The sequence below is a fragment of the Cheilinus undulatus genome, linkage group 6 (genome assembly GCF_018320785.1).
Source record: "Cheilinus undulatus linkage group 6, ASM1832078v1, whole genome shotgun sequence".
In the NCBI taxonomy this organism is placed as follows: Eukaryota; Metazoa; Chordata; class Actinopteri; order Labriformes; family Labridae; genus Cheilinus; species Cheilinus undulatus.
Genome location: NC_054870.1, coordinates 7846148 through 7907095, shown reverse-complemented (window position 1 = coordinate 7907095; position 60948 = coordinate 7846148). Strand labels below are relative to the sequence as shown.

Sequence of the window (60948 nt, the reverse complement as noted above, 5' to 3'; positions counted from 1 at the left end):
GAAGAAGATTTCCCACTATGGTCATTTTAGGTACTGATTGGTATAAAAACATGAATTAAAAGTGAAGAACCCTTTTGGGTCTCGCCCCGGAAGGTATATTGCTGAAAAGACTTAAAACAACAACAAAAACATAAAATAAAGCAATTTGGAAATTAAAAATAAACAAGCAGACCAAATAATATTAAAACTATTAAGAAATCAAAATATTTTTATTATAACATTCCGTCGTACAAACTTAATCGAACTATCATATCGATTATTTCAGTCTGAGCCATCTCACATGGTGCCTTTAGGGGTATCGGGAAAGACTGGAGTAAACAGTGCTTGTTTCATTATAAATTCTGCTTTGTGTGCTTGGGGATTGATGTGTCAGGACCTACAAGCAGACACTAGGATACTGAATTAATCCAAAATATTTAAACCTGGACATATAATTATTAAGACGCTGTCTAATCTACAAATACACATTAACATGAGCTGTGACATCAGAAATAATACATTCCGATCTGCACATGAATGCAGCAGTGTTTGCAGCGACAGGTTCAGGGTCCACTCCAGTTCAGGTTGTTTTATTGTTTTAATATTTTGTATTTCTGGATGGATCCTCAGCCTCCACAGAAGCCGTGGGAGAGGAGGATACCTGGAGCCATGAGTGCTCCTGTCAACTACAGGTAGACCAGCTTTAACCAAGTTAGCACGCAGTTGGCCTGTTTCTGTTAAACTAGTTCTGTGTATGTGCAGAAGTGCTAGCTAACGCTGAGGTTTTACAGCAGCAAGCCAATAACATACATATATTCTATTTTTCAGCAGGGATTTCGACACAAAACTAGCTTTTCACTCTGTTTTTTATACTTTTGTCAGGGTATTCAAATATAGAGTCAACTGTACGTTATTGTTAGCTTAGCATTTAACCAGGCTCACCGAGGCCTGTCAAGTTTCTACTCAGGTGTCCTGTTGACGGTTCATGACGTTAATGTTTTATCTGGTGACTCTCATCTGAACGTGTCCGTTATTGTCGTAGTTAAAAAATATCTATAAGACAGGGAGTGTCCTAACTAATGTCTAGGTGCTCATCAGATGTGTATAAACACGACCTAAGAATCGTTCATAACGATTTATTCATTTTTAAGACACCAGATTACACGGTCACTCTTGAAACCGAAACACCACTAGTTTGTCGTCTGACTCAGTTTAAATATCTGGGAAATTTAATTCCATTGCATTTCTTTAATCACGTAAGTCCTTAACTATCAAACTATTGTTAGAAAATTGTGATCCTATAAATATGGAGTCTAAGAATAAACACTATAACACAGCGCATTTCTTTGCTTTTGTACGCCATTTTCAGCCTAAAAATTTACTCAAACACAATATCATTGTGTGTTTATTTCAAATTCATCACTTAGTAAATAAACAAATAGAAATAAATAAATAAATTGATCAGGCATGGTTTGAAAATGCCTACATCTCACTATAGAAGGCCTCACAGCTGAGGCACAATGCATATCAGAGCAAATAAAAAAAAAGGGTCAAATTAGCTGCCTGCAGAGCTTAGAGACAGGATTGTTGCAAAGCACAGATCTGGGGAATGCTACCAAAAAATTCTGTTGCACTAAAGATTCACAAGAGCACAGTGGCCTCCATAAATCTCAAATGAAAAAAGTCTGGCTCAACCGGGACTCTTCCAAGAGCTGGTCGCCCAGCCAAACAGAACAATCAGGAGAGACAGGCTTAGGGAAGAGAGCTGAACAAAAACACCTGATGGTCACCCTGAATGAATTCTAGAAATCATATGTAGGGATGGGATAAGCTCCAGATAAACAGTCATCACTACTGCCCTTCACCAATCTGGGCTTGTGGCAGAGTGCCAAGCCTCTCGTCAGTGCAAAACTCATGAAAACTCATTTGGGGTTTGCAAAAATCTGCATAAAAAGCCAAGTGGGTTTTCATGTGTTATGCACTGAGGATAGACCACATGTGCACTCTAACCAAGGTATAGAAACATCTGAGGAAAGATCAAGAGAAATGGAAGGAACTTGAGTGATATTTCAAGTGTTTTTTGCAACACGTCCGAATACTTATGTTAATGGGATATTTATTTTATTTTATTTTTAAATAAATAAATTCTGTTTTCACTTTGTCACAATGGGATATCATGTGTAGATTACTGGGAATATGTTTTGGACTGTAGCATAAGGCTGCAACAAACCCAGTATCAACCATAAATATCTCTATACACTTTAAATATCTCAAATAACACATCTCAAACACGCATAAAATAAAGCATAAAATATAAGTTAACTAAATGTCACCTTTTTTATCAGTTTGAATGTTTTTGTCACTTTAGCTGTCCAAGATTTATGAAAATATTTGCGAAAAATCCTGTTTGCGTTACTGACGTACTATACTAAACGCCTTTTAAATGTGCAGTTCAAACATCCTCAGGAGCAGTCGTTCCTAGCATTTTTTCCTTTTAGCTCCTCTTACTGGTATTGTAGAGAAGCTGAGGCTCCCTAGGACCCACACAAATAAAATCTGATATATAGAGTCATAAATTAACATTGAATTTAATTTTTTTTTCTTCATATCTAAAGGAAATAGCCAATGAAATGAAATGTTACAATGATGTTTACTGACAATTATTTTTCAGTTTCTATAGGATCTCCTGTATTAAGACAGTTATAAACTTGATGACTCGTAGTTTATAGTTTCACCTCAGATTTTCCCTTTTACTGGCATATCACATATTCAAAGTTAGTTACGCTTCTAGTAGAAGTGAAAAAATATCAGTTTATTTTGGTACAATGGCAACAAAAAGGCCTTTGGGTAATTTCTTCTTTTTAATTACCCCAAAAATGCACACAAACTACTGCACACTGTCTAAATAGCACAAATACATGGACAACAGTGAAACAGTGTTTCCTCTCTCTTTTGTTAAAAATATATCTGAAGATCTGTAGTTTTCTGAAGTTTGAATCATTTTGACACATCCTTCATTGCAATAATGGACATTTTTATCATTATAAACCAAAGAAAAGGTGGAAAATATTTAAAATGCAAGCGGCATTTCTCCCTCCCTGAAATACAATCTTATGTTTCTGTCTTATCAAACAGGTCTGTAAACTTGGCTCCACCTGCAGGACCCTCAGCCTCTTCTGGCCCCCCAGTGTTGACCAGGATGGCTCCTCCAGTGCCCCCTCGTCCCGTCCAGCAGTCATACCGTCCCTCGTACAGCTCCTTTACCTCGTCCTACAGCCCCTATGGGAGCTCTATCTATGGGGGGAGCTCCATTTATGGGGGGTACAGTCCCTATAGCTACAGCGGGGGCTTTGGCATGGGGGGATACGGCCGCCTCCCCCTCACAGAGGAAGTGGCGCCCAGCCGGTTTGTGCAGCAGGCGGAAGAGAGCAGCCGGGGGGCGTTCCAATCCATTGAGAGCATTGTGCAGGCGTTCGCCTCCGTCAGCATGATGCTAGACGCCACTTTTTCTGCCGTCTACAACAGCTTCAGAGCCGTGCTGGACGTGGCCAATCATTTGACCCGACTGCGCGCTCACCTGACCCGTGTTCTATCTGCCTTCGCTCTGGTGCGCACGATACGTTACCTGTACAGACGCCTGCAGAGGCTGCTGGGACGGCGCTCTGATGCTGAGGTGGAGGACCTGTGGGCGGACAGTACCAACGATGCTCTCATTTCTGCTGGAGGGGCCGAGCAGCATACCCCAAAATCCTGGCCAATCCTTCTGTTCTTCGCCGTGGTCCTGGGGGGGCCGTACCTCATCTGGAAGCTTCTTAGCTCAAGCACTGACCCAGTGGAACAAGGTTAGGGTTTCAGCTCAATTAAGATTTAATTTAAAAACTGTATTGTCCTCAGGGGCAATTCGAGATCCTGCAGAAGAACAGAACAGTTGAATGTAGTCAACAGAAGGTTCGGACTCCTCTTTCTACCATTTTTGTATTCTTTGTTTACTCTGTAACTGATGTTATGTTAAATCAAGAACAGTACTTGCTGGATTTTAGGAAGTTCTTAAAGTACACAAGAAGCTACTCATCAACAGTAATTCTAGTAGATGTAATTTCTTACTTTCCAGCCCAGCATGTAACAGGCATGTGTATTTTTCATTTAGACTCAAACTGGGCGAGCGGGGAGGACGACCACGTGGTGGCTCGAGCAGAGTTTGATTTCTCTGCCTCATCTGACGAGGAGATTTCTCTGAGAGCAGGAGACATGATCAACCTCGCTCCCAAAGGTGAGAACTCACCCACTGCTCCTTATTCTCTGTCTTCACCCATCTGTCATGAAAACAGTCTGACACACCTAAAGGTCTTAGACCAGATAGCGCTAAGTGTTCTTTGTTTTTGTTTTTTTTTTTAGCATAATCCTTTGAGGATCAGGCTGAAGTAAATTAGGAGGCTGTAGAGGAGAGGAAGCTGAGTTGTAGGGACCTCTGGTGTACAGAGGACAGTCAGGTCACATTCTTCTTAGGGGCTGCTTATGATGTCCTACCATCACCCTAAAGCTGGCTTAACACCGCTGCACAGTAACTACCCTGAAAACCGCCTCCCTGCTGGAGTAGTCTCCTGAAATGCAGAGCGTTTTTTAAAGCGGCTGCTGCCGCCACAGTACAAGGTGCCAATGACATAGAGGCGTTTCAGTGAACATCACAAGTCCATCACAACCCCCCCTCCCCAAAAACACGTAGAGTACCTCACAATCTCTGTATATTAACATGTATAATGTACCATAAAATGGAGGGGAAAATACGGTTCCGTCATCTAAATAAATCCCCCTAGAAAATATGTTTCAATGGTTGGTTCCACAGTTTTACATTAAAGATGAATTGAATATACACATTTTTACACTGTACAACTAAAATCACAATGCATTTAATGTATTGTTGAATGTGTATTTATATTAGAGCCGTGTTGTAGAGCTCAGGATATTCCAACACTAACATTATGAGCTCCACCATTGTTTGCTTTGACCCACAAAGCCTGCTGTTTCCGGGTTCTCTCCCCCCTTCGCTGTGATTGGCTCCTGCCAGGCAGCTGCCACCAGAAAGTTCAACACGCTGAACTCCGAGCGGCAGGGCAAAATCTGTGTGCATTCACGTGGGCACACTCTTCTGGGTCCTACCGCCGCAGTTAAAACTGCTTTCCGTCTGCCACCATTCCCTCATTAAAATGACTGGAGGTGGTGAGCTGCAGTGCGGCAGTGTGTAAAAGATTTAAAACCTGAAACGCTGGGTTGATTGGGACCCATCATGCCCATTGTGCTCAGGGACAGCAACTTTGAAGCACATCTTCCCAGGGTGTAAGATCAGTTTGTCACAAGGTAGATATACATGGAGATATGACAGGGTTTTTAAAAATCTAGCAGTAGGAATTGAAAGGAGAAGGTGAATGGTCAATACAGGATGTAATCAGGGGGAGGCAGGTAAGGAGGCAGGTTTTTAGGTTAGGACTTGGAAATGCACTAATTTCTACTAATTTGAGGCCTGACTTAGTGCTATGGTCTCCCAGTCAGCATATAGTTTATTTTATAGAGCTGAAAGTTCCATGGGAGGATTCTGTGGAGGAAAAAGCTTAGATACGCAGATCTAGGAGCAGAGTCTGAACAGCAAGGATGGAAAGTTAGGACTTGTCCAGTTGTGGGGTGTAGGGGGTTTGTAGCAAGGTCAGCAGCTACTACTGAGAGAATTGGGAGTGCAAGGATAGAAATTTGAAAGACAGTTAAGAAGATGCCAGATGATGCAGTTCAGGCCTAAAAGTGGATTTGAATAGGGAGGAATAATTTCATCTGGTGTTAAAAATAAAGATTGACTAAACCCCATTGAGTGCTAGCTCCAGTCAGGGCACTTCACCTAAAGCTCTGCCTCCCCCACCCTATTGCTAAGCCCTGTTTTCCAATTTTTCTCATTTTCTCTGGTGTACTTTTTGCAGTTTCAAGTATTATATCGGTGCTAGGAATAGCTGTGTTTCGGCTGTTATATTACGAGTGATGCTAGGTAGTATCAGCATTTCAACTACCTGAAGCTTGCTTGCTTAACTGAATGAAACACTAGTGAAGGAGGATTCCCACTTGACAATCTTGGCAAAGTGCTGGCTTTTTGCATACATCAGTCTGCATGGTTTGACTTATGGGGGCAAATAGATTAGAGATTTCTTCAACAAGCACTGATCCTTTCTGTAGGGCACAAGTATCTTGTGTGTGTTTAAAACCTTGGAAACCATGCACAGATTCAGTCATAAAATCAGTTAGAAAAAGTGTTTTTTATATTTGTGATCTCAATATCTGTAAAAATAATCAGGATTATGAATTTTGTTATAGTTGAGCAGCTCTCTTGCATACAATGTATCATTAAGTCAAAGCCAAAATTTTAACAACCTTAAAGCCAAAATGTGTAAAGCCACAAATATTATTAAATAATCTCCAGAGAGTCTTTTTTCTAAATGAGATATTTAATTTCTTGTGTGTTTTTCTTAAGGATGATGTTTTACATAAAAGGATGTTATTCTGTTTACACTCTCAGTCTCAGGAAAACATTTTGACACATACTTACATTATGAGTGAAATTACAACCTTAAGTTGATTTCCTATTTTATTTCCATCCCTTGTGTTTGTGTGTTTTTGTGTGTGTATGTAGAGCTTCAGCCCCGAGTGCGTGGCTGGCTGCTGGCAAGCGTGGACGGTCAGACGATGGGACTTGTTCCTGCGAACTACGTGAAAGTGCTGGGGAAGAGGAGAGGACGGAGACACGCAGAGGCCGAGAGGCTACAGCAGGGGAACGCACAAAATGTCACACAGCCACACGCCACAGCCGCAGCTGCTTCCACCCCCTCCTCAGAGGAGCTGCTGGAGCGCGTGTTCACTGAAACTCCAAACTCCAGCCTGCCCGCAAACACAAACACACAGACTCACACACCTGACAACATTGACCTGTGATGTGCTTGTGTCTTTCTGTGTGTGTAAACTGTCAGTTTGTCCCTGCAGAATTTAACCCCAAATCTCCACAGAGTCTGTTAGCGCTTTGCACTCGAGCAGTCGTTGCTTTTTCACAGTGCATACATGAGCTGTCTCTGGTGCATGCAGTAGCGCTTCTCTGCTGCAGATACGTGCTGATTCTATTTTCAGCAGAGTCTGCTGCCAGCACACATCAATCTATGCAGATCAGATCATCCCAAATAGGAAAGGGAACACACAGAGCACCCAGTCGGTTTCAAAACACAATACAATACATGGACTCAGGATTGTAAATCTCATCACAACCAGTGGCACAAACCACAAATCAGTGAGTCAGAGGTTACCGTAGGTTATATGACACCATGGACAAAGAAAAGTTCATTCTGAAGGTGGAAACTACAGGATTTTATTTGACACCCCATTCCCTCTCTAAAAAACATACATTTCAATTTCCTATTGTACTCACCCATAACAGAATACTATTAAAATGATTGGTGGATCCACTTTGTAAAGAATGTATACATGTTGTTCTCATGTTAAAGATGGTTGTTATCACACAACCTGGTGATTTCCTCATGATCTTGTGGTCTCATGTCTCCAGCAGCTCTTGCTTGTGCTCTGCTCCAGAGACAGATCCAGTGGGTGAGGGTGTGTACCTGGAGAAAAACTGTACTGTGGACTAGTGATGCCTGTGATAACCCGGCTGAATTGTTTTATCCAGATCCCTTTGTTGTTGATATCAGAATTATGAATCAGTTAAACCAATTATTTTTTTTTTATCAGTCCAGGGCAACAAACCCAGTCAAACACTGCTAGAGCACCAGTTGCATGTTGTAGGGACAGTGCAGTTTAGCACTATATTGATCTAGAAAATGAGGATAAAGTTGTTCAGAGGCCATGTCGGATTGTACTCGCATATAACTGAAGCACAGAAATGTTGACCTTAACTTCTAAAAGAATCGGATTCCTGTAGTGTAGTGCTAGCACTGCTAACGTTAGCCACATTCCTCAAACCAACTTTGCATTGTTATAATGTGATGTTATTTTACTGTTGCACAGTGAAGTTGGTTTGCAGAATGTATTTATCTTACTTTAGACTAGTTGGCTAAACACTATTATGATTTGGGAGATTATAAATCTAGTACAGTTGCAGAAGAAATGAGCTATATGGAAATAATGGGTAAGACTAGAGCCTGACTCTTATTGACCCATATTTTTATTATCTGATCATAATTTGTATGTATAATCAGTAAAGCATTGTTGACATTGAACCATAGTTCTTATTTCATCATTCAAACAATCAAACTCATCAGGATATTCACACCCTCTCTCTCTAACTAGCTCTTTTCATGATGCATTACTGCTGCAGCGCTGTGACAAGCTTTACCATCGTTCTGCCATGAGACTTTTATGTTGATTCTGCATTGACATAATATTTTTGACCCCGTCTGCTGATTCCAACTGTGCTGCACTGTTGCAGAAGTGTGAGAGTGCACATCACAGTGGGAGCTCCACACACACACACACACACACACTGTCAGATATGCACGCATTCACAGTGCAGCGCTCCCCCGCTGGCTCCGCCCTCTTACTGTAGTCCTGTTTTCTCCCTGTAACGCCTCCGTTTCTACCTCCAAAGCTGGCACATATGGGGTGATCCCTTCAAACCGCCATTATGCCTCTAAAAGATTCATATCAACGGGAAGACATCATTGGGATTAGATATGCCTTTAGATGGCAGTGTGAATAAGCCGTCTTTCTCTGTTAATCTGTTAGGTTCTTGTAAATGTGATTCACAGCTGTTTTCACATCATGTCTGAATTAATGAAGAGAAGTTTGTTAACATAAGTAAGCTCATTGTGTGAGGCAGTAGGGTACTGCGTGTTGATATAATTCTGTACCTACTTTTCTCTCTGTGGATTCTTTCATAATAAGAGAGGGCTAATTTTGCACACTGTCTGCCATTAGTCACAGAAAAATTGTAAATATTTAATTTAAATATTTTGAAAATAAAAAATATATAAATAGTGTATTGTTTGTGTGTGTGTGTGTGTTTTAATCTTTATAAGATAGCACAAGCCTCACAGATCTCCACGGGGAACTACAGGTGTCCCAACAACCTAAAGACAAAATTAGTAAGTAGGGAAACATAGATACAGGTGCATCTCAATAAATTAGAATATCATCAAAAAGTGGATTTATTTCAGTAATTCAATTCAAAAAGTGAAACTTATATACATTGTTTACATGCAGACCGATATATTTCAAGGTTTTATTTCTTTTAATTTTGATGATTATGGCTTACAGCTAATGAAAACCCAAAATGCAGTATCTCAGAAAATTAGAAATTGTGAAAAAGACAAGTTCAATATTGGAAAGTCATGGTGTCACACTCTAATCAGCTCATTAACTCCAAACAACTGCAAAGCTGTCCTGGGCCTTTAAATGGTCTCTCAGTCTGGATCATTAGCCCACACCATCATGGGGAAGACTGCTGCTGACTAGACAGATGTCCAGAAGACAATCACTGACACCCTGAACAAGGAGGGTCCTTGCTACTGTAAATGAGCTGGCTGTTGTTAGAGTGCTGTATCCAAGCACATTGATGGAAGGTTGAATGGGAGGGAAAATGTGGTTTAAAAAAAGATGCACAGGCAACAGGAATAACTGCGGCCTTGAGAGGATTGTCAAATGAAGCCGACTGAAGAATTTGGAGGAGCTTCACAAAGAGTGGACTGCAGCTAGAGTCAGTGCCACCACACACAGACGGAGTCAAGACATGGGCTACAACTGTTGCATTCCTAGTGCCACTCTTGAAACAGAGATGTCAGAGGGGTCTTACCTGGGCTAAGGACAAAAAGGACTGGACTGTTGCTCAGTGGTCCAATGTCCTCTTTTCAGATAAAAGTAAATTTTGCATTCCATTTGGAAATCAAGGTCCCAGCGTCTGGAATAAGAGAGGAGAGACACAGAATCCACGTTGATTGAGGTCCAGTGTGAAGTTTCCACAGTCAGTGATGGTTTGGCCTGCCATTATCTGCTGGTGCTGGTCCACTGTGTTTTATCAGGTCCACAGTCAGTGCAGCCATCTGCCAGGAAGTTTTAGAGCACCTCATGCTTCCTTCTGCTGACCAGCTTTATGGAGGTACTGATTTTATTTTCCAGCTGGACTTGGCACCTGCCCACACTGCCAAAAGTACCGATACCTGGTTTAAGGACCATGGTATCCATATGCTTGATTGGCCAGCAAACTGGCCTGACCTAAACTCCATAGAGAATCTATGGGATTTGGAAAGAGGAAGATGTGAAACACCAGACCCAGCAATCCAGAAGAGCTGAAGGCCACTATCAGAGCAACCTGGGCTTCATAACAGTTCAGCAGTGCCACAGGCTGATTGCCTCCATGCCACTGCAGTAGTTCATGCAAAAAGGAGGCCTGACCAAGTACTGAGTACAAGTTCATACTTTTTGGAAGTCCAATATTCTGTGTTAAAAATCTTTTTTTTTTTTTTTTTTGAGTAATATTCTAATTTCCGGAGACACTGAATTTTAAGTTTGCATTAGCTGTAAGCCATAATCATCAACCTTAAAAGAAATACACACTTAAAATGTATCAGTTTGTGTGTAATTAACCTATTGAGAATATTAGTTTCACTTTTTGAATTTAATGACTGAAATAAATCAACTTTTTGATTATATTCTAATTTACTGAGAGACACCTGTGACTAAAATTAAAAGGGGCGTCGTATATGCAACAGGTAAAAAAGTGTGCAATGGATGACAAATTAAAATGACAAGGGATAAAGTGACAGGGCCCAGTTAATGGTAGTAGGTTATATAAACAGTATGTAGCAGTATAAAATTTAACACAGTATGTGGAGAATAAAGACTGATTTGAAGTATAATATATTTCATTGTAAGGCGCAATGTAAATGATTGCGAAATATAAGCCTAGAATTACATGATAATAAACAGTGCTATAAGACAATATGAATGTAAGTAAGGTGTGGAATAGAATAATACATTTGATAGTTTGATAAATATTTTAAGTGCAGAAATAATGTATTACATAGTATAATGTCTATTTATATAATGTTTAGAAAAAATAAATTATGTGTTTAATGTAATAATACCACGAGTATTTACGACAATTACGTTGTGTTTACGGTCGCTGCCTGTCTGCTGTTGCTTAGCAAAAGGACGCTGACCTGCTGCAGTGCGACACCGGGATGAGCCTGTACGTGGGTTCGGACTGAGGGGAATAAAAAGCGTTATTTTCTTTGACTAATACAACACTTTTACTGCTGAGTCTATGATATATCAATGAAACCTGACGGCAACAACTTCCCGCTGAAACTGAGCTTAAAGCTGTGTATGCTTGGTCTACTCAGCTAGCTCCTCAGCTAACAGCGAAGCCAATGCTGCTTCAGGGACAATCGTAAATTGAGTACACACTTGCCAGGAAAATTCACCACTAGATGAGTTTGAATCGGTTTGGATATCTTTTCCAGAGTTTGTAAGCAGTGCTTTGGAAAATTCTTTCTGACTTATAGTACACTCTTTTTAACATTCTTTAAAACTTACCTAAGAGTTTGTGTATTTACAATAATCTGCTATCTTCCATAGATGTTGTGAACATCTACGGAGATGTAGGTCTGTTATTTAAATCCTGATACAAAACTAATGAAACTAATGAAACTCTTATACAATCTCGACTTATTTTAAGAAGTTTACCACACCACCACAAAACGGCCTCACTTTAAGCCTTAAAGCGTCTCTTGAGTTTGCGAGGTGAAATTTTCGAGCCGTCCCTGAATTGGCGGAGCTTGCTAGCGTTAGCAGAGTTTGTGTTAGCTGGCAGAGCAGCAGCAGCATCTTCTTTATCTTTCACAATATGATGGCATAACACCAACAGCAGGTCAATGAACTGAACCAGACCACGGGAGGGAGATATACAACTGCAGGTGAGGATATTCTAACCTAAATTTATTATTTGTACTGTACGTATTATCTGTTTAATATCAGTTTATTTAATTTGACCTGGAAGCAGCACGAGAACAGGGGGACTGGGCCTGCGCGAGCATCAACACACACTCTCTTTATTATACGGTACATATTAAAGTATATGCATACCCTAACCCTCTACTATACATACTATAAGAATATGTGTTACACAAATAGATTAACACGTTTCACACAGTCTGACAAACACTAAAGCTCTCTTTATTACATAGAATATATTATAATACATTTATATAGTATACTGCACATACACAACAGATATACAGATGTATCAGCTTTTTTTTATAGTCTGTGGTATCAGTACAGATATCTTGCTCTTGAGTTGGAGGAGAAACAATAGAAGTCATACACACACAATATGATTGTCCAATTCTTGTTTTTTTTCTTTTTTTACTATTTAAAAATTGCAGATGAATTGCTGCACACTTTTAAAAATGCAAACATCTGGACAAGAGGGTGAAGTTGGGACACACCTGTCTTATGAAATAGACCCAGCTTTTTCTAAAGGCTTCAGTACTTTTTAATACTATTGATAAGGGCAGTGGTTCCCAGCCTTTTTTCCTCAGCCCCCCAGCTCGTATCTAAGAAAAGCTAAGCCCCCCTCCAGGACCCACCTTGAAAAAGTGCACATGCATTTTAATTGTTTTCAGTGAAAAAATCCCACCATAATAAGCCTGCAGTAAAGACTCTTGTTCTTGTCAAAGAATCTACAAACTATACATTTTACCCATTATTCCCAGTTTGAGAACTACTGGTTTAGGTCTTGTTGATTGTGGTGAAAATCATTATCATGGTTGTCATGTTTGAAATTAAAATCACAAATATTTTAGATGATCGTTCATTGATTTTGCACCATCTGCACCAGTGCCTGAATTTCTTTTTTTTAGGTGTATTGCATTGAGGACCAGTCACCTTTTGCGTAACAAACTTATTGTTCAGAGAGTGTTTTTTTCCTTTTTGCAAACTGCTTTGCTATCATCCTCTTTGGCTGTCTTACTTTTCAAACCAACTAGAGTAAGTGATTACCTCCATCTGCTCCTCACATAAATTAACGTGAGAGCTGTTTTGGTGGGAGGGGCATACAATGTGCTTTAAAAGAGGAGAGGTAGTGCTTCATTTACCACACATCAATCAATCAGTCTCTGATTATATAGCGCCAATTCATAACCACCAAGTTATCCTAAGACACTTAACCTTACCCTATTATTATAAAGACCGGTTAATCTCCATGAGCACAGCACTAGCAGTATTTAGCCCCGTTACAGTGGAAACATAAACCTTCCTTAAGCATAGGCAGGAATGTCGAGCAGACAAGATTTGTGTTGACTGTTGAAGCCACGCTGGGATTGGAAAGGGTAAAAGGAGGGGTAGTGGTGGGAGAAAAGCAAAAGGAGGAGAGGGACAAGAGAAACAACAAAACAACAAATAAAAGACACATTTCTGGCAGTTGGGGCTGTAAACCTGTCTCTCATTTGTAGGAAATTGCTACAAGCAAGCTGAAATCGTAATAGCAGTTGAAACTTGATCAATCACCCAGCATTACTAAAAGAATAAATCATTTAAAATAAACCCACTTCTAATATATAGTGTATTCATACAGTAAAGACCCAGAGATGTCTCTATTTCACCATAAAAGAAAAGGGGCTGTGATCAACTCATAGAAATTATGATTTTTAAATGTTGATTGTGATTGGATGATGAAACTGATCCGTCATTGCTGACCTCCTGTCTCTCCACAGCAATGAGTCGCTTCTGTTCAGACAACAACAACTTCCCCTATGACAACAATGTGCTGGTCCTGGACATGGTGCTGGGCTCTCTCTGGGGGGTCGCCCCACCTATAAACTGGGACAACGTCGCCAAACTGGTGCCTGGGTTCACCCCCAAGGAGGTACTTATGAATTCTGGGTAATGATTCAGTCACATCTGAAAGGTGCAACATAAAGTGAGCAGATCATCTCCAGTCTTTCTCTAAGTTAATGCGTTAAACCCTGTAGACTCACAAAGAGATATCGGATATTGTGGAGCTGGTTATGAACTTTCTCAGTTAACTGTTTCTGCTTTAGATTGTGAGCGTGCTCACATTAAGGGGAGTGTTGAGCATCATTTTATGCTTCATCATCACAATAAGGAATGATCACTGGCTGTCTGATTCTGTCAGAATAAATAATGACAAGAGATGATGAATGTTTAAACTGCATTAAAGATCAAATGAACTTTTTGTTTATATCTCATGCAAAATCTTCACACAGTACTGCTAGATCACTAACTGAAAACAACTTTGCAAGCCAGTAAAAGAGAGACATCGTCATTAAAAATCTGACATTAGACTCAACAGACCAGGATTAGCCTCTAATCTCACTGAATGGTACACATCCCTGAGTTGCAGATAACAGATAACACTTATCATTCATCAACATTAATCTGTCTTACAGTGTGCTCGTAGGTATGAGGAGTTGAAGACTGGGGGAGGTCTCCCTCATGTGGATGACCAGTGTAATGCCCTGACAGAAGCAAGCCCTGCTCCCTCAGATGACCTGCCCACCCTGCTGGACTGTGGGGGACCGGAGACAGGAAGCGGCCTGAGCAGCAAGCATGCAGGTGAGTCAGATCATGTAACATCAGGTAACACAGTTTACCTGTGACTGATTTTAAAGGTAAGCACTGCTAGTAATAGCAATATGTTGGTTGTTAGTGTTAGTTTTACTGATGTTGATTTATGTCTGATATAACTGCAGAAATAACCATAAAGCTGTTTTTATTTATTAACACTTAAAGTCCCTGTAAATCCAAACTTTGTGTCTTAACACACTAGATATGATGGAATAAGGTTACTGTAAACCTTCCAAAAAAACTGAGATCTGTGTGTGATGCAATTTTTGGTTTAGACTGTTAGAAAGTTGTTCACCTCTTTCCAGGCTTGGTTTAATTTGAGTAGGGAAAATACTTGAACCCAAAACATCACTGGTCTTGATGGGGAATAACCCGCCCCCTAATGTCACAATTATATAAAATCAGCGAGCAGTTAATGTAAATGCAGTCTGTTGCTGATGTCCCTGCCTTTGTTAAAAGTTAATAGCCAGTTACATGCTCTGTTTTTGTTCATTATGAGGTAAATTATCAGATCTATTAGCTAGAGTGGACTATGAGTCATTAAAAGCATCACAACACAGTGATTTGTACCAGAAAACAGTAAATTTAATCCTCTCAGCTCTGGCACAGAGCCAGGCAGCTAGCTTGTATAAAATGCTAAAATAAATTGCCCAATGTTCCATAATTAAGCAGGTGAGCTGTATCTATTTAGACTTATTATTGATGAGGTAGCATATTCTAACCATTATCCTCTCTGTTAATCTGGGATTCTCTGCTTCATGTGCTACAGATGCGTTTCCATTTACTATGGACTTTTTTTTTTGGACCCCTTATCTAGTAATAACAAGTTTTTCCTCATATGGTCTCTCTCTCTCTCTCTTTCTCTCTTTCTTCAAAGGGTTTTGTTGTAAGTTATAAAATGAATTGTAAACTTGAGATCGTATTTCTCAGGAAACATCTAGTAGTTTCCCACAGAATTCCATTTTATTGGGTGGTATGGATGGCTGTCCTTTCCTGCCACATTCTTTATGTTTGATTTCTTTGTGTTTCTAGCCCTTTTTAACAGTAATCATCATCAATGTGTTGTATAAAATGCTAAAATAAATTGCCCAATGTTCCATAATTAAGCAGGTGAGCTGTATCTATTTAGACTTATTATTGATGAGGTAGCATATTCTAACCATTATCCTAGAATAATGGTGTACACGGGGATATTGGCAGCAAAGAAGGATAGAAAATTGTTGGAACAACGGCATAATTTTTTAAAACATGTTGTGCATACAGGAGGAACCAACTTGTGCATGTGTCTTTCATGCTCAAAGGTGGCATTTATAGAAATTTTACCAAGTTTAAAAAAGTTGTAGCCAAATGTACTTGTGTTGCTGCACCTTGTCCATGTGTGGGAAATACTACTCTTCAGTTACTTCCAAACACAATCGTTCCAAACACCTAATTTGTGCACACAGAGGTACAAACAAGATACAGATTCCTGTAGACCTAGAGACCAAACAAAAAAAGTATCATTTTTACTCATATGTAAGCCCATTTCTGCATAATACAAAAAAGTGAATGAAGGTAATTCTTGGAAATAAAAACCCTAGTCAAAATTATGAGATATAAAGTCATAATTGTGAGATTAAAAATCATAATTATAAGATTAAAAAGCCAAAAGTATGAGATTAGAAGTCTTAATTATAAAATTAAAAATCATAATTTTGACTTTTTATCTCCTAATTAAAAATATTGTCTCATATGTTCTGTAAAAGAGTGAAAAAAATCAGAAACTGTTGAAGCTGATGCAGACAAAATTGTGATGGGCTTGCTCAGAGCTGACTCATGTACCCATCTACATGAATAAGAAGTAGAGATTTAAAGAATAAACGTTTTAAATGTTATTTTTATCTAAATATTTCTGTTTGTTTGATAAGGATGTAAATCTGCTGCGTCGGGTCGAGTCAGCTCTGTGGAGAAGAAAGAGAGACGAACATCAGCAGACGAAGACGACAAATCACACCGAGTCAGAGAGTGAGGACACACTCACGCACTATCTTTATTCCAGCTTATATAATAATGAAGTTATAGCTGTTTTACACAGAGCCTGAATCTGATTGGTCAGTTATGCAGACTGTTGTGCTGGACTGAGTTTTTCTGTCTCATGGAGACTGATCTTTTCTATTCACCATTTTTAAACACTTTTGTATGCCACACTGTGTTCTGTTTGGTTTTAACTTCCTGTTTAATTGTAAATGTATTTTATCTATCATTAAACCATATTTCTGTCTATAGCCTTTGACTGTAAACTGTGGTAAATTCTACTCTCTCATATTTACATCTCTGTTTCAGTCCAAACATGGTGATCCACGTCTGTGATGAGACAAAGAACCTGAAGCAGGACTTTACCTGTCCCAGAGATCTTCTAGTGAAGGAGATGCGTTACTTTGCTGAATATTTGTCTGTGGACTCTCAGCGCTGGGAGGAGGTTGATATCTCTGTCCACTGTGATGTCCAGATCTTCGATTGGTTAATGAACTATGTCAGGAGGAACTCTGCAGGGGGGTGCAAGGACAAGCCCAGACTCGGTAACACAACACACAAATAACTACATTAGTAAACACACACACACACACACACACACACACCTCTTGTCTATGTAGGATGATGTAGAAAGAATGCATATGATGTGACATTCAGGGCAAGTCACTGCAGTTACAGCCACTGAGTGGCAAGAAGTGCATACTAATGTCTTAGGAAGTTATCAGAAAATGGCTCTTATTGGACCCGTTTGTTTTAGGGAACATTAAAACCTTCAAGTTCAGTGCATTGCTTGTATATTAAAAAGCGATGCTGACATTGCATATAAGGACAGTGTATTATGTTTTTATGTTTGGACATAAAACCCCGTATAGTTGGATTAACATGGCTAAAAGATTGAAAATAGGTTAGTCCATGGATATTATTATCAGATTCATCACATGAACTTGACTTCTACTCCTAAACTACTTTCACACACTTTTCATGAAAAGTATCTAACCTGATTATGGTTCCAGTCTACGTGGATGAAACACAGTAATAATTAAGCTTAACGTTGTCACATTACAAACAAACAGAAGGCAATGCCAGATTGATAGGTGTTAAAATCAAGCTAGCTTATACTAAATGAAAGTTTAGAACTCTGAGATTGAAGTCAGAATTCTGACTGTTTCTCAAAATTCAGACTTTTTTCCTCAGAATGACTTTAATCTTAGAATTCTGACTTTTTTCCTCAGAATGACTTTAATCTTAGAATTCTGACTTTTTTCTCACAAGTAATAAAAATCTAATTTTCTCAGATTTTCTTTTTAGTGTCCCTTATCCTCTTCCATAGTTGTTGCTGTATCATGTGTGTTTTCTGTGTGTTTGCTTTGTATTCTGTGATTAAATTCTGTGTTTTTTCATGGTGTTTGTTGATTTCAGAGCCCAGCAATGTGATTTCCATCCTGATCTCGTCCGAGTTCTTGAAGATGGATTCATTAGTAAGTGCTTTGTTCAAGTCTGATTTTTTTTTACGCAGTAATGAAATCATTAACACTTTAACCAATTTAGACTGTAGCAACATTTGGGTGCATAGACCTTTAAGACCAGATGCAGCATTTTTGCATGTAAGATAAACTTGCAATTATTATTATTATACATAACCGGTGAAATGTAACATAACTGTCTGAAATACAGGTGTGAACATTTGATTTTAGCCTCCGGACTGACAAACTTATGGATGAGAAAGGTTTTTTTATTTGTTTTTTGTTTTGTTTGTTTTTTTCTTTAAGTTGAGCAGTGACACTACTTAACCTAGGGGAGCAACATAGAGGCCAACTCCAGCAGTAATGTTAGCAGTGTTTAGAATATATTTGGACAGTAAGTAACACACCTCTCCAACTGGCCTTGTCATTAGTTTTATTCACCAACAAAGTCTGCTGTTCATAAACTAAGGCAGCGTCTGCTTGCTGGGCTCAGGTTACTGTTGGAGCTGTGCTAGCCTACTAACTAGCCTACTAGCTCTGATGGGCTGTAATGAATGTGAGAGAAAGAGCATTCGTCCAATCACCTTCTGAGAATTTTTCTAAAAGACCTACCCTCAATAAATCTGTAATTGAAATACTTAAGTACGTGTGTTTCCTGGCTTAGGTGGATGAGTGTATTCAGTACTGTCATAAACACATGAGTGCCATCGTGGCTACGCCCTGCAACATGAACTGCATCAACAGCAACCTAGCGACTCGCATTGCTCAACTTTTCAACCACAACGAGGCTGACGACATCCGGGACAAGAAGGACAAGTTCAAAAGGTGAGGGAACAGAAGAATTCATGTATTTATTTTTATTATGTATGATGATTGTGAGGACTGTTATGTCTCTTTTTTATTTATTTAAACTAAGTTTTAGAGGTGAGACATTGGAGGACAAGGATACAGGTCCATTTCAGTTGAATAGATATTAATTTTAATGATTCTCTGTTTCATATTTTCTTCTCAGTAAACTGTTTCAGAAGAAGATTGAGCGTCTTTTTGATCCAAACTACACCTGCAGAGACTCACCTGGAAACGCCTCCACACTCTACAGGTGAGCTACCTTGCACAGGTATGCTCTTTATACCCCTCACCTTGATTATTCCTCTTGGTCAGGCATTTCTCTGTGTGTGGGTTAGGTGTGGACTCTGTCTGAAGCTGCTGACCAGAGACACTGAGAGGAAGATCTCATGTGTTCCAGGAAAGATCAACATCGACGCTCGAGGAGAGATCATCTACACACACACCAGGTACAAAAACATGGACAAGGTCCAAACACATCAGGTATAAACAACACAACACATCAGTTTTATCTTTAAGAATTAACAGTTTGCTTCTGGGCTTCCTGTCTGTGTTTTTTTACGTGTATGTCTGTATTAATGTGTGTCTCTGCGTGTGCAGACAAAGGAGCTGGGACGTCCATGACTACCTATCTGGTCTCTATGAGGAGTTGAAGTCTTGGGTTCTGGTCTACTGGAGGATCTGGGGAACCATCAACTACCTCACCTGCTCGCGCTGCCAACAGGTGTTTGTTCATTGTGTTTTGTGCGTGACGAGGATTAAAGCTAGGCTCACTTATATACTGTTAATAAAAAATTTGAAAGCGCTTCCTTTATGTTTCCCAATGATTTGTGAATAATGTTTAAAATCATCAAGTTTTAATATCTAAGCTGTCTCTACTGGGAATCAGAAGTGACCCCCTTAACCCAAATATGGTCCCTTCCTTTGAGAAAATATAAAAAGCATGAACATTCATCCCATTAGAGCTTCTTTTAGTAAACCAAACACTAAACTTAACATTTCTGATCTCCCACGTTAGTGACTTGTGTTTGTGTTCGCAGGTGTTTGTGTGTTCAGAGCTCACACACTGTCAGTATCACCCTGACTCTGTGGTCTATGCTGGTGTGGGATCAGAGAAAGGCTGGCATGGAGCAGGACTGTACCCTTGTTGTAACCAGAGGGTTCTACGCTTTGACCCTACCGGTATACCTAAGGTACATTCATAAGCGCACACATGCACCTTTTTTCTTTTTACTCATGCCGTCTTGCCGACAATTGCTGAGGCTTGAGCACTTTGTTTTCAGGTTTTTCATCCACGTAAACTTTCATACATACAGGCCATTCTTGTGAAGTAGATACCTTGAGAATAATTTTCAGTATTTCTTCTAAATTTGTACAAATTTCCACTCTGACTCAAAGGCAAGCTGATTTGATTTTTGAGGTAATGCATCAAAATTCAAGGTCATTGGGCCTCGTGTTCTCGTGTACACAAGATTTTTACAAATCACACTACCACAGAAATCATTCAGCTGTTGATCTACCACTGTTCAATCACACTTTCTCATAGAGGTGTGTAACTAACAGGTGGTAGTTTTCTTTTTTTAAATTAAAAAAACCTGAACACATTGATCTTTTCAACTGCTGATTTGTATGTAATGGAGACCTTAAAGTAGCTGAACAAGTGTGTTTATGTCTTCAGGGCTGTAAGATGAGAGACCACATAGTAAATATTCCTGATGAAGAAAACTGTGATGCAGAGACTTCAGCTCAGATCAGAGTCCTCAACGACCTGCTGCTGCACAGAGACGCAGTCTGTGTGCCACATACACCTGCAGACAGGTCAGTTTTTGTGTGATTGTGTCACTATGTCCAACACAAGCAAAGGCCAGCAACAAAATTAGCTTGATTATCATCAGTGAGCCTCTTTCACCAGCGTCTTTGTAAGACTTTTCTCAAATTTGTTCAAATTTCCAAGAGAAACCAACGTGGCATCATCAAACATTTTTAAACTGCAGTCTCACGCCCTTATATGAGTGTGAGACTGCAGGGCCATGTGCAAACAGAAGGCACACAGGAGTGAGACGAGAAGACGCGAGATTCCACTGATGTCCAAATTAAAATTGATTATTAAAACATTTGCAACACCTTGAAGTACTTCAATAGTTCTAACATGGATATAGTTTTCCAAATGACACCAAAAGATGAGGAGTGAATTATATTTTTAACACTGGCAATAAAAATTAAATACAGTATATGCTAAAACACATTTATTGGATGAAATCACTTGTTCAAACATTTTTAACAGATGCAGTGTTGGAGAGCTTATGAGGCTGCATGATGCATGCAAGGTTTGATGCTCACTTGCTGTTGGGACACGGTGTCTACCTTGCTGAGAATTTCTAAAAACTTCATGAATTTTTCTTGGTTGAGCTGATGTGTGGACACAGCAAGAAATATTCAGGAAAGTTCACCGCAGCAATAGAAACAGATGATTACCTCCATATCCCATGACCAGCATGCAACAGGATATGTGTAAAACTGTGTCACTATGTTTTCTGATCTCCAGTATGTTCTTCTCCCTTCTTTTTCACCATAAATATGTTGAACATCATGTAGCACTGATATAAAGGAGCAAACTGTGATCATAGAGTCAGACCTGCTGCTTTTTCCACCGCCTACATCATACTTTTTTCCGTTAGGTCCTTCCTCCTGTGCACTAGCCCCCTAACCAAGAGCTCACACTTTGATCCTGTTTTTGTGTTTGTGTAGTGAGGACAGTGTTTGTGCGTCAGAGAAAGCTCAGGACTGTGATGTTCTGTTGGAGCCGACGCTGCTCGGACGTCCGAAAGGAGACACAGGAACTGTGAGTCTGAAACATTCAATCGTTTTATAAACTTTTATTTATTACTCTGATTCATCATATTTGTTACAAATACCAGCTGTTATTGATTACTTTCTGCTCTTACTGTGTTGGTTGATCAGATTTTGTCTCTTTTCAGTTTTCTCTCCTGAAAAACTGGAGTCTACAGCTGGTACGTTTCTCTCTGAATGCTCTGTTAGACGGTCTGCCGTGATCTCAGGTCTTTGTTAGATCAGATGTATTTATTGTTATGTTTGATTTATTGATAGAGTGATTGATATTGAGTAAATGGTGTAACCTGCAGAGGCAGCAGTCTCTGTTGTCGGAGGATGAGGAGTACACCACAGGGTCAGAGGTCACTGAGGATGAGGTGGGCGATGAAGAGGAGCACAACAAGAAACAAGGTGAAGACACAACATCAGACTATAAATACAAAATAAATAATCAAACTAAAATTTAATAAATCATCATCAGTATAATATTTGGCACAATTTAACTTATTATGAATTTATAATAGACTAACTCATGATTCTGCTTATGTCTGTTAATCAGTCAATATCTTGTGTGTTTGTTGATGTTTGCTGTGTGAAATTTCAGAATATTTAAATCACACAGCAATATTTTTTCTTTTACAGTTTTCCGAGTTCTATGTTACAGAGTGGAAAGAAACAATGAAATATTATGTTTAGTGCTGGTTGCATGTGATGTACAACCTGTAGCACCTAAAAAAGTAGTCCCCCCTTACCCCTAGATGTTTTACTCTTTCATTGATTATATAAATCAATCATGGTCAGTATAGTTTTGATTTTTGCCATAATCTCCCAGCCCTACACTGAACAACCCCCGGAGTTCAATTAAATCCATCATTATGAGATGTAAGGAATATGGCATACGTGTAAATCTGTCTAGATCAACCCGTCCTCACAAACTGAGTCACCGTGCAAGAAGAGGACTAATGAGTGAGGCCACCAAGACACCTATGACTACTCTGAAAGAGTTACAAGCTTCAGCAGCTGAGATAGGAGAGACTGTTGCATGGGTTTGTCACCAGTCAAAGCTTTATGGGAGAGCAGCAAAGAGACTTTAAATTGGCTGCTCACACCTGATCCCCGTGCAACCTGACAGAGCTTGAGCAGTTTTGCAAAGGAGAATGGAGTAAAATTAGTGCGTCCAGATGTGCAAGCTTGATCAAGACCTATCCACACAGACTCTGTGCTGTGATTGAGGGTGCATCGCCTAAATACTGACTTGAAAGGGGTGAATATCTATACATTCGCTGATTTTAAATTACATATTTCTATTTAATTGACATTACTTTGTGGAAATTTAATTTCTGTTTTAAAATAAATGTTTTTTTCTTTTTTGGTCAAAAAAGCCAATTTATTTTGACCATGATTGAATTATAAAAACAATGAAAGGGTAAAACATCCATGGATGAAAACTTTTACAGGCACTCTATATCATGATTATTCTCTGCCATGGCTGTGCATTCTGTTACCCAAGCTCCCCTAAAAATGGGTACCCCCCCCCATAAAAAAAATCAGTCTGTATTTTGCTTCAAATTACAGATTTTTTTGTGTTTGTTGTGTTTCAGCTGCTAAAAAGAACAAAAAGACTCACCGACCTCTGAAGAAACAGATGTCCTCTCCAAACTTCCAACGTAAAGAAAAAGCTGAAAAGGTGCAGTATGTCTTTCTTTTTGATAATCAATTCAAACTAATTGTTGTTTGGGTACTTTATTTTAACACTGTTTAAATTTCTCTAGGAATCAATGTTTTGAAATGATCAGTTTAAACTTCTCTGCACTGTCAAACTTAAAACCACTAAACATTAGACAGAAGTGTTCTGTTGCAAATACAAATGAAGCTGTAGGCACTAAAGTTGCTGAAACGCTTCATATTTATTTATAACACATTTCTGAAACAATCTGTAATTTTAATTACTGATAAAACAAAACAGTACAGAAAGTCAAAAAATAAATTTACTTTATTAGATAAATGTAAAGGAGAAAAATGAATCCCTCAAAAATGCATACGTAGGAATTTTCTTGCAATTTTTGTTCATTTAAAACTACATATCCCCAAACTCTTTTTTTCCCTTCATGCTGATGCTTTAAATTTTGTTATTAATATGTCTGTTTTTTGATACTATGAATACGATTTTAATACTGACTTAAAGGGTAATTCTGTTATTTCACATTTGTGTGTTGTACTCTTGAATATAGTTAAAAGGTGTGTTTTCTGTTCTTATTTGATGATTTATGGTTCATTGTTCTCAAACTAACATCATATAAAGAAGGTTGATATTAAAAAGATACTGCTTTGTAAAAAAAAAACAACATCATGTAAACATTGCACCTGGTCTTTATTTTTTCTGTCAGGCACAGACCAGAGACAGCACACCTTTCACGTGAGTTCAGCGACATCTTCATCATCAGCTTTATCTCTGTCCTAATCCCTGTATTGTTGTGTTTCTGTGTCTCATTTTAAGAATGAACTGTGTGATGTGTCTTTGTGTTTCAGGGTGAGCGTTCAGAAGAGTAAGTGGGACAGCTCTCGCTCTCTGAGGTTTAATCAGGACGCTCAGAGAGAGGAAGGTAAGACACTTTAATTTACACTGTCAGCTTTGTTTACTCAGTTAACAACAACTATAATATTTAGTTTTCTCATCATTAGATTCACATTTCATGTTATTGAATCTGTCACATGTTGTTTTCTGTGAGTCAGATCAGCGCAGGATGGTGGAGATCGTCGGACACTTGACTAAGATGAGGTTTGGAGATCAGGAACAAAACAGATCTAAAGACAACAAAGAGGTGAGAGCAAACAGGCTGTATACTCTAATCCTGAGGGGTGCAGCATGAACACAGATTAGAGCAGTGGTTCTCAACTGGTGGGTCAGGACCCAAAGTGGGGCGCAAAGCCATTGTCAGTGGGTCGCGGATGTGTGCCTGGGAAAAAAATTGTGCCAAATTGTCTGAGACTCCAAAATACATGCATATTTTGTCTTGTTTCATTGTTTTGTTCCACCTTTTGTACTGCCTTAGGCCCAAGCTCCATTATTTTTATTATTAAATATTTATGATTGATCAAAAAAATCTTCAAAATTTGGGTCGCACCTCTCCTTGAGGAGTTGGTGGTGGGTCCTGTGACTCAACCAGTTGAGAACCACTGGATTATAGGGTTATCCTGGTCTGTTGAGGCTAACGTTAGTTTCCTCTGTCACTAAGCCATGATCACCATGGTCACACCTTTGATTTCATCAGATCATCACAGTAAAATTACAATGAAGACAAAGCATTTTAAGAACACAGCAATTTTACAAACCCCTAATCCAAGAAAAGATTAGACAGCTGTGTAAAATATAAATTAAAAACAATACCATTTTTTTTTGCTGTGAAGCCAATGCTGTTGTAACTCTTGCAGAATTTGTTTTGCCATTGTTTTGCTGAAGTAAGCAGGGACATCCCTGGAAAAGACATTGTCTGGATGGAAGCATGAGTTGCTTCAGTACCTGTATTTGCCTCTCTGTATCAATGATTTGTTGATACACCTGGACAGCTGTTATTTAAAACCAAAATAAAGAATTTCCTTTTTTATTTATTTGTTTGCATGTACATTTTCCATTTCAAGACTCACAAGACAGTAAAAAATACACCAGACTGTTCAGGTTGGTTTGGAAAACAAATGAGAGCTTATGATTAAACCTCACCATGTTATAATAAAACAGAATTCATTGTGATTTAAATGAAACAAGGAAGAGGAGAGATGATAAAAAAAAACAGTAGAAATCTGGACTCGTCAGAGAAATGGATTTCACTTTGCATGGCAGAGTCTTAACTGACATTAGTAGATGCAGTCATGAACTTTATTGTCTGAAAATGGCAGTCAGGTTACTAAACCCACATTGTAATATCTGTCATGGAATGATGCAGGTTTTTTATTAACAGTACTCCCTGAGGGGTCAAGGGTCACAGGCATTAATGCTGGTTTTTGACCTTGCCCCGTACTTTCACGCTATGACAATCCTGCTCATGTCTGGAAGGTACTGTCATAGTATACTGTGGTGAAAATCTGAGTTCCTGGTACCAGAACTTAGTATAGCCAAGCTGAGTACCACATAGAAAGCATCATGACTCCACACTGATGTGTTTGTGTTTGTGTGTTGCAGCCTTCAGGAGGGATCTTCTCCAGACTGGAGGCTCAGTTTAAGAGTTCAGCTCAGAGCAGGCAGAGCGCTGAGAAGACTCCCAGGTATTTTTACTACAAAAACAAACTTTGAACACGCTTGTAATGCACACAAGCTCTCTCTGACATTGTCATCTGTCAGCAGGTCAAAGCTTCGTTATGCCCAGATCAGAACAACATGAAGAGGAAGAGAAGACCTGATGGCATCAAAACCGAAGAGGAGGAGGATTCTTCCTCCACAGAACAGCTTATGTTTCTGTGTTTACCTGAACACATGAAGTCTGATCCTCCAGAGAGACGGATGAGAGGGAAATGACGAGTTAAAGGACAGCTTGAGCTCAGACTCATAACTACTAACGATAGAATATTATTAAACTAACTAATTATTTTGTAAGACTAACATATTAGAGTACCAAGAAACACATATTTAATCCTAAGGCATTTTCCTAAAATACTTCAAGTGTATAAATGTCTTTAGTAAATTAGTGATCCTGCAGCAGTAAACCAGGCAATGATGTCTGCTACATAATCCCTGATGGGTCGAAGTGTGTCCAGTAAAAGTGGTTGTTGAAGTCTCAGACAGGCTTAGATTGTTATTCTAAGTATTTGATGAAATCACAGAAGGGATCCCTGCAGAGTTTATCATTCAAAATCTCTTGATACTTAGAAAACTTTTCCAGTACAACAAGTTTTTGAACAATGGACGATTGGTCAGATGGAAATTCTCAAATTCATCATAAAAGATAAACCACGTCAGTGTTTGTCCTCTAGACATGATAACAGCTTATTAAGTCACCGGAGCTGTTCTATCCTAGTTTTCATTCATTAAGTCTGCACTATGGTAAATATACAGCAATATTACACATACCATTTACAACAAAGAAGGCTCCAATTATCTAACTGAGTCTACAGGTTACTTACTTTGAGTGGCAGGCCGTGCTACTTGTTATGGAGTAGTTTGACACAACTCGCATTTTACTCTGGAATCATATGAATTTGTTCAGAATGCCTACACTTTTGAAGCACTCCAAACTGTGGTAGTCCACCTCAAACTTATGAATTCACTCTAAGGAGATTGATCGAAAGTATGTACTTTTTTAGAATTGTATTGACAGTAATAATAAGTTGATAATTAAACCATGACAGGCTATGACCCATGATTTATTTGGAGAAAACCAGCAAATCTATGTAGAATTAGACATTGAACACCCCCCATATATATTCTAAAAGTCATCCTTGTTCTATGAGATTGGCATTCAAATGAGGCTTTGTTTTTTGCTTCACATCATTTATTACTAGATTAGTTGGGATCAACCCTTGATACAATCGCTGCTTTTAATGATTGAAAGTATCAGAAAGAACAAAAGCTTTCAAAATATGAGGACAGCTTTTCAGTTATCTTTTCCCTGAAAGGTAGAAAGCCCTGTTTAAATGAACCAAATGTCTACATAGGAAATGTGGGTGAAGCTAGGGAGGAGTGAGGAACGTATCTTCCTCTTTATGCCTCCTTTCAAAACGTGTCTCTGATGCTGCCAAAAGTGATCGATTGAGGTTACCATTTTCCCCGAAAATTATAACAAATCCGTGTTCATTTCGTTGACTAAACCTATGACTAAAAATGTTCGTCAACAGCCAAAAACTAGACTAAAACAAACAAAAATAGATTTCTGATGACTAAAACTGACAAAAAGCCAGTTTAGTTTTTGTCAAGATGACAAAAACTAGACTAAAATGTAATGTACTTTTCGTCGGACATTCAAAATCAGTGATATTTCTCCACTGTTGGTAAATCTGTCAAAAAAAGCATTGCATCTATAGCTATTTTGCCTCTCAGCTGTAGAAAGCAGGTTTGGCAGAGTGCATAGAACACACTACAATGACTTAGTACCAGATTTAGATAAGAAAATAAATGCTTGGACTAAAAGTAAAGGCTAAAATGTGAGGACTTTTTATGGACTAAAATGTTTTTGAGGTGGTGTCTTGTAAAACTAAAAAGGGTAGAAATGACTAAAATGAGACTAAAACTAAAAGACATTTTGTCTAAAGACTAAGACTGAGACTAAAATTAAAAATAGCTGCCAAAATTAACGCTAACACATTTCTAGAAAAACTGTCTCTGTTTCTTAAAAATGTTGGCAAACTGCAAAAAGTTTGCCTCTCAGTCAAAGCTCCACAAATTTATTTCAAAATGAAAACCACATCAAAACCAAGTCTTTTCTTAACACTGATTCTTAACAGCTAAACAATACACACAGTTATTATATGTTTATATCTTACAGTTCATCAAATAGACACTAATGTGATAGATTAATAACACCAAAGGTTTTCATGCATGTTTTAGCCTTGTGAGACCATGCTACTCAATTTCATACAGGTGTGCGTGTAATAAGTTTCCTTTCTATCTTTTCAGTGAAGTGTAGGGCCGTTGTTCCTCAATATCGTTTACAGTACTACCTGTTAATGCAGCACAAATGTTACCTAAGTCACATAGTATGTAGCAAAACTCAGTATATTCACCTTTTCACAAACACCACAAAGAAAATCAGTGCACTTTACTGTTCAGCTGACTTTTGAGTGTTCTTCATATTGAGTTTGCAAAGGTGCACTATGAGTGAGACTAAGTGGCAGTCATCATGGCAATCCTTGCATTGTCAAGACAATGTGTCAAGCATGAGCAAAGAGTGCTAAATGATGACATTTATGCTCAGATATTTGCACAGCTGTGATTTATTGATTTGATTAATTTATTATGATATCTGAGTGAGAGCAATGGAAGTGTGCTTTTAGTTGGAGCCATGTTGGTGATACATGAGCTTCAAATTTTCAAAACTGTGAACATTGTTTTTGTGTAAATAATGAAGATACACTGTAATATATATTAAAGGGTTGTTCTGGTTTCTGTCCACTGGGGGGCAGTGTATCACCTGAGAGGAAATAAACTTTGATCATGACAATAAACATTTAAGTGAATCACTCACTATAATGGCACTTTGGTTTTTGTTTTCTTCATTCTGTACTGAGAGAGAGATGATCTTGGCAAAGGTAGGCCTTTACATGGTGCCACAAGAGATGTGTCTTTAAAAAATCCGAATATCAGTTTATTTTTTACTGGGATTTAATTCAAGAAGTGAAAAATCCAAATTTTGGTTGGTTTTTAATCTTGATGATTATGGCTTGCAGCTCACAAAAATCCATCATCTCAGTATTAAAATATCACAAAACATCAATCCAACAAAGGATTTATAATGCCAAAATGTTGACCTGGAAAATTCTGCACATTTATGCACCCAGTACTTGGTTGGAGCTTCTTTTACACAAACTTCGGCATCTATACAACATGGCAAGGAGCCAACCAGTCTGTGGCACTGCTGGGGTGTTATGAAGCCCAGGTTGCTCTGATAGCAGCCTCCAGCTCAGTCTGATGTCTCTTATCTTCATCTTTACAATTCCTGAGATTCTCTACGGGGTTCATGCCAGACCAGTTGGCTGACAAATTAAACACAGCAAACCAGTTTCTGGTAGTTTTGGCTTCATTGTGGGCAGGTCCTGCAGGAAAAGGAAATCTGTATCTCCATAGAGCTTCTCAGCAGATGGATGCATGAAGTGCTCTAACATTTCCTGGTAGATGGCTGACAGTGTTGACTCTGGACTTAATGAAGGTCCGGGGACCAAACGATGACATGGCACCTCAAACCATCACTGACTGTGGAAACTGAAAACACTGAACTTCAAGCACCTTGGATTCTGAGCCCCAGATCTTCCCTCGGGCCTTGAATCCCAAATGAAATGCAAAATGTAGTTTCATCTGAAAACAGGACTTTGAGCCACTGAGAAACAGTCCAGTTTTTTCATCCCTAGTCCAGGTGAGAAGCTTCAAACATCTGTAGTTCAGTGGCTTGACACTAAGAACACGGTCCATTTCCTGGATCTGTCTGTTGTGGTCAATCTTGATCCACTGACTCCATAATCAGTCCACTCCTTGTGAAGCCCCCCCCAAGTTCTTGAATCTGCCTTGATAAATCTCTGAAGGCTGAGCTCATCCCTGCTGCTTGTGCTCCTTTTCTTACCACACTTTTCCCTTTCAGTCAACTTTCCATGAATGTGCTTTGACACAGCACTCTGAGAACAGCCTGCCCTTTCAGCAGTGACCTTCTGTGCTTACTCTCCTTGGGGAGGATGTCAGTGATTGTCCTCTGAATATGTGTCAAGTCAGCAGTCTTCCCCATGATTGTGGCTGTGTGAACTGAACCAGAGTGAGAGAATGAAGGCTCAGGAAATCTTTAAAAAACTGGTCTTTTCCACAATATTCCAATGTCTTGAGATAGCAGACTTTCAGTTTTCATGAGCTGCAAGTTTAAAAAAATATAAGGAAGTTTAACTTTTTGAAGGAAAAATCAATTTTTTCATGACACTGATTTTTTTAGATATACTTCTCTGTATTTTAAACCAAACTGGCACCTAGAAAGTAGCTTTTAACTTAATTCTCCAAAGTATGCTTATATGAGACTGGTCTAATCATCTCAGACTTCAAATATACTACAAACAAACATCAGAAGAAATGATATTCTAAAAAACCCTGACCCTTGTGTTTGCAGAATCTGTACGCAGACATAAAACATACATCAGTATAGCTACACCTCCAGAGAGGTGGCTAATCATGATAAATGCTCTTTCTGGGAGGGTGGCCTTAAAAACACATTTGACATACAAAAAGATTTTTCTATTTTTGAATAGTTAAATAATGCAAAGTTACTCCAGAGTTCATTGGAGTGAAAATAAAACTTTATTATTATTACATGGTATCTTCAATATACTGTGAAGAACACTTTCATGCTGCTGGTTTTTTCATATAAAGTCTCATTCTTTTTAAAAAACACTTGGTGGAGCAAAAAGATCCAAGACCTGTGTGAACTATCACAGTACAGTCTCTCTGTCTCTGCAGCAGCTTCAAAAGAAGTAAACAGTCAATACTGATCACATGACCAGTCACATGATCCCACAGGTTAAACTCATTTCACCTGCAGTCGGACTCTGATGTTCATGGCGGCCAGCTCAGCCACAAAGTACCTAAAAACATAGGGCACAGACACTGAGTCGATGGCTTCACTGCTGCCGCAAAGCAGGCAAACGGTCTTACGCTGCCTCATGGATGACCAAGAGGGAGGGGGCTTCTCCAGCAGAGGGGACAGCAGGCTACCACAGTCCACGCATACCTGAGCCACAGAGCGGTCCGAGCAGTTGAACAGACGGTCATGCAGCAGGAAGGACGAGCCATGAGCCAGCAGAGCGTCTCGCTCCATCTCTCCAAAGCGGATTCCACCCTGGATGTTCCTTCCTCCCACCGGCTGATTGGTCACCTTGTCCCGGGCCCCTGTTGTCCTCACCTGGAACTTGTCGGACACCATGTGACGCAGGCGCTGGTAGTACACGACCCCAATAAAGATGTCAGCCTCCAGCTCCAGTCCGCTCATCCCACTGTACAGACGTTCCGTGCCGTAGTAGTTGTACCCCCCCGCCCGCAGCATCTGGCCGAAGTAGTCGAGAGCTGAGGCATCCTCGGAAAAGGTGAAGGGCGTGGCGTCATGGCTTAGGCCATGAAGGGCCCCGGACTTCCCCGCCATGCTCTCGATCAGCATGCCGATGGTCATACGTGAGGGGAAGCCGTGCGGGTTGAACAGAATGTCGGGGCACATGCCGCTCTCAGTAAACGGCATGTCCTCGGTAGGCCACAGACGGCTCAAGATGCCTTTCTGGCCGTGGCGGCTGGCGAACTTGTCCCCGATGGTCGGATTCCGAGGGATCCGGATCGTGATGCAGATTCGTTTAAAACGACCCGAGCCTGAGTCATTACTGCAGATCTTTATGTTGTCCACCACACATGACTCCTGGTTCCTGTCAGAAAGAGAAAGAGGGGCCAAATCTTAAAAAGCACACCATGACTTAAAGTTTTTTAGATATTGCTACTCCGACCTCTTCAACTTTTCCCTTCTACATTTTCATACAAATATCTGAACTTTCTGCTCCTGACATTTTAAAACCAGACACATCAAATGCATTTTAAAGTACTGTGTTTTAACGAGTGTTTTAAGAAGTCAATCAAAAATGTCTGTACTTGTAGTAGGTGATGAAGCTCTGTCCTGTGTTCAGGTTGATGTAGCCATAGAACGGATCTCCGTACTGCAGCGTGGAGCCGATATGAGGAAGACCATCAGCATCCAGCTTGTCGCCTGCTTTAGGGTCTCCAGGTTTTATCCCAAACACAATACTGTCATCTCCCCGGACTTTTTCTGCTAGGTCAACCAGCTCCGTCTTGTAGATGCTGCCGTGAGCGAAGCCGCGCTCCCATGAGGACTTGTTCACAATCTGTGAAGAAACATCCATGTCAGGTTCCACTCTTCTTCTATGCTTTCATCAAAGCAGCTGCAGAAACACTCACCATGGCATCCTCCATGTCGTAGCCTGTGTAGGAGATGACGGCTACAATGGCATTGGTGCCACTTGGGTAATTGTCAAGGTCATAGCGGTCGTACATGCTGGGCCGGACAAGAGGGCTCTGAGGCGTCTGTAGGCGGTACAGTTTGTTATCAGAGCGGTCCATGAAGGAGTGCAGAGGAAATCCCATCGTCTGCTTACCTGAAAACCACACAAACACATGGAGCTTTACAACATGATACACACAAATTAATACTTCACAAGCTTCTTCAGATTTGACAGCCTTCTGGCATGGACCTTCGTCATCAGTTCACCCCACAAATTTTCAACAGGACTGAAGTCAGGGCTTTGTGCAGGACAGTCAAAAATGTTCACTTTGATCCTCTGAAGGTACACAGTTCTTCACCAGGAGCCACGTCTGTTTTCAGTCATAGTCGTATTGGAAGACAAATTAACAACACAGACCCAATGTTGCGGCTGGCTGTTTAAGGTTTTCTTTCTTAATCTTCAAATATCCTCCTTCCTTCATGATTCCTTCCACCTTTATGAGATTCCCTGTTCCAGATGCACTGAAGCATCTCCAAAACATAATACTCCCACCACCCTATTTCTCTGTTGGGATGGCGTTCTTTGGGTTATATGCCTCCCTTCTTTCTCTAAATATAAGCAACATCTCTATAGGCAAGAAGCTCTAGTTTGGTCTCATCTTACCAAAAGACATGCTTCCAGTATGTATAATCTTTCCCCAGGTTGTCCACCAGTCTGGCATGAAGGTTTCTCTTCTGCAGAAGTAGAGTTTTTCTTGGTCTGTTCCTGTGCAGGGCTCTAGTAAAGGTCCTTCTGACTTAGTTAAGTCCTTCTCTAGTGTCTTCGCAGTCTTACTGGAGTCTTTAGACACATCTCTCACTGGTTTTCTTTCTAGATTCTTTGAAATCTTTCTCTTCCTACCTCTGCCAGGCTTGGTCTGGACTGTGTGGCTCTCATTGAACTTCCTGATTATACTTCTCACTCCACTTCTTGACACCTGAAAATGCTGTGATAACTTTGTACATCCTCCTGCTCTGTGAGAATTAACTTCAGTTTTAACTTTATTTTAAGAGCGCTAAGCTTTACATCATTACACAACAGTAGCTTGTGCTATGGCTCAACAACACGGTCAGTTCCAAAAGAGACTAATAATTTGACCATAGTAGTTTTTGATTTTTGTGAAATCATTCTGTTTCTGTTTGCAAACAGAATAATGTAAGCATCCAAAAGAAAAACTATTTTTAGAAGTTCTGTTAAAAATTCTTTGCTCTATTTAACAAAACTTGGGAAACACTTAAAAAAATTAAACCTTCATAGGGCGACTTATAATTTCATCCTTATCTGTAAATTTAAGCTGACTACTATGTTTGTAGCGTGCCTCAGACTGACCCATCTGACACTGGTACATGTTCCTGGGGCTCTGGTTGTGGTCAGAGTACGGGATGAAGTTAGCGACCACGCTCAGCATGCTGTGAGGAAACAGCTCCTGATGAGTCGTCACACCGGTCTCCACTTCATCTTCCATCACACCAACGTTGATGTACAGCTGGACAAGAGATGCACAGATCAATAATTAATAACCAATTTACTGTGAGCTATTAAAGAATGGGTGAAGACCTCACCTGTTCAAAGGTGCCGATAAGCTCCTCCCTCCCCAGCGCCAGGTTTCTGACAGGGCGGACCATCCTGCACGGAGTGGTGAACAGGAACAGACCTGGATAAAGACTGGCCTTTCCTGTTTTAGGAACCAGAACCACCTCAGTCCATGGAGGGATCTTCTTCTCCCTCAGCACCTGAGAGGGCAAAGGTCAAAGGTCAGCTCCCTACACAGGTAACAGGTTCAGGTTAATCTGAGTCAGCTGTTTTACCTTAAACCTGCGGATGGAGTCCACCACCACCTGAGCTAGATCGGGCTCCACCCAGCCCACCACTGCCCCGTCCAACACCACTGGGTAACAGTCTGAGAACGGCCGGCCAGGTGAGCTATCCACTGGAGTCACACCTGAGACAGAAGAGAAGAGGTTTCATTGATAAGACTCCATCAGTCTCCAGTGACTCCTGTATCGATCTGTAAACCCACCCAGGGAGCAGAGCAGTGCTGGCAGAGTAACAGTGGACAGACTCTGAGCTACGATCTCACAGCTGGCTGTCATGTGGTTCATGAGTCCACATGGCTCTCCATCTGGTGTGTGGACTGGGCACATGAAGCCCCAGGACTCAGGCAGAAGCTTCCTGACTGATGTGGTCCTCATCTTGGCGAAGGCAGCTCCACGGTGCACACAGCGGAAGTGAGACAGGTAACGGATGAAGTTCAGTTTGTCAGCGACGACACACAGCCCCGTGTTCTGCAGCATGCCCAACCCTGAACACAAAGAAAGCGTTATCATTGAAGGAACTTTATCTTATTAACAGGACTATCAGAGCTAAAGTCGGTACCTGTTTTGGAGCTCAGATTCCCCGTGGCAAGCAGGTATTCAAAGGCTTTGGTGATGTCAGAGCCTGAGTTGAAGATCTTCATCATATTCTCAGCTGTCCATCCCCCACTCATTCTGCTAAAACGTTTATCAATGGAGAGCTTCACTGACACCAACCAGGCCGACAGACGCTCCTGATGGAGAAGTAGGGGTTAAACTGTGCCTATTAACATGTTGTCTTTGTTTAAATTTAAAACACATGAAAAGAAAGCAGCATGTACACTTCATGAAAGCAGTCAAAACCTGATCATGGTCCTAACAGACTTTGATCCATTAGGCCATGCCAAAGTATTATTGTTAACATTGAAAGTCTCAGTCTCTCAAAAAATTTTTTCAGATTCTTCTCCTCAGGTGAGCTTACATAGCAGCTTTCTGTAACACACCTGAACCTGTCTAGTTAGAACACAATCTATTTTGTTTTGTGTTGTTAATAAGTCTGATTTCAAAAATATACATCCTCCTCTGATAACCGTCTTTAATCTAAGTGTTAAGCAGAACAGAAGAATTAAAGAGAATCATCGGGAAAATATTAATGTTAGTGAACCTTGCTGTTGGTGTTTTAAATAGTTTCAAACTAGTCCAGGTAGAAAAGGTAAACTAGGTAGAGCAGTTAGAGTTAGTGTCTCACCTTGAGGAACATGAGGTAAAGCTGACCAGGCGTCAGCACCTCCTGACACATGATGCTGTCAGGGTTTTCCTCCAAACACTCCTGCTTAGCAAAGGTGAACAACTTTCTGGTCATCATACACAGCAGGTAAAACTTCTCCACATCAGAGCGCAGGTGGATCAGGATACACTCACTGTAACAATCACACAGAGAATAACACACTTTAATCTATTTGATTTACTCCATGCTGTTACTTAAATGTCATCCCATGTAAACTCACAGGGTACTTGTGTTATCGTATCAGCCCACTGTGGACCCGTCATTCCACACACTACAGATGTGTGAGTCTGTAGACTATTTTCTTCCTTAAATATCCTGTTTAACAGCTCCTCTAAAATCTGAAACACTTGATATCTTTACATGCATTTAGAAAAGTTATACTATAGTGTAATTTATATTGTGTTATAGTGTCTATATCACTCAGGTTATCTTCACTCTGAATTGTGTGTTTTTGTTGTGCAGTGCTTTTAATTACATTGTATACATTTACTGCATAATTGCTGCTGCATATTCATGTATAAATCTGTTATATACTTAGTGTGCAGTATTTTGGTAGTTGTGGAAATTCTACTCACTTTATGAGATATCGTGCACACTGCTCATGTGTGTACCACTCAGGTAGACCCATCTTCACTCTAAACCTCTCACCCAGGTAGGAAAGGGCGGCACTTTGGGTGTAGCAGCCCTCCTCCATCACCACACGCAACATCTCACAGACACACGACCTGAAGAACGAGTTCTCCTCCAGACCTCTCATCAGCTCCTGCTGCACCTGGACGTCCGACCAGTCTACCAGAGCCTGACAAAGACCAGAGGAATCATTAGAATACTTATCACACATTAAGTGATTATTTTGTAATCTGAGGTCCACCAAATGGACCACAGAAACAGCAGAGGATACCATATTTATTATATTTGGCTCTGTAACATATCATTAAGAGAAATAATGGCTGTTTCAGGTGTTAAAAAGCAGAGACAAGGTGTCAGCTATTAGGATAGGGTCATTATATTTAACTAAAACTAACTAAAAACTAAAAATAGATTGTAATGTTGACAATGTCTTAGGGCTGGACAATTAATTGAAATTTGATCGTGATTTCAATTTTGGCTTCTCACGATTATAAAAACATTATAATCAAAGAAAAACGATTAATGTGCTGCACGGCGCGGTGTGTATGCAAGTTCCTATGCTGTAAAAGCGCTATGAATGCACCTGTGTTGCGTGTGCAAGCTGCAGCAAGCGTGTGACGTATGTGGATCAATAATACGAGGAGCGAGCGATTAAAAACATGACAGAACGGCAGCCTTTGGCTGAGAAGAAGGGTAGGACATAGTAGGACAATTTGCATGTTGCAAATTTTACAGGAGTGCAGGTAGATTGGGTTTTTAGTTTTATTTATTGTTTTTTATTGCTATTATTTAATATATTATTATTATTATTATTATTATTTTACTTGTTACTAATTTATTTTTCATTGTTCTTTTAAGTTGTGCTTCAATAAATACTCAAGTTTTGAAATCAATGAATAATCATGTTTATTGATCGTGATTTCAATATCAATCAAAATAATCGTGATTATTATTTTTGCCATAATCGTCCAGCCCTACAATGTCTTGTTTCTGACCTTTAGAGCAAAGCCAAGTGGGAGGAAGAAGAGTTCTTTGTTGTAGATGAAGTTCAACATGACCGTCCCGTTCTCCAGGTAATGAAGGTTCATGTTTACTGCTGAATGCTCCTCCTTCACACACCTTATTGAGATACCTAAGACAGAGAGGAGGAGGGTTTTTATAATATATACTGCTGATTGTCTGATTTTGTTAGGTTGTAAGGTTGTGAAAATTTCAATAGATAAATATGTTTTCATAACCACATGCTTTAGATAATAACCATTATTTTTATGTTCAACAACAAAAAGCAGAAAAGTGTTTATCAATATTTAGTTTAAGCACTGCTGACAACAAACAAAATAGGGATTTAGAGAAATAAGATACTATTTTCTGATTACTTCACAGCAGCTATGCTTTATAGATCTTAAAAACATGTTGACACTTCGATACAAACGTGCAGGAAGGATAAGCTTTGTGAGTGATAGCTGCTGAAGTTGCTCTTCATCCTTGCTTAGACCGGCTCAGACTTCACAATTTTTCTGGTCATTCACGATGGCACCATGTCAGACTATGCGACCAAAATCTTGTCCCATCTTGGCCGACAGTCTGGCCAAACTACAAGAGTGATCCCGACCACTCACCACTGTCCTGTGACTGAGTGCAGTTCACGGGTTGTCTGGGAGGCGGGTCAGGGAGTGTCAGTCACTCTCTTTTGCTCGTAAAAAAGGAAAATAAGAAACATGTACCAAGAGGAGGACAATTTGGACTGGCTCTCCTTCAGATAGAACTTATGGTATGCATGTGATAACGTAAATATAATAATAGAAGGGAGAAAAGGGGAGTCTTGTAAATGATGATGCAAAGACAAGGAGCTAATGCTTTCCTGTTGTAGACATCAGGATTCACATCGTTGACGTCAGATCAGGGTGTCAAACTACATGACAATGTAAGAAAAATTCAGACATGCTGGTCTTGCTGAGTTGTGGTCATGGGGCGTCTTGGACGTGTTGTTAATTGTGTCACACCACAAGACCGTTTGTAGTTTCCGTTTGCTGATGAGCTACAACGTTGCAGTCAGGCTAAAATCGGACTGGATTTGTGTAGTCTGAGCTGGCCTTTAGTGTTCGTCTCTACCTCATCCTCCGTTATTACAGGGGCAAATGTCTATTTAGCATCTCATAGCACACATTAACATCATCCTGCAGTCTAGCAAAGACTACAGGACAGGATGTTATCATTTCAGGTGGTCTTGTCAATTTAAAGTGGTATTACCATACTGAGTGTACCATCTAAGTTAGAAGTTTATCATTTGAGGTGGTACTGTTATATTTTAGGTGGCATTACTGTACTGGGTGTTTTGTGTGAGGTGGCACTGCATAAACTAAGGTGGTATTACCATACTGGGTGTATCCCTGTCCTCGGCTCTTCCACTTTGGTCGGGACATGGCGATGGGGTAGTTCCTTCTTGGCATGATCAACATCCTGATTACCTTCTCAATCCCATTCACTATAAAGTACCCGCCCATTTCCTGTTCAAGTTAGAATAAAACTTCATTTATAAACATGGAACATTTGTGTGGGTTTGAGTATATTACCTGTGCTTCACTGTGGTGCGCGTGTGTATATATGTAAAGATGAGTGTATCACCTGTGCCTCCTCGTGATGCTCCACCAGCCCTCGCGGGCTCAGTCCGTGCAGGTTGCACAGTTTGGACTTCACCATAATTGGCAGTTGACCCAAAGACTGTTTGATGATTCCTTTAGGAACGCCATTCACCGACCAGCTGATGTCTGCCTGAAATCAAACCATAGAGTCATCATCTGCTCATAAAGTAAAATGAAGTATATAATGTAAATATATGATGTGCATAGCATTACATACATTGTAAACTATGCCCACTTGGATAATAAACATAGAGAATTATATACATAACAAATAATATACTAATATAAGGAGCATGCGTGTGCAACATACCACCATCTTGCCCTTGTACGAACACCTCCTCCCTCTGCACTCTGCAGGAAACACCTTCATCTCCCTGCAGATGCTGCCTTTGGCCACCATTGGGCTGTATATAGTTGCTTCAACAAATGACAGACTGATCCGTTCATTTTTGACCGCGAACTCAAGAGGGGGTATCGACTGAAAACAAAGGAAAAAGAGGAACGATTCAAAACTTACCAACAAAAAACAAACAATGCAGTTTTTGGAATAATGAAACTCGAACAGCTCGCCTGTATCGAAGTTTCCATGTGTGAACAGAAGGAAAATAACATGAAAACAAACTCCCCCTGTTATCCTCCACACTGTAACACTTCTAACTATGCCACTCCAAAAGCCTTTTTGTCTTTTTAAGCTGCTCAGAGGTGGACTTAATGGCGCGTTGCAGATAACTGTCCTGCTGCATAACTAACGTGCACTTGAGCTTAAGGTCATAAACTGATTTCTAGACATTCTCCTTCAGGATTTTCTGGTAGACAGCAGGATTCATGGTTCTGTATATTAGGGCAAGTCGTTCAGGCCCTGAAGCGGTAAAGAAGCTCCGGACCATCACACTGCCACCTCCATGTTTAACTGTTGGCATGATGTTCTTCTGATTAAATGCTGTGTTAGTTTTGTGCAAGATGTAACTGGACGCACACCTTCCAAAAGTTCAACTTTTGTCTCGTCTTTCCACAGAATATTTTCCCCAAATCTTTGGGCTCATTAAGATTATTTTTTGGCAAGGTGAGCCTTTGTGTTCCTTTTGGTCATTGTTGGTTTTGGCCTCTTAACTCTCCCATGGTCGTCACTTTTCCCAGTGTCTTTCTTATGGCTGAATCGTGAACACTGACCCTTAACTGAGTCACGTCTTTCGATGTTGTCCTGGGTTCTTTTGTGACCTCCTGGATGAGTGGTTAATGCGCTCTTGGGAATAATTTTGGTAGGCTGACCACTACTAGGAAGTTTCACCGCTGTCCCAAGTGTTCTCCATTTGTGGATAATGGCTCTCACTGTGGTTGGCTGGAGTCCCTATGCCTTATAACTGGTGTTGTATCCCTTTGTAGAACGATTATATTACCTTGTTTTACTCCCCCACACAGGGCCAGGAAGGTTGCAGTGCATTTTTTTCCCTTAATATAAATGAAATCATAATTGTTGAGCTGTGTTTTGTCTTGACCCAGGCTATCTTTGTCTAACACCAAAATATGTTTGATGATCTGAAACACTGAAGTGTGATAAATATGGAAAAAAATGTCAGACAAGGGGCAAGCATAATTTTTACAGCCCTGAAGAAACAGTCTGACTGCTCAGGTTTGTGGATAATTCAGAGTATAAAGGAGCTCTTACAGTTTACCTCCAGCGTTTAATACCTTCAATAAATCTGTTGAGCTCCAATAAAGCTGTCGGTGGACACCGAGCTTAAATAATATACTGTTATTTATTTTAATTATAAAATACCCAGTTTATTCATGACTCTAAACTTCATGGATCTCTCTGGTTTAAGCATGACCCTGGGTTTAAACACACATGTATCCGGTTTCACGTGTATTGAGCATGTTAACTGGATACTTTCAGATATATTTAGGTGTCTAAACAGGTTAAGGGTTAGGTGTATAATGATAAAATACCCGGGTTACCTGTATAACCCGGCTCAGCCCCTCAGTGACCGCCTGGTCGAAAGACTCGATATGGGCTCGTGTCAGGTCCTGGACGGTCGCGAGCTGCTCCTCCTCCAGGTGACCGAAATTTTGCCTGGTCAAGTTTTGCAGACTCGGTCCAGTTTGCAAGTTAGTCCACTTTGAAGAGGGATCCATGCTTGTTCGGCTTCATGTGCTTGTTTACCACATGTGTATGTGCGACCCGGAAGTACATCTCCCTGTCACCGGAACTTTCTTCTTCTGTCCTCTAAAGCTTACACAGTCTGAGTGCTGACGTAATTTGCCGCCATCTGGTGGTGAAAATGGTCATTCTTATGATTCCAGCAAACACTGATCACCTGCGAAAATATCTCTTCCTCTTGTCATGTTTGAATGTTTCTCATCACATAAATTGTGTTATTATAAGGTAAAATTTCTACTTTATTTCTTCAGTGCAGGGGTTCCAGAAGTTTTCAGCTCTTGATCCCTAAAATGACAGCGCAGTGGACCAGGGACCCCCACGTCCCTGACGATGGTTACAGCATACCATGAAGCATTGGCTGTATGCACAAATAAGGCTGGAGCAATACACCTTCATCTGCTGGTCTTCTTCATTCATCCACATCCCATACACTTTAAAGTGTGATTTTTTTTCAGGACAGAAATGTGTTACTTTGTTCACCCTCAAACTTTAAAGTGTGTGTTTTAAGGACTGAGGTTTTAGGTCAGAATTACATTTAAATATCAGTTTTGATATCTGCACTGACTAAAACAACTCTTTAAACATTAAGCATATGATATATTGGAAACAAAAATAATATCAGGTATTGAATAGAGGAAAGAAATGGGCTTTTAATAGCTGTCTTCTCACTAGATGTCTGACTGTCCAAAACACTTAAGCCACACTCAACCATTCACACTAGACTCCCTGTCTTGGCCAGGACACTCTTGTAAATAAGATTTTTAATCTCAGTGAGGTTTTTTCCTGGTCAAATAAAGTCAAACAAAATAAATAAACACTCAAACACCGATGGTTGATGCTGCCGTCAGGAGTGTTGACATGTGTTGAACACCTGACCCTCAGCTATACCTGGCCCACTGTGGCAAACTGTTAAAAAATAATGATTTACCTATTTTCTTTGGTATTGACAAAGAGTAGCTCATTCAGCTAAACATGTTCAAATAAAGATATGTGATCGCAAAAATAAAAAATAAGTTTGAGAAAAATATTTTTGATTTATTTCTCCTCATGGTTCAGCTCTGAGCAGGTGGGTGCAGGTACAGAACCTGGAGGCAGAATCAGGACCTGGTGTGATAAAGTAATAAATAAAAGACTTGGAGTCTTCAGTGTTTTAACGTCTTTATTAAGTAAACTCTACACTTTAGTATTGCTTTGATTTTTTTTATTCTTTTCTTTCTAAATAAGAACTTTTTAATCACATATAGAATTTTTTTATTGAGCTACACTGTAAAGAATATAAAAATATCACTGAACTTTTTTCTACGCAGTCACACCTTCACCTGTGACGTCCAATCAGAATCCATATCACAACCTGTGACATCCAATCAGAGTCAAGATCACAACCTGTGGCGTCCAATCAGAAGCCAGAAACACTGAGCTGCCGGGATGGATGGAGCGTCGATGTGTTGAAACAGCACCATAATGGTCAAAAACCACACTGAGGGGGGTTAAGGTCCATGAGGAAGGAGGGGGGAGTCAGACCTCCTGACTTCAAACAAAAGCTTTTTTTTTTTTTTTTTCTGATTAAACTAAGGAGCTTCTTCTCTTTCTGTTTTTCTAGTTTAATAAAACGGATCTTGTTGTTGCTTCAAAATAAATCTCAGACTGAACTCTGACATTTTTCATTTTGGTCAAAGTCCAAAAATCAGTGACAGAAAATTCGATTTAAATTTTTATATAAAGATGTTATTTGGAAAAATGAGGAGACAGCATGTGGACAGAAAACTCAGACACACACCAAGTTGATCTTCAGGAGGTCTGAGACATATCATGGTCCCCAAGGTCTGATCCTGATGGTCTTCACTGAGCCCTGGATCCAAAGGGGTCGGCTGGTTCTGGAGTTTTAGACTGAAATGTAAAAATGGATCAAAACAACAAACGCCCCTTATCATCATCCTCCCCCCTCACTCCTCTTCTTCTTCAGGTTCTTTTAAAGTATCAAAAGATTAAACAAAAACAGGAAGTTCTTAGTCTGCAAGAGTTTCAAAATAAAGCTCTGGGTATGCAGAAATCCACAGAGACAGGAAGGACACAGACTAGTCAGACGGATTCGAAGAACAGAAGAAACAAAGGAGGACACAAAGAAGGAGGCGAGGGGAGGATGGAGGACAAAGCCCCTCCTTAAAGTCTTGGATGACGGAAACACAAATACAAACGTGAAGGGAAGGGGTCTGATTGTACTTCCTCTGTGCAGTCTGTATCAGGGTCAGGACCCTGATAGATCCACCATGTTTTTGTCTCAGAGATAAAATGAGGGTGTGGGGTGGGGGTCTCAGATCCCCTCACAGCCCCTGTCATTTTCCTTTTGTGGTCCTCAGAAGCCTCCATCAGGGAGAAAAGCCTCAGCCTACCCCTCAGGGAGAGAAGGTGGCCATCTCCAGGCTGATCCTCTGCCACAGCTCCTTGGTCTGCTTGCCTCTCTTCAGGTTCTGCAGGACGTCGTTGAACTGCATCATCCCGACCGGCGTCAGACAGAACGCCCCCCGAGCGCTGCGGATGATGTTCACAAAGTCGTCATAGTCTGCAGGCGTCAGGTGGATCAGCCGGTGGTGGATATACTGGATGGGAATGGGGAAGAGGGAGGGACAAAGAGAGATAAGAGTGGAGGCTGAATCAAACAACATCCTAGAGAAGCTTTCCACACAGAAAGAGGAGTAGAAGGACTAAGGCTGGAAATCAAATCTGCACCTGATGCTTTGAGGCCTCTTATGGGACATGGTCTTCTAAAGACTGAAATAAAGTTGATCTCCACACAACACTGAAAAGGTGTGGCTGCAAAGACAGCCAAACAACGTCCACAACCCTCGGCATCTCAGAGAGAGTCTCATCTACATCTGACACCACCTCATCTTAAGTTTTAGGTGAGTCTTTCCCTGGAGCATAGAGGAACTATTGGTTGGGTTCAGCTGTCAAAAGGTTTACCTTAACCACCTTCAGGCTAATGTAAAGTGCCTCTCTATAATCTCCCCAGACTCCTCACAACAACTTCTTGCTTTTACAACCATAGAAACCCAAGGCCACCTGGCCACTAGATAAATATCTGCTACTCTCAGAGAACCCAAGGTTAACCGTTGTGAGAGAACCATTTCTTCAAGCTGGTGGAAAGTTATTGGGTTACCACCGATACACTGAAGGCCTTTTGGTCATGACTCTGGAATAGAAGGAGGATTTCAACATGACTCACTCAAACTTCACTTTGTTTCCCCTGTGTTGCAAAAAAACAGCCCTGCAGATGTAGGAACTGAAGACCCTATGGACAGGGCCTCTGCCAGATGCTCCATGTCCATGGACATTAATATGAAACTAAAGAGAATCATCAGCTTTGTCCTGAGGAGTCCAAGTATCAGGTTCACTGATTCATCAAACCAGTGTTTGTAAAGGACAATATGTGAGTAGCACTGGAGTCAGAAAATGTTCAGATCAGCTGTATGGCTGATTTCAGCAGATTTCTGCAGGTTTCCATCTACTTGGATTTGCATATCAGTTAGCCCTTTAGCCTGTTTGTGCAGGTGGTTTGTATGTGGCTAAGCTCAACAGGGGCGCACAGAATGTAAACCTACCCAATGCTACTCAACTGCAGACCAAACTATCCGTCTGTATACAGTCTCAGGTGTCTGTCAGTGTTACCTGCAGGTAGGCCTGCTGGCAGCGCTGCACCAACTGATGGAAAGCAGGTGTTCTCAGATGGGCGTGGATGTGGGCAGGGTTTAGCCTCTGTAGAGCCTCCATGATGATCTCCTGCAGGACGAACGGACTCAGGACGCCTTTCGCTGCTCCCACACAGAACTGATACACATAGTTCACCCCTGAAAACCAGACAGAGAGGAGAGGGTTAAGTTTCACATAATGTGACTCTTCAATGATCCATTGTAGTTTAATATAATAAAAACTAGATCATCCATCATGTTCCCTGGTGTCTCACCGAGTCTGGCAGCGAGTCCCAAAAGCCACTTGACATCCTCAGTGTAGGGTGGGCTTCTGGAGAAGTTGTTGGGGTGATCATTGTGAGCTCGTCTGCCCAGCATCTCCAGAGCCAGCATTCCTACACACACAATGTGTTACAATACTTTACACAAACCAAATGTTCGTTTTCACCCAGCTACACAAACCCTGCTTTAGTAAGGTGGCATTCTCACAGATACAGCGAGTATTACAGATACACTAGCAATGACATAGTGAAGATAAGTATTTATCACAGTGTTGCACTGTAGTACAGGTACTTTGTTTACTTCAGGTTAAAACTTCAGTACCCTAGGTACTCACCAACTCTGTATGCAGAGTGCAGGTAGTGTAAGCCCTGCTGGCTGATTGGCTGGCTGTGCTGCTCGTCCTCTGAGGGGAATGCTGTGCTGACCAACGAGGCAGGCTGAGAGGAGAGTGAGGGCAGAGAGGCCCCCTGTAGGGCCTGGAGGGCTGGGCCAGAGTGTACGCTTCCCACTGAGGAACACAACATCATCATTATAGTTATATCATGTCTATATCATTAAAAATATCCCATGTCAACACATTATATAGTGTGTTCAGAAAGTATCTGGACGCTTTGCCTTTTTTCAGTTTTGTAATTTTGCCGGCTGATGCCACAGTCATTCAAAGTCATCGTTTCTCTCATTAATTTAAACTCTGTACCCCATTATGACAATGTAAAAATAGATTTTTTCTCAAATCTAACAGACAGAAAAAATTAAATATCACATTGACATTACATATTTAGACCCTTGACTCTAATTATTTGAAGCACCTTTGGCAGCAATTACAAATTCGAGTCCCTTGAAATATGACGTAACATGCTTTGCACACCTAGATTGGGTGATTTTCTATCATTCATCTTTGCAGATGCTCTCAAGCTCATTGAGAATTGATGGGACATGTCAGTGGGCAGCTATAATCAGGTCTCTCCAGAGATGGTTGATACAATTCAAGTCAGGGCTCCGGCTGGGCCACTCCAGGACATTCACAGAGTTGTCCCTTAGCCTCTCCTGTGTGGTCTTGGCTGTGAGCTTATGGTCATTGTCATGTTGGAAGGTGAACCTTGGACCCAGTCTGAGGTCCTGAGCGCTGTGGAACAGGTTTTCATAAAGGATATCACTGTACTTTTCTCCATTCAGCTTTCCCAGTCCCTGCTGGGGAAAAACACCCCCACAGCATGATGCTGCCTCCACCGTGCTTTACTGTTGGGTTGTGGTGCCTGGTTTCTTCCAGACAACATGTTTATAATTTAGGCCAGACAGTTCTATCTTGGTTTCATCAGAGAATCTTGTTTCTCACAGCCTGAGAATCACCTAAGTTCTTTATTATAAATTCTAAGCAGACTTGTAAGTATTATCCACTGAGGGGAGGCTTCCATCTATCCACTGTCTGTGCAGTGCTGCAGTGATGATTGTCCTTCTGGATCTTTGTCACATCTCCACACAGGGTCTCTGGAGCTCAGTCAGATTGATCACTGGATTCTTGGTCCCCTCTCTTACTAAGGCCCTCTTCTCCTGATTGCTCAGTTTGGCTGGGACTAGCTCTGTAAAGAGTCCTGGTTGTGCAAAACTTCTTCCATTATAGGATTATGGAGGCCACTGTGCTCTTGGGAACATTCAAGCAGCAGACCTCATGGCATGGTTTTTGCTCTGATTTGCACTGTCAGCTGGGAGAACTTCTATTGAGAGGTGTGCTTTTTCAAATCCTGTTCAAGCAATTCAATTTACCACAGGTTGACCCCAGTCAAGGTGTAGAAACATCTCAGCAATGATCAAGAGAAATGACAGGAACCTGAGCTAAATTTCACGTGTTGTTTCAAAGGGCCTGAATACTTTTGTCAATGAGATGTTTCAGTTTTTTCTTTAAAATATATTTGCAAAAAATTATATAATTCTGTTTCAGTTTGTCATTATGAAGTACTTAGTGTAGATTAATGAGAGAAAAAATAATTGAATGATTGTGGCTGCAACATAAAATTGAAAACAACGAAAGAATGGTCTGAATGCACTGTTTATGAAGCACTATAACAGTATCAGTACCCTGAACTGCCACAGTAACAGTATATATCACACAGTTTTATATGTAATATCACTTATTAACTCTCCACAATAACAAGTATTGTTTGATGCTGACCTGCCACCGTGGTGCTGAGTGGCAGCCCGGTCTCTGTGTGATACGGATGGACGGCGATCTGCGTCATGGACGGAACAGGGACGCCGGGGAACGTCACTGCCGTTGCTGCAAGAGGGGGCTGAGGACCAGCTGCCACGGAGAATGGATACTGGGCCCCGATGAAGGCCGGGTGCATTCCCTGATCATAGATAGGATAGATAATTTTAATAATGTAAGAATATATTTTACTTCAGTAAACCACATCCAAACTGTACTGACAAAATATTCATGTTTCAATAAATGGAAACCTGCTCTATCATCCTCATCAGATCTGATCTAACAAAATCACCCTTTTTCTTTTTTCCCATTACATTAATAGCAAACACCCTGGATTTCATTAAAAACTTTCATTAAAAGTTTAATGTTTTTATCTTCAAAAACTGACCATGTTTGAATTAGTTTGGTAGGAAATGGTTATTACAAGTTTTCTAAACATGAGCTTGACTTTGTAAACAGAGAAATTCAAAAATCCCCCATAATTCCTGTTGACTGAGCTCTGACCTGAGGGTAGGCAGCGCCCGACACAGGAAAGACTGCAGGGCGGGGTACATGTTGCAGAGGGTGTCCCAGGTACTGAGGGGTGCAGACGGTAGGGAGGTGGGTCTGGATGGTGGTGTATGGGTGAAGTCCCTGGCTGTGGGGATGGGCCATTGCCTGACCAGGGAGCGGGTGGGACTGATAAATGGTGGAGCCCACCGAGATGACAGGCACGACAGCTGCTGCCGTGACTGACGCTGTGACAGTGGCAAGGCCCCCTGACTCCATGTTGGCCCCCCCATCGAGGACCCCACAGCTGGTTTCCACCGGCCTTCTACCCGGGCCACCATTTGCCCCGCAGCGCCCAGAGGTCTCCCTCTGCTGGCCGGAGCCTCCACCCATTGATTGCTCGTACAGCCAATACCACTGATGGGCCACCTCAAATAGGACCTCAGGGTAGACCCCGCCCCCTTTAGCTGCCTCTTCCACTGCCATACATGCCTTCTCCAGCATCACGTTATCCTGAAGGAGGGCAGATCACAGAAAGGGGTTGGGGTAGGACAGGGTGAGCATGAAATTAAATTGATAAATCATTTTCTTCTTCACTGGTCCTTTTTCAGCAGCTTTCAGAGAGACAACAACATTTTAAAGATGTAACAACAGAGAACCTCCAAATTTCCATCACACCCTTTCCCCCTGTACCTGCTCCTTGCATTGCACCAGCGCCCTCTGGATCTCGTTGGGGTTCAGGGCGTGGGCATGGGGGAGGCAGCTGAGGGCGAGCTCAGCGGCCGCTCGCACCATGTTGGGGTCTCTGGCACGGGATGCCCGATCTGCTAGGGACGCCACCTCAGGTGGAGTCAGGTGACCATCCCAACACTCCACTAGGATGTTAAGAGCAGCGCTACCAATCTCCATAGCCTGACCTGATGAGGCGGAGACAGGAAGTGAGTCAGAGGACAGAAGCAAACAAAGAGCAGGCCTCTTTCCCTCACTGCCCCCTTCTCACCTGTGATCCAGGACACGTGGGAGGAGTATGTCCTGCTTAGCCAATTAGGGGAGACGAAGTTGTGCAGTCCAAGAGCGTACAGTCCAATCTCAAAGGCGCACAGGTGCAGGTTCCTGTGCGGCCCCTGGTGGCCCCCACTGGCTGATGGCTGAGTGAAGATGGACGTTGAAGAGTTCCCCCCTGCTTTGATTAGAACCGTCTTTGCCAGCTCAAAGTAAAAATGAGCCGCTGCCTCAGAGGGCTGGTTAGGCACATGGGGCGCATGGCACTCAGGGCGACGCCCCTTATACCTGAAAACACAGACAGGTGTGGCATGACAGTAAGATATTATCTCCAGAGAAAAAAATTGAAGTGTTAATTATTTAGTTTAAACCATGCTACTTTGAGGTGTTACCATCTGTCACTCAAAGAGGCCACGCCCCTAATTCTACATCACTTTAAGCCTTTATACTGACATAAAAATGTAGCCTTTGCACTTCTAATGAAGACAGAAATGACCAACAGAGACTAAAGCTGTTTTTTATTTCTACTACGCCAGGAAATACTGATCTTTGCTGTAAACTTGGACATTTAAACATGGAGCTTTATGGGGATTTACTCTCTACAGGACGAAGCCTCAGGTGGACACAAGAGGAACTGCAACTTTTGCATTTTAAAGGGAAATTTCAGTATTTTTATTCTGTATTTGTGTTTAGTTTGTTGTTTTTGTCTCTGTTAAAGCCCACAAACTCAAACAGCTAAATCGATATGCTGAGGTGGAAGAGAACATAGCCGGTTGCAAAATAGTGCCAAACACAGAGGCTTACTGAGTGAAAAACACAATGCTTCGACAATGTCCTACCATTGAGCCAACATTGTTTTTGGCGTTTTTTTACCTTAACTTGCTAAACTGCGTGGCTCTTACTGAAATCTCTGGAGGCTAATGCCACTAATACTGCCTAGTACCTCATACAACTCCTCAAAAACACCAGAATATCCCTTTAATTCTGAGCCTCAGAAGTTATAAGGCGGTCTTGGCTAAGATCTGATGATGTTGTATTATACTTTTACCTGCTGGTGTCTGTGCTCTTGGCTCTGGCTCCGCCCCCTGCCCTGCGAGAGCCACTGGAGGAGGAGGACCCCAGTGAGTCAGACGACGAGCTGCTGATGCTGTCACTATCCTGGCCCCTCCCCCATGATGTTGCTGCCCAGCCCCCTCTTAGAGGGCGACGACTGAGGGTGGGCGAGCTGTCTGAGGTCGTCTCTGGAGCGCTGCTGTCAATGCTCGCCATACCTGAAAACAGGAAAAGTCACTTGATCAACATCAAATGTTCTCATTACAGTCTGGCAGACCGTACATCTCTGACTCTGCCTAACAGATTATTCATCTGAGATACCATCTTTGTTAAAACGAGTAGCAATATTTTTCCAGTGTAACGCATTTCCAGTTTTACATGTTTTTTATTTAATTCAGCTTTAGTCATAAACTGAGTCTTGCAGTTCATCAAATAACCATATTGCTACCATCAGAAACAAAGAAACTTTTTATAAATAAACAGAGAGATATAGGACAAAGGTCTAACTCAGGTTTAAGTTATGTAAAGACCTATTTTAGAAGTAGATGTGCAAAGGATGACTCTCTTTAAGCTATAGCTAACAAAGCTTTGCTAGCTAAGTAATTAACATTGCTAGATAAGCCAATGTAGCTCGGTTAGCTTATCAACATGAGTTTTAGCAAATAAAGCTGCAGCTACATAGCTACATCTCTATGTAGCTTATGCAGCTTACAGAGCTAACAGAACTAACAACTATATAAGCTAAGCTGGCTGCATCAAAATGGAGGATTAGCTTATTTCCTGTAAGCAGACTGTTTGCTCGGCTTTATTAAATGTTTTGTAATCAGGTTTTGCAGGTCAGCTTTTTTAACTTTTGGGTTCCTATCCCTTACTGTAACCTAAACGGAGGTGAGTGACCACCAGAGATGTAAGGTCCACATCCAGACCTCCTCAATGTTCTCATTGCTGTCAGGGGCTTTTGTTTATCTGTCTCAGGTGGAAGGGTTTCTATGCGCTGGCATCAGCCTGCATAACCATGATGAGTACATAGTGACTTAAAATATATCTGAAATAAAAATCTAACAATGTTTCTATCTCATTTAGCAGATGCTTTGTCCAAACGGACGTACATCTGAGAGTAAGTACAACCCAAGCAAGGATACACACAAGAGGAAACAACATCAACAACATAAACACACTCTGTATATCAATGTATGAGCCTCACACGAGTTTTCATTCTGCCTGACAGGCTGTAAGTACAATGGACCCTCTTTGTCAAATTGTTGTAGAAACTGGCACAGTTTGGGTACAGTAATCATCTTATCTTGGCACCCTAATGTCATTTATGAAAAGTGCACATAGGGCCCATCACAGCATATGAATGACTGGGCATTAAGAAAAGTGGCAGCCAGAATAATGAGTCATTTAAATATCATGCCCCTATATATTCTGGTTCAGCTGGCCTCCCCACCAGAGTTGATGGCATTGCAGTGGAGATATCCCTCAGGCATTGCCATTGACACCACAACAAGCAAAGCAGAAAGAAATAAAGTTGTGTTGTTTAACTATGTGAAAAGTGGGGTTTGAAGGGAGTCAGACACATCAAGTCTGGAAGGAAACCTTTGCTGAGGTCACCAGCATTGGTGTGGACAACTGAACTCTGAATATTTCATTTAAGCATGATAGCGTTAGAAAAGCTACAAGTACAGTAACTTTATTATATATAATCTCTAAATCAGTGTGTTCATCTCACCTGTGTGCTTCTTCTTCTGGCGTACAGGTGAGCCCCAGCAGCGCTGACTGTATCCACAGCGAGCTCCCAGAGCAAGTCGACTGGGAACTGTGGTTTCCAGTTTGAACGGAGCTGACTCGGTCTGCTGCTCGGTGGGTGGAGCTCCATCTGATACTGTTGAGAGGACAGAAACAGGAGGTCTCAGTAAGTCTCAAAATACAACAGTGAAAGAGAAAATCACTGACAGAACACTTACATGTAAGGTTTGTCTTTTTAATACAAGTATATATCCCTGTTAGTTGTTAATTACCTTTAGCTTTACAGACTGTTCTTCTCCTGTCCAGCTGTTCAGTTGCTCAAAGAGGTTTTTTTAGTCAATTAAGTTTTTTAATGTGTGTGAGGCATAAATAAGAGTATCAGTGATAGAGAACACAAAGTCCTGTTAACAAATTTCCCCTCTGTTTATTTTTGATGTAAAGATCATTGTGTTCTCAGTAATACTGAGACAAACTCTGGGTTTTTATGTTGAACAGCCTCTTCACGTGACCTGAATCAGATCAGACTAAGATGTTAAGATTATGATCCTAGCCAAAGAGACCTCACTGATCAAATCTTAGTCCCTGCAAGATGATCTCATCCCTTCTTTAGTGAGTCACTGTTGTTTTCTATTATTATTTTTAGTTTCTTGGTTTGTTTGTTTTTTTTTAAACCTTAATAAAGGTTATCTTTTACAATTTCATTTGTTTTTACTCGATTATAATGTTCTACAGAAAAGTATCAGGACCCTAAAAGGGCATCGTGTGTGGCAATGCAGGGCTCAGTAGTATCAGGACATGATTTACTAAATGTGGCCGAGGCTTGTGCTCATGGTGGATTAATATTTGGTCTTTGGAAATAGACTACAGGCCAATAGTTTGGAAGTAAGGCCTATACAGCCCAAACACTGAGAACTAACTTCAAGTTTCTGTCCACAATGCCTTTCTTAACTACCTGTATGAATTCTATGGTTTTAGGGACGTATTTATTGCATGATCAGACTTTGCCTTCATTGTTATGCACCATTTCGCCCAATTAACCTTTAGGTATACACTAATGTTACCATACCACTGCTGAATAAATGCTAATAAAGGAAAGGGCTCAGTTTTAGAGTTAGGATTTGAAAAAACAAATCACAGTTTACATTATTCACTTTAGCTCTTTGGCTTTTAAAGACTGAATACAAAAATCCCAATAAATTTCAACCGTGTCCATATCTCTGCCAAACGACCACAGAAATGGCTAGAAAGGAACAGCTGAATAATGAAAAAAAGAGTACAGATTTGTACATTGAAGAAAGCAGGATACACTGAAAGAGAAAACAACACCCCTAAAGGTGTCCAACAAAGGATTACACTTTGTCCTGAAGAGACTAGTGGAAACGAGGAAGAAAGAGTGTTTCTACAAAAGCAGAGGATAAACATATCATAGTCACCAGTAAGAGAGATCAGTGAAAAACATCACCACAAACAAGGGAGGAAATCAACCAGACAAGGTCAAAACCCATATCCCCAACAACTGTGCAAAGACATATGAGTGGGCAAAAGCACACAGAAACTGGACCTGTGTCAGATCCGACCCCATCAGTCCCATCTGGACTTAGACTTGTGGGTGAAAGTTTGTTTTGCAGAAGGATAATGACCCTAAGCATTCTTCCATGCTCTGTCAGGGTTATCTAGACAGAAAAGAAGAGGAAGGTGTTCCTCTAAAGATGATTTTTACCCCCTTAGTCTCTAGATCTCTCTCTAATTGAGCTTGTGTGGGACGAATTGGATGAATCAGTCAGAAAAGTGCATCCAAGAAATCAGCAGTCTCTCACTAAAACACTTTAGACAGCTTGGAATGCAATTCCTGGCACTTACATTAAAAAAATTGTTGAACGAATGCCTCATATATGCCATACTGTTGTTAAAGCTAGAGGAGGTTACTTTGAAGAAAGCAAAGTCTAAGGAATAAAAACCCAAACACCTGATAATAGGGTTAGTAGTAAATATGTATTCTGATGAGTGACTCTTTCTATAATCATTTTTATTTTGTTGCAAAGAATACTAATGTAATCATGATCTTTTATTACAAATTTAATCTTGCTTCCAAATTTTTGGCATGTCTTGTTGTATGACAAAAAAAGATGTACAGACACCCGCACTTCCAAAGTGTCCTAATTTAACAATTTCGTTCAGGTCTGATTAAAGCCGTCCTAGATGATCACTTGAATTACTCCAGTTAGCTGTGTGGCTGTTCCACTCCAGCTAAAACTCTGCCATACAAATTTAAAAAGGAATACATAATTCCTGATTTTAAATTTCCTGTTAATCTGGTGTCCTGTCAATGATTTTTTGTATGATTATCTTGTTGACTAATGCTACAACACCACCATTTCATAACTGCCCCACACACAGGTGTTAATGTGTCACGGTTGAAAAGCAGCCATCGACAGCTTCACAGCAGAGTGTGCTCACTCTCTATAGTTGGATTGTACATTCAGATTGACCAAAGCACAGATTTTTCCTCAAACTACCATGGTAAAATGTCTTTAAACCACTGGTTGCGGGCTAAAAGCCGAGTAAAATCAACAGTCAAAGAAAATCAGTAGAAGAGTGGAGAGTGACAAAGAGGATGAAAACTGAGGAGTGTTTCTGGTTACAATAGTGGGCAAATCTTTAAAAGCTCCTGACCCTCTCTATTTGAATCAATGTCAACCCCTGGCATGTCTCACCTGTCTCTCTGCTCCCAGATGTGTATGTTTTTGTGCATCTCTTACCCGTCTCACCCGTCTCAGGTGTCTCTCCGGTCTCTCTAGTCTGTACGGGGTTCAGGTCCTGATGGGAGACGTCCTCCCCTGTCAGAGTCACAGCTGAAGAGGAGGAGGAGGCGGCGGCTACAGTGGCTGCAGAAGAGGAGGTGGACGAAGGGGCATGTTTAGAGACCCCCCCTGTGGCCCCACCCACACCACCGTGGCTGCTAGCGGCAGTGTGTTTGGACGGGCTACGCTGGCTTCCTGCTGCAGGTTTACTTGAATAAAACGAGCTCAGGGTCTGAGGTTTGTGAGTCTGACTCTCCCGGTCCAACAGCTTGTCCAGGATCTGAAGGAAGGGGACAAGATAACAGAAAACATTTGAATAAGAATGAATAAAGTATCACAATAATAACTGATTATCTTTCTCTCATACAGTTAAAACTGTTATCTCACACTGTTTATAAAATCCATTTATCCTGATGATCCTCACACACAAAGGAAACGAAAAAGGAGCACCCTCCCAACAACAAACTTCTTAAGGTGCATGAGAAAAAGACTTAAACTGAGACGCTGACACTCAAATATGTCCTTTCACAGTTTTATTAAGACGAGACACAACGGTCAAGTTTCGACTTGTGGTCCTCTTCAACGCTGAAGAAGAAAACTTTGACCACTTAGTAGGTGATAACGTGACCAACGCTACCTTCTTCAGCTTGCTCTGGTCGTCCTTATAGGTGATCATCAGGGCCAGAGCCAGGTCACCCTTGACCCTCCGAGTGCCTTCACACAGCAAAGGATGCTCTGCCTCACTCACTGTGGTCTTCATACCTACACAGAGCACACAAAGACAGGTGATGATGAGGAGGAAAACACATATACTACATGATAGGATATATGCTCAGAGAATTCTTACCAAGAGCGGCTACAGCAGCTTCGAAGCCCAGCTCTTCATCACCCGGCATTTCATTGTTGCGGTTGCGGCTCGGTGGGCGGGAGCCCGTTGGGGACACAACTGCACAAACAATATGGAGAAAATTCAAAGAGATGTTAATTTTCATAGTTTCAAATGTTTCCACTTAGGAGAGAAAAGAGTGTGACAAAAATTGAACGAACATTGTTCATTTTAATCCATACTTTATCTTTTAATTTAAGTATAAATCCTTCAGAAGGATTTACTCTTTTTTAGCGAGCTTGTTCACATTGGCAAAATAATTAGGATAAAAGCTAGAATAAAAATGCTTCATGTAAAAACATCATTCAGAAGATTATGAATCAATTCAGCCCATTCAGATAGAAACTCCACTCCTTTTAGAGTGGCAGATGATGCAGATTATTCAGAGCAGTATGCATGTAACTTTAACTGAGCATGTCTAAATGTCTCAATAAGTATGGCTTGCAATAGACAATGTAGGTTCCTTTTGAAATAAATACTATATGGACATCCAAAGTTCCAGATGGGAAAGAGGATGAGAATTAAACCTCTGCTGCACAGTGAGGGGACGAGCGGAGGAGACGTGCAGCAACAGCGGTATTTTACAACACAGGTGGAGATGGTGACTCCAGCATTTAAAACACAAATGGCACAATAGGAAAGGAATAAACCAACAGTGGGACAACACTTCAGATCAAACTGGATCTCACTCAAGAGAAAAACTTGATTAACAAACCCCTGTAACCAAAACATGTACGTGACACCTAGTTATTCTGTGGTGAAAATAAAGATGCTCAAAAGCCTTATCAAAATAGACTCAAATTGAAATACTTAAAAGGTCCCCTTCCTAATTTGTCTCTGTAAACTGAAAGTAAAAAAAAACATGAATCTGCATTTAATCTGAACTGTAGTATTTCTTCACTGTCTCTCACCACAAAACCTAGTTGTAATGTTACTTGTTGAACACCTGAACGTACCTGTCCAGGTATGAGCAGAGCCTTGGTGCTTACCTGGGGTGCATAGCACGTCAAAGATGAAGCTTGCTAACATGAGTGGCAGCACTGGTCTGTAATCACAGAAGTTTCCGTCTCGGAGCTGCTCTGCTCGCTCCCTGATGGCAGACATCTCCACCAAACCCAGAGGGATCTTCTTCAGCAGAGACACCACCTCCGACTCCTGATAGGCCAGTTTCACCTTCACAAAAGTACAGAGAGAGGAAGAGTTATCACCTGCTCAACATACTCACAGAGTCAGTGTGCACCTGGCTTTATCATGGATTCATGTATTAATTTGAACTTAAATGTTGTGTTTATGCATTTATTAATGTGTGAGACTTTAAAGCCTTTGTGGATGCTTTGCATGCTTTTTAAGAATAAGTGATGTTCAAAACCTTGGTGAAAGCTAGTTTCATTAATATATGGATGTATATCTGCATGAATATATGTTTCCGTAAAGTGCTGCCTTGGTGGGTGATAGTTTTTATATGGATGTATTTAGTATTTGTACTTAATTTTATTATTTTATCAATTCTACAGACCTCTAAAGCCTTGGTGGAAGCAGGTGGTCTCTGCAGCTCCAAGGAGAACATCCCAGTACTGAAGGCCAGGTTGTGGAGCTCCAGTCTCTCACTGAGGACAGTGAGCAGGAAGGCGGCTTTAGACAGCGTGTTGGTGGCAACCTGAGTCTGACGGCTGGTAGACACTTTACTTTTCTTCCCCTGAACGCAAGCACACACAGACAGAAACTCAAATGTTAGGAAGCTGAATAATTACATTGATAAAATATAACAACAGGTGACTGTGATGCTTAGACAACAGCTGAAAGATAAAATGAAATATTTTAATAGAAGAACAATTGTGTCAATACCTTTGTCTGTGGCTGCTCCACCTTCAGGTCAGGAGGGTTTGCTAAAAGATCCCTGGCTAGATCCACCGCCAGTCGACATGCCTCATTACTGTAACCATGGGCATGGAGCGCCTCGGCACACGCAAACAGCACCTACACGCAAACACACATTAAATATTCATTACTTTTAATAAAGGTCTTTAAATCAATGTTAGCTTAAAAACATTTCAAAGTAAAGGGATGTTTGGTGCAAAATAAAGCAATTCAAATATCTTGATAATTAATAGTATAAGACTTTTTGGGTCAGTAGTCTGTGCTTCTAGTGACTTCTGCCTGTGATGAGAGCTAGCATAAAGGTGGGGGGCTCTGGGGCGCTGGAGATCACTGTGCAGCCGTCGTGAGGTTTTGTGGGACTAATTAACCAAACACTGGCAAAGGGGGATTCCCAAGTGACAACGCTGGTGAAACACTGGCTCTGACACGTGGGGGTCAATATTAAATGCTCGGCTGGGTTTAGGGATATCTCTATATCTGAAGTGTCTTGTTTTATTTCAAACCTGCAGTGCCAAAAAGCTAAGCTTCTGTGTAGAAAGTCCTCCCCAAACAGGGTCTGCACTGAGTGTTATCTACTCTATGTTGATGCTAATCATTAATAAGAAGAATAAGCTGTTTTGGGATTGGCAGAGGCGATATGGCAAATTTTTCATGGGCACAAACCACATACTCAGCTTTGCTGCTCATCCCTCACATGCATGTTCCATGCAAATGTGGCACCATTTCAAAGGTAAATAAAAAGGCTTTCCAGCAGTATAAGATTTATTACCAAGAAGCATTGTTAGAACAAAGAATGAATCTACAAAACACAAATTTCCTTACTTTTTGTGCTAGGTTTATATAAAAACCTTGATAATGAGCTTGACAGTCAGTCTTTATTCACTATCAAAACCAACAGTTGATCAATCAAACTTATGCAAGGGTTAGGGTTAGGGTGCTGGTCAGGGAAGAGCAACATCTTTTTTGTCAAGACAAACTTTTCATGTGGTTTTTTGCTCTTTGCTTAACAAAGAAATGTTGTCAAGTTCTGATAAAAACTGCTGCCATTGGTACATCCACGCTAATTGTTTCACTGGTGGCAGCCCTTGTTTGCTGGCTTGCAGTGCAACTAAACTCCGTCCATAACTGCTACCACTTCTTGCTCCTCAAACAACACTGATTCGTCTGTCTATTCTCAGACTGGACACAACTGTTTCAGATTAAAGTATTGCAAAATGGATCTGCCTGATGAAAAACATGGAATCTGGCCAATCTATCAGCTTTGCAAGGTTAAGAGGATTAATCTCAGACATTAAAATTCTGAGTTATTATCTCAATACAATTCAGGCTGTTGCAGCGTCATGTACAATGTGGAGAACAATCAGGTCCTTTGGATCATATCTCAGCCACTACAGAGCTTCTCTCCCATCTGGCTTCAGAAGCTCCTGTTTTCATCATCTGGAGCAAAAACTCTGCTACATCTCAGTTAGTGATTTCGGTTTATGTTTGTTTACAGCAAGTATTTCCTGTTTAATGCGGAGTTATAAAAATCTATAAAGCACATGTTAATGGATGAGTTGTTTGTGCATTTGAGGAAGAGCTACACTATCCTAGAATACACCAACTTGGCAGTTTCTTGTTATTTTAGGTATATGTATAAGGCTTTGATGCATTACCTCCATTCGTCCCTCCTGCTCCAGCGGTTTGATCCCTGCAAAGATGTCTGGCTCCTCCTCCTGGTGGTTTTCAGCCAGCTGTCTTTCTGCTCCGTCTTCTGAGGCAGCGCTCAGGTAGTATGCCTGATAGTCATCTTCACCCACAGCTCCTCCTCCCGCTGCACCTCCCGGAGGTCCTCCTGCAGCTTCTGCTCCAGGTGCAGCTGCTGTCCCACCTCCTGCAGACCCTCCTGCCTCCCTGCGGCCTTGCGAGGGCTTGGCAGGTGTTTCAGTTCTTGCTGTGGTAGAGGCTGAGGTGGAGGGTTGGTTACTGCTGGCAGGGTCTACTTCTTCTTCTCTATTCTGGACCGCCTCCACCTGAAGGTCAACCTGTAACTCGGCCTCCTTCTCTGCAGAGTCCATAACCACCAGCACAGTCTCTTTAGGGGGTAGGTGAGGGGGAGGAGGCTCTGCTGGGGGAGGTGCAGAGGACATGTGGCTCACACGCTTTGATTCGAACATCTTGCCCCCTCCGCTGTACTTGCGTGAGTCTCGGAGCAGTGGGCTAGGGGAGGGCAGCATCTCAGGGGGAGGGGGCAGGAACTCAAATGTGTTGCTGGCCTCAGCGCCCAGAGCTAGACTGCAGCCATCATCCAGGCTGAGCTCGGCTAAATCGGGCTCTAACGAACTGTCCTCACTACTTGTCCGCCGTTTAGCACTGCCATGTTTCCCCCCACTCAACCCCCCACCTCCTGCACCCCCAGTTGACCCCCCCTTCCCTCCCCCCTGAGTCAGCTTCAGCTTCCCTCCAGAGGAGGATCCAGGTCCTTTGTACATGCACTTCCCTCCACCATCCTCCAGGGACAGACTTACTGCCCCCCCAAGCCGGACCAGCATGCCACCACCTCCGCTCACCGACAGACCCTTCCTCTTAGTCAAGATGGTCTCTTTGGGTCGTACAGCCACCTCCTGCTGGGAGGAGTGACTGCCCCCTCTGCCTTTATGATCAGCCCCTCCATCTCCTCTTGCTCCTACCCCTCCCTCTGATGTCTCCCCGCCCCCTCCTGAAATAGATCTGTTTCCTCTCTGTAGCTGCACTGCTCTGGACCAGCAGAAGGTGGCGCTCTTCTTGTCAGCGCTGCAGTAGGTGATGCCCTCCAGTGGGTAGGCAGCCTCCCAGTTAAAGTAGCAGGACTCAACGGCAGGTTTGAACCCCTGGAAGAGTTTATCCAGGGACTTCCTGTGCTGGCCCCGCTTCACGATCTCTATGACCTTCAGGTGCCACTGCTTCAGCTGCCCCGCCAGCTCCAGACGCCTAAGAGAGAAAGGTACATGGGCGATGTTTAACCCTCTTAGACCCTGCATGTACGTACATATGAGGACATTACATCTAAGCTTTCCTAAAACATAGTCTCAGTGATATCAGAGTTTTTGACATTACTGTCTGGAGTATCAAAGTTTAAGTAATCTGCTCTAAATGGGAGTATTAGCAGTGACATTTTCATGGCAGTTTTAGGGAATTTGTTTGGATATTCTGAGGAACTTGCCGAAAATGTTCACCTTTTTGAACAGAAATTTTGGAATTATGTTTGCAGACTTTCTTGGGGAAATCGGAGGGAAATTTTACATCTTTTTGGCATTTTCATGACAATTTGGGAAATTTGTTTGGATGAGCAGGGAATTTGGAAATTTTCAGTGATTTGGGGGGAAATTTAAGGAAATTTATTTTAATTCTCCTTGAAACTCTTGGTATTTTGTGGAACTTTGGGGAAAATATTTGTCATTTTTTGAGAATTTGATTGGGAATTTTTAAAAAACTTTCAATGGTAATTTCAGGGAATTTATTTGGCTGTTTGAAAGGAATCTTCCATTATTTTCGTGAAATTATGGGGAATGTATTTGTAAATTGCTGAGAATTTCAAAGAAGTGTTTGGGGAAATACTATTGAACTATTGTGGAATTTGCTTTAAAAATTTCAATAATTTGCATGGAATTTTTGGGTAAATTTCTATTGGAATGTTTAGGGTTTATAATAAAGTTTCAATAATCTAAACTGAGTTTTTATGTGAATTTCTATTGGAATTGAAAAGTTTCACTAAGACATTTGGGCAATATTTGAAGAAATTTTACTTTTAATGGAACAAAAACATGAAGAAACCATTCTTAAACTTAAATATGTTAAATAATTTTCAAAGAAATTTAAGGGAATCGTGTTGATTTTGGAAAGGAATATTTCCAGGTAATTCAGAACTTTCAGTAGTTATTTTTTCATGCTTGGCCTTAGTAAGTCCTTGTGGTACACCAAT

The 60948-nt window shown here is 41.0% G+C and overlaps 4 protein-coding genes across 6 annotated transcripts in view; 2 read left to right on the top strand and 2 right to left on the bottom strand.

Annotated features, from left to right (window-relative positions):
* The first annotated feature begins 524 nt into the window (after positions 1–524).
* Positions 525–8993, top strand: pex13 (peroxisomal biogenesis factor 13). Its single transcript, XM_041790194.1, has 4 exons — positions 525–671; positions 3115–3821; positions 4127–4249; positions 6647–8993. Exons 1-4 carry the CDS (start codon positions 598–600, stop codon positions 6943–6945), a joined length of 1203 nt encoding a protein of 400 aa, XP_041646128.1. The 5' UTR covers positions 525–597; the 3' UTR covers positions 6946–8993.
* A 2804-nt stretch (positions 8994–11797) lies between these two features.
* sanbr (SANT and BTB domain regulator of CSR) lies at positions 11798–27623 on the top strand. Of its 2 annotated transcripts, none has more exons than XM_041789863.1 (21): positions 11798–11927; positions 13725–13876; positions 14421–14586; positions 16506–16602; positions 16921–17156; positions 18031–18089; positions 18739–18899; positions 19087–19173; positions 19259–19369; positions 19521–19644; positions 19961–20113; positions 20599–20738; positions 21669–21762; positions 21899–21931; positions 22064–22163; positions 23354–23439; positions 24140–24168; positions 24282–24355; positions 24486–24574; positions 25930–26012; positions 26092–27623. In XM_041789863.1, exons 2-21 carry the CDS (start codon positions 13727–13729, stop codon positions 26126–26128), a joined length of 2109 nt encoding a protein of 702 aa, XP_041645797.1. In that variant the 5' UTR covers positions 11798–11927; positions 13725–13726; the 3' UTR covers positions 26129–27623. The 2 variants fall into 2 exon arrangements, with proteins under 2 accessions (XP_041645797.1, XP_041645796.1); XM_041789862.1 differs by having other exon boundaries at positions 26089–27623.
* Positions 27624–30716: 3093 nt separating this feature from the next.
* polr1b (RNA polymerase I subunit B) lies at positions 30717–41002 on the bottom strand. Its single transcript, XM_041790284.1, has 15 exons — positions 40775–41002; positions 39129–39296; positions 38802–38948; positions 38551–38683; positions 37172–37308; positions 36122–36345; positions 35508–35679; positions 34842–35013; positions 34486–34767; positions 34274–34407; positions 34028–34198; positions 33795–33951; positions 32383–32579; positions 32059–32309; positions 30717–31838 (listed from the first exon to the last, which is right to left on the bottom strand). Exons 1-15 carry the CDS (start codon positions 40949–40951, stop codon positions 30956–30958), a joined length of 3405 nt encoding a protein of 1134 aa, XP_041646218.1. The 5' UTR covers positions 40952–41002; the 3' UTR covers positions 30717–30955.
* Positions 41003–42136: 1134 nt separating this feature from the next.
* zswim8 (zinc finger, SWIM-type containing 8) overlaps positions 42137–60948 on the bottom strand; it is a 39264-nt gene continuing 20452 nt past the window's right edge. Inside the window, exons 10-26 of one of the 2 annotated variants that reach the window (XM_041789368.1) lie at positions 58664–59957; positions 56976–57107; positions 56647–56826; positions 56120–56303; positions 55092–55190; positions 54882–55006; positions 54203–54524; positions 51427–51579; positions 49690–49912; positions 48640–48929; positions 48333–48556; positions 47655–48152; positions 47115–47292; positions 45279–45452; positions 44938–45057; positions 44643–44821; positions 42137–43573 (exon numbers count right to left, since the gene is read on the bottom strand). In XM_041789368.1, coding sequence (XP_041645302.1) covers positions 43370–43573; positions 44643–44821; positions 44938–45057; positions 45279–45452; positions 47115–47292; positions 47655–48152; positions 48333–48556; positions 48640–48929; positions 49690–49912; positions 51427–51579; positions 54203–54524; positions 54882–55006; positions 55092–55190; positions 56120–56303; positions 56647–56826; positions 56976–57107; positions 58664–59957 — 4579 coding nt within the window. In that variant the 3' untranslated portion in view covers positions 42137–43369. Of the gene's footprint in view, positions 43574–44642; positions 44822–44937; positions 45058–45278; positions 45453–47114; positions 47293–47654; positions 48153–48332; positions 48557–48639; positions 48930–49689; positions 49913–51426; positions 51580–54202; positions 54525–54881; positions 55007–55091; positions 55200–56119; positions 56304–56646; positions 56827–56975; positions 57108–58663; positions 59958–60948 lie in introns of both variants that reach the window. The other variant, XM_041789367.1, reaches the window with a different exon arrangement.

Excerpts from the sequence above, each read along its gene's own strand:
- polr1b (XM_041790284.1), bottom strand. The coding sequence starts at position 40,951 with ATGGATCCCTCTTCAAAGTGGACTAACTTGCAAACTGGACCGAGTCTG. Across the intron at positions 37,309-38,550 it reads ACAGGGATACACCCAGTATG|GTATCTCAATAAGGTGTGTG; the intron begins GTAATACCACCT and ends TCTCTGTCTTAG. Across the intron at positions 33,952-34,027 it reads TTATCGGCACCTTTGAACAG|CTGTACATCAACGTTGGTGT; the intron begins GTGAGGTCTTCA and ends TCTCTTGTCCAG.
- pex13 (XM_041790194.1), top strand. The coding sequence starts at position 598 with ATGGATCCTCAGCCTCCACAGAAGCCGTGGGAGAGGAGGATACCTGGA. Across the intron at positions 672-3,114 it reads AGTGCTCCTGTCAACTACAG|GTCTGTAAACTTGGCTCCAC; the intron begins GTAGACCAGCTT and ends CTTATCAAACAG. Across the intron at positions 3,822-4,126 it reads CACTGACCCAGTGGAACAAG|ACTCAAACTGGGCGAGCGGG; the intron begins GTTAGGGTTTCA and ends TTTTTCATTTAG.
- sanbr (XM_041789862.1), top strand. The coding sequence starts at position 13,727 with ATGAGTCGCTTCTGTTCAGACAACAACAACTTCCCCTATGACAACAAT. Across the intron at positions 21,763-21,898 it reads CGAAAGGAGACACAGGAACT|TTTTCTCTCCTGAAAAACTG; the intron begins GTGAGTCTGAAA and ends GTCTCTTTTCAG. Across the intron at positions 21,932-22,063 it reads AAAACTGGAGTCTACAGCTG|AGGCAGCAGTCTCTGTTGTC; the intron begins GTACGTTTCTCT and ends TGTAACCTGCAG.